The 72,089-nt window shown below is 34.5% G+C and overlaps 2 long non-coding RNA genes across 2 annotated transcripts; one reads left to right on the forward strand and one right to left on the reverse strand.

Moving 5' to 3' along the window:
• Positions 1-14,776: 14,776 nt before the first annotated feature.
• Positions 14,777-35,233, forward strand: LOC103098593 (uncharacterized). The gene is made up of 3 exons (XR_001626744.2): positions 14,777-15,487; positions 19,867-19,962; positions 35,049-35,233. It is a non-coding gene; the product is annotated as an uncharacterized LOC103098593 (long non-coding RNA).
• Positions 30,767-34,299, reverse strand: LOC103098427 (uncharacterized). Its single transcript, XR_457286.3, has 2 exons — positions 33,941-34,299; positions 30,767-31,072 (listed from the first exon to the last, which is right to left on the reverse strand). It is a non-coding gene; the product is annotated as an uncharacterized LOC103098427 (long non-coding RNA).
• Positions 35,234-72,089: the final 36,856 nt, after the last annotated feature.

Raw genomic sequence — 72,089 nt, forward strand, 5'->3', positions numbered from 1 at the left:
TCATCCAATCATTTAACCACATTGTCAAATCTACATCCCTAATATTTTTTCATGGTATCAATGGTATGTTGGACCCACGTCAAAACAGTTCAAGGTTTACTATGAAATATAGAGTATGAACATTTATTCCTAGGCTATATACACTATAAATCAAGGCTTTCTTTATTTATTTAATCATTCTCTCATTTATATATTTATCTTTTTTATTCATTTAATTGTTATTGGTTGTCTAAACCATGTGATGGAGAAAATGTTAGTAATGAAGATTAAACTTTGCATAAATGCAAACATTTTTCTCCCAGAGAGCCAGTTGTTAAATATTTTCTAGCACAAGAACTGTATCTTTCCTTCTCCATTAACACTGTCAGTACCTTGGTTCAAGTCATCATAACTCTTACTATAGAATATCTTAATAGTGTATAATGGCAGCTGGGTAGTACAGTGGATAGAGTGTCATAGCTTAAAGTCAGGAAAACCCAAGTTTAAATCTGACCTTAGACATTTATTAACTATGTAACCCTTGACTAATCACTTAATTCTTTTTTGCTTCAATATTCTCAACTGTAAAAACAGGACTAATAAAAGCATCTTCTTTCTAGAATTGTTGTGAGAATCATATGAGATAATTATAAATTCTAATAAGACAATTTTTAAAATACTTAACACAGTTCCTGCCTGGAACATAGTAAGTGCTATGTAAATGCTAGCTAACATTAATTGTTATTGATGATGGCATTCTTGTGAGGATTACATGGAATAATAGTTGTAAAGTACTTAACATAGTGTCTGGCACAGAGTGAATACAATATGCATTTTAGCTATTATTATTATTTTATTGTTACTGCTATCAATGGCTTCTATATCTTAGTTCCACTGTATAGCTCCAAAAATAATCTTTCTATTGGATGCTGCAATTTTATAACATGTTATATCCTTTCTCAGAAACATTAAATGGCTGTTTATTTGACTAGAGGATAATATACTAACTTAATTAGCACCAACATAGCCTGACATTTAAGACCCTCCATGAAATAGCTACAAACACTTTTTCCAGTCTTATTTCACTCTACTTCACTTCATACTCTAAGGTATAGTCATCATGGACTATAGACTCTTCCAGTTTTATCCTGAACTTTTGGGCTTCCATTAATTTGCAGTTTCTATTGTGCATCCCCACTTCATATCCACTTATTTAAATCATTCTCTGCTTTCAAATAGGAGCGACTTTCTTCATGAAGCCTTCTCTGCCACATACAAAACAAAATGAAACTGATTTCTCCTTTGGCAAATTTTCTTAGAGTATTTGCTCTTATCATATTCAACCTCATATTGTATTTGTGTATACATATGCCAGATGTTCCTCTTGAGAGTTTAGCCTTTTAAAGCAGGGTCAATGTTACTTTTTATCTTGGTGTTCTCAGGGCCTAACATCAGGCTTTCATATAGGAAGCACTTCATAAATATAAGTCAAAGTCAATCAAATATTTCTTGTATCATGACATTTTCCTCCTATATCTTCATAAGTAACATAAGGGTAGAGTCTATGTCTCCTTTAATATTAGATCTACTCTAAGCCTGTCACAGTATCTTTTACATATCAGGCTATTGCAATATGTTGGTAAGATCAAACTGAATTAAATTGTAGTACATTCTGATGGTTAGGAATCAACTGTGGATGAAGAGATGCATATTCATAACTGGAAAACAAAATTTCTTGCTTAATGAAACAGAATTCATTTTCCCTTCTTGTTTAAATAGTTTGACAACTTGACCTTCTGTGTCTTTTTAGTATAACATGCCTTCAATGTTTCTAGTATGACAGGCTTTTCCTAGAATTTCTTTTGTTCTGATCAACAAATAGATCAGAATTTCTAGTAGAACAAAATCAAGATCAAGAGAGTTCATACTGTGGACGTAAGACGATATCTGTTGGGCTAAATCTTTCCTTTTTTTTTGCAGCTCAGTCTTTGAATGACAAAAATGTTAATGCCATATTGGGATATTAACAGTGTTATTCAATGCAGTGAGCATATGACATGTAAGATTTAATGCACCATTTTGGAAGAATCAAATCCCTTAACTGCAAAACCTTTGACCTCTGAAAAAAAAGAAAATTCAGACAGTGCTTGAAAGTTCACTTAGGTTAAGTTGAAATAACATATGAACTCTTTGTATGGCATTTGTTAATTTATCCTTGTATAAGGGGAAGAATTATACTACAACACAGTGGGAAGGTTTAGTTAGTTTAGTTAAACAATTTTTAAAAAGTTTAAAAAGGAAAATCAAATTAAACTTCTTATATGGATCAAATTAAGTGGAATCTACTTCTTTTCTCATGTTCATGTTTTTGCTCTGTGTCCATTTGGATTCTTCATAGATCAAATGTAAAATATCAAGTTTTGGCATTCTGATAAAAATTAATATTTAAAGGTAAAGAAAATTGCTATATTGTCGGATGTTTTTACATTTTTGATTCACATGGGATATAAAGAGGCAAACTAACATTTTCTATATTCAAAGATAATTCTGATTGAACTTTGAATCATATAAACCTGGCATGGGTAACTCATAAATCATAGAATCAACTCAGTGGAGTCCTGATCCAGAAATCATTCAGTTTCTGCCCAAAAAATAAACAAAGATTATAGCCTTAGGAAAATGACTACCTTAGAAGGCAAATCATTCCACTTTGACATTATAAATTGTTTGAAGTGTCAGCATGACATTTTAAATTGTGAGTCAGCCCCAGAATCTTAAAGAACCAGGTTCAAATCCTGTCACTGGAACATATTAGCCATGTGACAGTGTTCAAGTACTCAGCTTCCCAATGCTTCTACGTAATTTTCTAAGCCTATAATTTGTAAAAGTTACCATCTATATTAATAGTTGGAGTTTCCTCACTGGAAGTTTCATATGCAAATGAAATCCAAGTTTAAGGCTTTTTCTTCCTGTACCAGCCTTACTATAACCAGAAAAGCAAAGGAAAGAGTGAAGGGAGGGAGGCAGAGGAAAAGAGTAAAAAAGGAGAAAAGAAATATAAAAAAAAAAACAAAAAAGAAGAGGCAAGAAAAGAAAAAAGGGAAGGAAAATAAAATGTTAAGAAGACTGAATTGATTGAAATCTACCTTTTTGCCATAATTACCTCCTTCATCTGACTTTTCTCTCTGAGTTAAGAAAAAAACAAGTCCAATTCCTTTTCTACATGGCATCCCTTCAAATACTTCATTATGTTTTTATACCCATGTTCAAAGTCTTCTCTTCTCCAAACTTCCCTATTTCCTACCACAAATTTTCATATGGCATAGTTTTCAAGCCTCTCCACCATACTGGTTTCCCACTCTTGCTTTTCATATTCCAGCTTGTTTTTTTATAGCTTTACCAAATGTGACAAGCAAAACTGAGCCCTGTGTTTCTGATGCAGTTTAACCAAGAAAAAGTACAGTGGGAAAAATCACCTATCTTACTGTACACACAGTTGTTTTTTCTATGACTAAATTTAAATTGGCTTTTCACAGAACCTATCTTACATGATTCATTAAGCCTCCTTCTCACACTTCTTTCAGATATTTCTTATATGAGTTATAATTTTGCTATAACCCATTCATCTTCTATTTCTGACATTGATTTTTTAAGAATCCAAATGTAGAACTTTGCATTAATCCTTACAAAATGAAAGCACAAAGAAAGAAGGAAAAAGAAATAATGAGTATTTTACACCTGATTCATAGATAGGAAGCTCTTACTATATAAAGGGGACCTCAATAGCCTCAGAAAGAATTTGTGCCCCATACCACATGGAAGAATAATGAGGATATATAGGTGCAACAAGAAAAGAGTGTATCCAAGATTAGTTTAAAGAATAACAGAAGAATAGTGGAAGTTGGTGACTTCCTACTGAGAGATAATAAAACATATTTTTGATTGACATGAATAATAAATGTTAAGTGTCATTTGTAAATAAATATTTTAAAATCAGTTTCCTTTCTGAAGCATGTATCTAAAATGTAATAGTATTTTCCTAGTATTTCTTGACTAATCCTAAGAATCAATGTCTTATTCTAGTGACTTGTGTAAATAGCCCCTTAAGAAGATATCAGAATAGAATTTGCTTTTTTGGATCACTGATTAAGACCTGTGAATATGGACTTTTGGCTAGTAATAGCTTAATAAGGACTGGTAAATTGTATAATTACCTAGCTAAATGTGAACTTGATTTAAAAAAAAGTATTCATACTAAAAATGGATTACAGCAAGAAAACTGAATACATACAAGCTAGGTCCTGATTAATGAGAACAATGAATCCCCCTAAAGTCTGTATTTAAAGACATACTATTAGAAGTTATAATTATTAAAAATATGATAACTGGTTCCAACCCAGTGGAGATGATAACATTACAAATTCCAATAATATTACCACATCAGGGGGATTCATTATTTGTATTACCTGGGACCTAACTGTAAATCTATCAATTCAACTACCACAGAGAATAGCTGATACAGAACAGGAAGACAACTAACAATCATATTTTAGTAATTCACAAGAGACAATATCCAGGAAGAGCATAAGTAAAAGAATTTGGTCTTGGATGCTTATATATCTATAAAGAAATTATGAACAATAAACAGAATTAAGAAGAGATAGTAAAGCAAGTGTTCAGACTTTCTGAGGACACAATTTCTTTTTATCTTCAGTACCTAATAGAGTATATAACACATAGTAGTTTCTTAATATATGATTTCTGAATGAAATAGACTTAAAGATGTTGATTAATAATTGTTTTTGTTTTGCACTTATTCATATTTTCTTATTTTTATACATTTGGTATTTTCTCATTGTAAAATATAAGGTTATTGAAAAGAGACATTATTTTATTTCTATATCCCCACTACCTATCATAACACTTGACACAAGAGGAACTTGTTAAAATATATGGATCCTATCTGTGTCAACTGGTAAACAGATCTCTTTTTAAAATTAACTTATTTATATTAATATTCTATTCCTCCAAAGTACACATAGATACAATTTTTAGTAATCATTTTCGGGCATTTTGTGATCCATATTCTTGTCCTCTATTCCTCCTCTCTCCCCTCCCTGAGATGGCAGGTAATGATATAGGTTATACTTGTTCTATCATTCAATACATATTTTCACATTTGTCACATAGTGAAAGAAAACATGTATTGGTTATATATCTTTTTTTAGGAAAAAATTCATGGAGGAAATAAAGTGAAAATTGGTATGATTCAATCTGTACTCAGACTCTGTCAGTTCCTTCTTTGGTGATGGATGATCTTTTTGGTTATGAGTGTCGTGGAGTAGTCCTAAATATTTTTATTGCTGATGAATAATTAGGCCTAATTTCTAGGGGAATCTGGACAGGCCTATTAGAGGAGGTGGTGCTTGAGTTATAAGGAAACATAGAAATGAATTCTTCAGGTTCAGAGATGAGGTACATTTCTGGCTTTAGGTACAAATATGAACAGGCAAACAGACGAAAATAACATATGCAGGGGGCAGAATGTTAGAGAGTTGAGGGGATTATATCCTTTGTGAGAGATAGAAAACAATAACCAAGATAGAAAACAATAACCATCAAGGAAAGTTAGAAGATAGATGGTTACAGGCTTTAAAAGATAATTAGAAGTGTTTGCATTTTATCCTAATGGCAATTTGGAGCTACTGAAGCTGGAACAGACAGGTAGTGCATTGAAAAAAATTGCTGGAGTCAGGAAGGCCTGAATTGGAATCCAACCACAGACTCTTTTCTACTTGTATAACCCTGGATGAGGTGTTTGCTTCTGTTTCCTCATATGTAAAATGGGGATAATAGCATGAATCTCCCTGCCCCTCAAGGTTTTTATGAGGATCAAAAAAGATGACTAAAAAATAAAATCAATTAGCACAATGCCTGATGTGTAATAAGCACTATATAAATGCTAACTTCTATTATTCTTCTTGAAAAAACAAAGTGACTTGTTCATACCTGGTTTTTAGGGATAGCAATTGGGAAGTTGTACAGAGAATGAAATGAAGAAAGTCTGAAATATGGAATATTATTTGATAAAATACCATAAAAATCTTGTTGACCAAGACTAGTCATTTCATTTAGCCTAAGAATAGATGAGTTTTGTATATGTATTCATTTGCATTATAGTAGTTATTATATGTATTTCTCCTGATTCTGTTTATTTCCTTTGCATAGTTATATGACTTCTCATGTTTCTCTGACATCATCATGAATCATTTATTTGTTTGTCTAGTTAGTTATTTATATATCTATTTATTTACTATTCATTTTTTAAATTTATGTTTAGAACTATGATTTAATTAGTGTAAGAAAACTGCTAATATGGAAACTCCATTCAAAGCAGATCAACAGTTTTACAAATTATAGTCTTAAGAGTGTTCCCTTGGGGAAGGGAAGGAAATAAGCATTTGTGAAATGCTTGTTAGGTGGAAGGTACCTTGTTTAGTGTTTATTAAGAATGCTACCTCATTTTATAACTCACTACAGTTTTGTGAAGTAGATGTGATTATTATCCCCATTTTACAGGTGTGTAATATGTGGCAAGGAGGCAGAGAGGTGGCTTAGTGGATAGAGCCAGCTCTGAAGTCAGGAAGACCTGAGTTCAAATCTGGCCTTAGATACTTCCTAGCTAGGTGACCCTAGGAAAGTCATATAACCTCTGCTTGCCTTAATCCACTGGAAAAGGAACTGGCAAAATCACTCCAGAATCTTTGCCAAGAAAAACCTTCTGACAGTATGGTACATAGGACTACAAAGAGTTTGACATGACTAGATCATGACTGAATAAACTGAAGCAAATAGAAGTTAAGACATTTGCTCAGGGTCATAAAAGTGTCTGAGGCTGGATTTGAATTGAGGTCGACCTGATTTCAGGCTCATGCTCTGTCTGGACCACCTTGATGTCTCAAGTTAAGTGGCTTCTTAAGGATCACAAACAACCAAACAACCATTATAAATAAATAAATAAATAAATAAATATATATATATATATATATATATATATATATCAGATATGAGAGCTGAACATTTTTTTCTTGTATTACTATTACCTCTCTCTCTCTCCACTAGCCTATGCTGACTCCCATCATTTCTTTTGCTGTTGAGACACAGCACTGCAATCAGACACCCTAGTTTGTTCAATCTGCATCCAACTTTCTAAAGTTTTGCAATCTTCGATCTTCTCCAGAAGCCTTCTAGCTTCTGTACTTTATTAAGAGAGGTGCGCTCCCTACCCAGTATGTTCGAAACACTTCAGTCACCCAGGAAAGCACTCTGGTGAACAATGAGGTGTCTTTGTTGTTTGAGGGTTGTATTCCCCCCCCCTATTTCCTGAGCTCAAACATTTGAGGGTTACATGGCTATAAACCAGCAGGCCACCATAAACAGCAATACAGAGCATTTAAATCAATGGAGAAAAACAAGGCTTCCAACTGTAGCTTTTCAAAACTTAAAAAATGTTGGTAAAGGCTAAGAGAAATCTACTACATTCCCTATATAGTTTTATGAGTGTCAAAGAAGTTAAGAGTCTCCTGACTGTGCTGGTGGGTAAATCCTCTGAGCTTGTGCCAGAAACTTGTAATGCTGCAGATGTAGCAGACAATCAGTTACAATGAAGGATCTGAGCAGGGTCCCTAACCTTTCATCACCAGAAATCATTCCTATTGTCTAACGCTGCATCTGCAGCGTATTTTCTCCCTGTTCATTTACATGGGAGAGTTGACTCAGTGAATGTTTATGATGTGCATAACAGGGGCTAGATTCAGAGTTTTAAGATTTGTTCCTCAGATAATCACTCCTCTAACCACTGCTTTAAGATTGGAAGTTTCTTGTCCTTCACCAACCCCACCAGACACTGAGATATGACTCTTTGGCCTTGAACTCCCAAAGATAAAGTAATTTTTATCTAACTTTCTATGAACTTGTGATCTCACAGCTGTCAAGGAAATCTGCTGAAGTCAATGTCATAATAACCAGAATGCATCCTAAGAGCTTGTGCTCAATTTTCATGATGTCTATAAAAAATAAAATAAAACAGGAGCCTTTACTGAAAGAGGTAGCTCTCTTGTAGAGTCCTGCAAATCTTGGGCCACACAGATCTGGCAGGGTAAGAAAGCAAGTGAAGAAATTAATTGGATGTCTCTTTTCCTGACATTGGCATTAACTCTTTTCGTAACCACAAGCAAAGCACTTCAGCTCTCTTTGTCTTCTTGTTCTCCTTTAGAAAGTGAGGTACAAATATTGTATTTACTAGTTCTGTAACTGGAGCCTTTGTATGTAGGCAAGTCTTCCTCTAAAAACATTGCAATTTATCACTTCAGAAATGTTACAAATGGAACTCAACACGATAATCCAGGCGTGAACTATCCAGATAGGAAAGTAAAGCTGGATTGTGATCTCCATCGTACTTATATTAAACATATTTTGAAAGTCTGGAATCAAATTAAATATTTTTGTTAGTAAAATGAAAAATCCTTTGAGGAATGGCAACTTTTAAGTGCTTACTAAGTACCTATGTAATTAAATGCTAATATTAACTTCACAGATGACTTGTATTGAAATTGAAGTATATTAAAATCCAGGTTTTTTATTTGCATTATTTTTATTGATATATTTTGATGTGAAATAAGAGAAGCTAGAAATACCTAGGAAAACTAGATTGCAAAGCAGAACCCCACTATATTTAAGCAAAATCACCTACTAGAATTATGGTGAAAGACACATATGTCTCCAGATCAGAAGATTATATATTTAGTGAGGGAAAGATCTTACGAGGCAAACTAGACATCTTTCTTATTGTGGATTCAATTGTATGAAAAAAAATCAAAGAATCTGTTTAAACTTTAGTAAGTTGAAAAAAAAAAACCTATTGTATTTACCTGGAGTTATACGGCCTTTTAAGTTTGTATTTATTTACTTTTTTTGCAGTCATTAATTATTTTTTCCTACATTTTCCTAATGTTTCACTTAAAAAAGTTCTTCCCATGAGTTTCTTTAGGTTTAATTTCCTTTAATCCATATAACTCAATAATATTCAATGCAAAACTATAGCAGATTATTCACTCATTCTCCATCAGTGAACCTATATTTTGTTTCTACACTTTATAACAAATTGTCATTCAGTCCTTTCAATAGTGTCTCATTCGTCATTAACTCATTTACTTTTCTCTTGGCAAAGATGCAGGAATGATTTTCCATTTCCTTCTCCAACTCATTTTACCGATGAAGAAGTTAGGCAAATTGGGCTAAGTAACTTATTACCCAGGTAAGAAGTGTTTGAAGTTAGATTTAAATAAATACTTTTGTATTGATAGGTTATTTTCCTTTATCTTTAATCATTTTGGGGGACAGAGACCTAATAGTGGTTTTGCCTAGTCAAATAACAGTTTTATGGCCCTTTGGACATGGGTCTAGTTTGCTTCTCTTCTTTCTACTTATACTGCATCGGCTATATTCAAGTTATTCCAACATTTTAAACAATCACCTATGTGTAAGATTGTATACTAATTATTGAGTATACAATGACAAAAATCATAGTAATAGCTGCCTTTGAGTAACTTACAGTTAATGGAGGGAAATAAAATATAAACATTTACATACATTTTCAAAAATACAAAGTAAATCTGAAGGACTCATGTAGTAAGTTTAAGTGTTTAGAACTAGAGGATCAATAAAGCCTCACAGAGGAGATAAACTAAGCCAGGAAGAAATCTAGGGGAAAGAAAGGGGGGAAATACTTAAATTAAGCCAGAGGGATAGCTTGTACAAAGGAACAGAGATAAGAGATGGAATGTTATTTTGAACAGGTTGATTGGATGTATCATATATGAACTAATGAACTATAATATGAATCAATGTAAAATCAGTTTAGAAAAAATAATTGTATCTAGATTTTGAAGAGGTGATAAGTAGCCACATATTGAAAAGAGAAATAATGCTTGTCACATTTATGCTTTATAAATCTTAGCCTGGAATTTATGTAAAGAATGGAGAGAGGAGAGGCTGGATTCAGTGAGATCAATGAAGAGGCTATCACAGTAATCCAAAGGAGAGATCATGGAATCCCAAACAAAATGAATTACTATGTGAGTAAAAAGGAGATGAATGCAAGAAAGTATTTTTACTATTTTCTTATTCACATACATGATTAAAATGTATTTTTTCATTACCCTTGAAGTAAAATCTATTTTATTCAAGCTCTTCATACAGCTCACTAAGATTTTTTCATGTTTCTTTTATAAAGTAAATTTCATAAAGAAAGTTAAATCTATTTAATGAGGTAAATTTTGACAATTCAGTGTCACAAATGATGTTTGTTTTTTTATTTATTAGATTAGGTAAAATCTCTTTAATGGGTTTAATTATCTACAGATTATGTTACTTAAAAAAGATTAGATGCTTGTCCTTTTCCTCTTATATAATGATACACATTTCTACTTTGCTCAGTCCAGTCCAAGACACTATGTAATTGATGCTTAATTTTCTGTACCTTCTGTACATTTTTACATTAACTATTCTTTTATTAAAATTGTTCCTTCTTTTATTTCAGCTATGGATTTTTAAAAATGTAAGTGTAGATGTTATTCTTTGTTAAATTTCAAAATGTACAGTTAAAAACTAATCATTTATATTGTATAAAACACTTTAGCCTGAGATTTTATCCCACTGCTTTGTATGTTAAACTGTTTTTGTATGTTATTTAATATACTAGTCAAACTAAACAGAGAAAAGGATTTCTTTGTTAGAGTATTCTGTGATATGTGCAGTTGATGATGTTTATTCTTTCCTTAGTTCATATATGTTTCTTCGTGATAGAAGATTCCACGAATTAAATGGGGTGGGCTTTCTTCCCACTGTAGATGGGGGATTCACATTTCCCTGAACAAAGAAAAGTTTTGAGGGGTCTGATGTATTTGGTTTATTCTGGTAAGGGCTTTTTTTTTTTTTAATTGCTGAGTACCAACTGTATGTTAGGTTGACATGAACTCTTCTTTGTAGGTTTGAACTTTACAAAACATTTTGAGACTTTGGGAGATGATTAACTTAAAGCTTGCCATAAGTGCCAAAAGGAAAACTCCATTAAGGAGAGTCAAGGGATTATTTTTTCTTGCAGTAGAAAACTCAAGTAAGTATGTTCTTTCACTGAGAGTGCATCAAAATTGAGTTCTAAAACAATTCACTGGACACTGTTGAGGCTCTAAATCTCACCTTTTATATTGGGTTTGGGGGTAGGTTTTCCTTTGCCAAGCTTGGCTTTCACTGCTTTTTCTCTAATTGAAAATTGCTGACTCTTCTTAACTCCCAAACAACCAAAATCTTTCAGTAAACTCAACCTACTATTATTAGTGGAGTTCTTTCTGCCCATAATTCTTTGGTGAAAAAAGAAAAAAAAATCCTGTTATCAAGAAGATTATGTAGTTAAAAAGATAAAGAACTTACTCACATAGAGGAAGAAAAAGCAGTATAAACCAAATGCTGAATATGTTAATTGGTATAGTATAGATAGAAGACCTGAGGAAAAAGATACTATAGAATAATATATAACAAAAGAAAGAATATATGTTTATTTCTTAAAGTTTTCCTTGGTATTTTATTAAAATTTCTATATTTTAACTGGGGAAGAAATTAATGGAGAAAAAAGATTTTGTTTTGTTTTTTTAAATAGACACTAATTCTTTTAAAAGTATTATTGAAAATTATGTTTAATTAATTTAGTACATATAGAATCAATAAAAAAGAATGTCATTTATATAGTATTTTAAGATTTAGAAAGCACTATTAAGATTAAATATTCTTATCATTTTACAGATGAAGAAATAGCTGGGCAAAGTCAAATGACTTGCTCATAGTCAGTCAATAAGCATTTATTAAGCAACTATAAAATACCAATCATGGTTCTAAACATGGAGTATACAACCAGAATAAAAGATTTAATTCATACCAAGGACTGCATTCACATAGTCCTTCAACCTTGCCATGCTGCTTTTCCATTAGGATGCCTACTTCTTTATTTTTCTCATTAAAATTCCAAATATACTATTGGTTATTATATTTTGATTTTTAAAAATCCAGTCTTTTAAATTATGATAGTCATGTGAAAGTGCATTTACTAAAGGGTTAGTCCCTAGAGGTTGATATGAATGCTTTGGTGTCATAAAAGAAGGTATAGTTGTGGTGAAGGTCTTATTCTAGGAGGACTAGCAGGGTAAAGTAAAACCTTTTTTACAATAACAATAATCAGTGGTTGTTGCAACAGACATCATTACTTTCTTTTTCTTTTTTTCACTATGTTAAACTCAACATTGTCAATGAATACAAATAAGATGCAGAGGGAATTTGTAAAGAAAAAAATTATATTTGAAATATTTACTTTTTTTTAGAAAATAACATATATTGTAGCAAAATTAGAATATTAAATTTTCAATCCCCTTCCAAATCTGCTTAAAAAGTAATAAAGTCTTCTTGTCTTTTTTTTAAATGTAGTTGAACCAATGTGTATCTTGCCTTTACTTTGCTAGTTTTAATTTGCAACTCATCCTCTAACTCTATCCCTGTGTATCTAGATTTTTTTAAGGCATTTCAGTTGTGTTTTACTCTGCATGACCCCATTTCAGGTTTTCTTGGCAAAGATATTGGAGTGGTTTGCCATTTCCTTTTCTGGTTTATTTTTTAGTCAAAGTAACTGAGAAAAATAGGATTAAGTGACTTGTCTAGGTTCATGGGGCTAGTAAGTATCTGAAACTGGATTCGAACTCATGTCTCATAACTCTAGGCTCCATATTCTATCTACAGTGCCATCAAACTGCCCTCTATCTGTCGATTATGATTCACATTTCTATAGAGTTGGGGAGCACCTAGTGTCTCCCTGTAAAATATTTATCTAGTATTTATTATGCATAAATTTTCTCTTATTTATTATTCTATTCTTTTAATTCATCAGATGAACATTAGGTTTGCTCTTATGGCAGGACCAGTTTTATTTTTGTTTTTATATCCATAGTGCCTAGCACAAAATAGTTCCTTAATAAATGATTTTTTATTGTTTGATCTAAACTTTATAAATCAGTTTTATCATAACAACATTGTAAGTTAATTAATGCAAGTGTTATTAGACCCTTTTCCTAAAGGAAGGCACTGAGCTTTAGAGAAGTTATGGTCTTAGGGCTAGTAAATCTGATTGTTGAGATTTAAAACCAAGACTGTTGATTCAAAATTAAGTTTTTGTTCCATTATATAAGACTGAGGCCAATAGATTTCATCTGACATTTTTATAGTCAAGTAACATTCCATCACATTAGTATGGCATATTTTATTTGGACATCTCACTATTGTTAGCGATAGCTGTTTAAAATTTGAAGTTAATGGAAATAAGTAAACACACTTAAATAAATTAAACATTTATCGATCCTTGAGTACCTCTGATCCTAACCAATGGAGAAATCCTGATTAAGTTAAATGCCAAAAAAACAAACAAACAAAAAAAACTGGGTAAGACTTCCGGGCAGCTCACACAGTTAAAGTTCTCAGTTTGATAGAATATGCAATAGATGTAGGAGGACAAGGAAGTAGTCAAAGAAATTGGCTGAAATATAATATAGTTTTCCTTTATGTACATTTTGTATATATCTAATTGGAATTGGCTACCAACTCCTTTTTTTTAACATATTTTGTTATTTGCCCAGTTACACAAAAATGCAATTTAAACACCTTTTTTTAAAAATTTTGAGTTCTAAAGTCTCTCCTTCCTTCCCATCCTCTCTCCCTCACTCCCTCCCACTTTCCCCCAAAACAATAAACCATCTGATAGATATTTTACATGTACAATCATATAAAACATTTTTCCATATTAATTATTTTGTGAAATAGTTCTAAAACCAAAAAAAAAGTAAGAGAAAGAAACACAGTAAGGAAGGAAGGAAGGAAGGAAGGAAGGAAGGAAGAAAGGAAGGAGGGAAGGAAGGAAGGAAGGAAGGAAGGAAGGAAGGAAGGAAGGAAGGAAGGAAGGAAGGAAGGAAGGAAGGAACGAAGGAAGGAAGGAAGGAAAGAAATCCCCCATTTCTGGTATAAATCCCACCAGGTCATAATGAATGATCCTTATGACATACTGCTATTTCATTTGCTAATATTTTAGTAATTTTTGCATTAATATTCATTATGGAAATTTATCTCTAGTTTTCTTTGTTTTTGTTTTTCCTAGTTGAGGAGTCAGAACCATAATTATGTCACTAAAATAATTTGGTAGAACTCCTTCTTTGCAATATTTTACAAATAGGTTATATATTATTGGGATTAATTATTCTTTAAATGTTGAGTAGAAGTAACTTTTGAATTCATCTAATTCTGGGAAGTTCCTTGATGGCTTGTTCAATCTCTTTCTAAGATAGGGTCATTTAAGTATTCTATTTTCTCCTCTGTTAATCTGGGCAGGTTATAGTTTTGAAATTATTTATTCATTTCACTTAGATTATCAAATTTATTGATAGATATTTGGGCAAAATTACTCCCAATAATTGAATTAATTTCCTTTTATTTTTAGTGATTAATTTACTCTTTTCATTTTTTATATTGGTCATTAGATTTTCTTTTTCTCAATCAAATTATGCAAATGTTCCCCCTCCCCCTTAAAGCCATATTTTAGTTATTCTTACTACTTATATAGTTTTCCTACTTTTAATTTTATTAATCTACACTTTGATTTTCAAGATTTCCAATTTAGTATTTAATTGGGGATTTTAAATTTATTTTTCCCTAGGCTTTTTTTAGTTGCATCCTCAATTAATTGATCCATTCTTTCTCTAATTTATTCATGTTAACTCTCAAGAGGTATAATTTTTTTTTTTCATGAGAAGAGGTAATTTATTGGAATATAAACATTCAGAGAACTTGTAAGGTAGAAAACAACATATACAGAACCTTGTTGTAAAAAGACAGCTGAGGTATTCATCCATCATCTAGCCTACCCAAGTGATATTATTTCTTTCTGTTAGAATATATGACAGAGGAGATGGGGAAGGAGGGAGCAAGGACCCTCTCACCTCTTGGTTTAAAAAAAAAATGTCGTTTCTGCAGAAGCTGATTCTGGAGTCAGGGCCCCTTCACCCCGGGGGCCTCCTCCATTGGTGCACTGACAAACTTTGCCTTCTGGATGAGAAGCCTCTGTTGCCCGCGGGAATTCTACAGAGATCCTGTGAGGCCAGGATGACTTTACTAGCTGGGACCACGTGACTGCAGAGACTTCCGTTGGCTTTTCTGCTTCCTCTGGGCGGAAAGTCCATCCTGCGTGAGAAATACACGCTATTTCCATGACTTTGAGTCCAATGAGATGCCTTGGGATGAGCCAGGGAAGGAGGCCCCTGCGGTACCTCCTCCTGCCTTGGCGATGCTTGTTTTTGGAGACACCCTTTCAGGCCCGCAAGATCTGACTTCAATGGGGAGGATCCCCTGCGGCAGAAAGGAGGTGAGGCAGCTGCATGTGAGCAGAACCATTCAAGCCCAAGTTCTGTTGGGTTCCCTTTCTGAGCCGTTTTCCTTCCCCTCCCGGCTGGGACTGAGATTGTTGTGTGCTCTCCATCTAAGCAAACATGGTCTGGAGAGCGCCACAATGCTGCCAATGGTGGGGCAGGGGGTACTTGCTCTCTGGTGGGAGATGAGTTCATGGACTGTTGTGCATGAAGCATCTTTTGGTACTGCTTTGGATGTATACAGTAAATTTTGGTATTTTGCATCAATATTGTCTTTTCTTCAATGAAATTACTATTAGTTTCTATTTGTTTATGGGCCCACTTATCCTTTAGAATTAGATTGTTTAGTTTCCAATTAATTTTTAATCCATTTCCCCATAGTCCTTCATTGAATATAATTGTCCTTGCATTATGATCTTAAAAGTATGCTTTTAATATTTCTGATTTTCCACATTTATTTAGGAGATTTTTATCTCCTTATACATAATCAGTTTTTCTGTATATGCCATACCCTGATGAGAAAAGGCTATATTCATTTTTTTATTCCCCATTCGATTTTCTCCAGAGGTCTACAGTACATGTCTGTTCTAAACCTTTATTCTACTTTTTAACGTTTCTTGTGTTGTTTTTTTTATTTTTAATTTTGTAAAGGAGGGAGAGAATTCAATACTCAATATATTATTTTCAATGTTGGAAATTGTTTTTACATTTATTTGGGGAAATATAAAATATAATTTAATTAAAACTAGGTATTAAATAAAAAGTTTTAAGTATTGTCTTCCCTAAAGAATATAAATAACTCAGCATTATTAAATAATTTACAATTTTTCTTTCCTGTTCTATCTTCTTATCCTTTTTTGAGTCTTCTGTTTGAATGTCAACTTTTCTATGCAATCCTTGTCTTTTAATTAGGAATATGCAAAAGTTCTAAATTTGATTAAGTATACATTTTTTTCCTTCGACTTCCTTTTCTGGGTGGTAATTCATCATTGTTATCCAATCTCCTTTACCATCCAGAATATCATCTCTAACTTTCGAAATCATTTTGTGCAAAAGTTGGTAATTCTGTGTAATTCTTGACTGTAGCTCCACAATATTTGAATTTTTCTTTCTGGCTATTGGAAGTATTTTTTCCTTAACCTGGGGGATTTGTAATTTAGCTATAATATTCCTGGAATTTTTCATATTGGGATCTCTTTCTCAATTTGTTCAGTGTATTCCATCGATTTCTATTTTTTTCATCTGAATCTAGGATATTAAAGTGGTTTTCTTTCATAATTTCTTGAAATTTGGTGACTAGGATTTTTTTTTAGTCATTACTTTCAGGTAGTTCAATAATTCTTAAATTATCTCTCCTGGATCTATTTTCCAGGTCATTTCTTTTACAATGAATAATTTCACATTTTCTTATTTTGCTTTTTCATTCTTCTGATTTTGTTTGATTGTTTCTTGATGTCTCATGGAGTTATTAGCTTCTACTTGTCCAATTCAGATTTTTTGGAATTATTTTCTTCAATAAACTTCTGTACCTCTATTTTTGTTGGATTAAAGTTTTGCTGCTGTGTAAACAGGGCCTTACCAAAGGCTTGTGCCTGGTTAAGGCCTTGCTGCTGTGGGGACAGGACCTCACTGGAAGCTTTGGTCTGGTTGAGACATGGTTGCTTACCTTTAATGGGGGTAGGGCATTGCTACTGATCTTTACTGGGCCCAGGATCTATTGTTGCCCTTTTTTGGGTTGAGACCTTTCTGCTGTGGGAGTGATATTTCACCCTTCCTATGCTGGAGTGTAGACTGTTTGTCCAGTCCAGCCTGTGTTCCCCTCACCTTCCCTTTGCTCCTCAGGGAAACAGACCTTTTCTTATTGATTCTACAAGCTTTTCTGGGTTGAAAATGGCTTTGCTGTCCCAAGATTCAATAAGATCTTCTGTTTTAAAATAGTTTAGATGGGAGCCTGGGTCCTCCTCACTCTGCCATCTTGGAAGCAGAAATCTTAACAACTTCTTTCACAATATCTCTTTATCTCTCCTCTTCTCTTTACTAATACTATAATTCCTATTTTGGTCAATGTTTTCAGTGCCTCTCATCTGAGTTATTTTAGTATTTCATACTATTTCCTCTGTCTTCAAACTGTTTCTTCTTTAATTCTTTTCACAATTTCCAGAATAAACTTAGAGACATGGCTTTGACCATCTTGTTTTCCTTCTCAACATTTAGTTATTCTTTATTAAGGATATAGACACCTTATCCCATTATTCAAGGTCCTGAGTAGCTTCAATCTTATTTTGGAACATTCTTAATACATGCTAAAATCCAACCATACAGAGATCTTCTTTAAGTTCCACATCCCATTTCTTGCCTCTGCACATTGTAAGAAGTAAATTTTAATGGTTTGACTAAAATATATGAATATTATAAATAATATGGTAGTCACCAATTTAAATATTATTGCTCAAAATTGAAATTACTTTTAATAGCTTTTATATACAAAAGAGGTGGAAGAGTGAAAGTAGAGAAATACAGAAATGTAGAGAAGACATTTAGCCTATCTATCTAAATATTGCTCCAGTGCTAGACTGGAGCAACAACCAGGGCTTGTTGACCTTCAGCCAGAATTAAACTCTCTCCAAAGACAGGAAGGGAAAGTCAGCTATTCACTCTTTCCTCCAAGAGGCAGGTCAAGATGATGACTAGAGCTGAAGGTGACTCCTGAGGCTGACTTTCTTCCTTGAGCTAACCTTCTTCTCCAAGCTGACTTCCTTCTTGAAATTGACGTCCCCAGCCCCAGAAATTCAGGGTCTTTTATAGTGGCTTCTTGTCCCTTCTCCTCTTCACAAGGGGAAATCACAGCTTCCAAATTGCCCAGCACTGCCCCTGGAGCAATGTTTGTGGGAACCACATCTCATCTTCTGGAGAGGTGAATACTCATCAAAAAGTTTCACAGATTCCTGACTGATTGAGATGTGAATTCTCTAAGTACTTTGCTAGCTTCTTACCAGTACTAAGTAGGGTGTTTAATCTTTTGTTGATTCAATTCAAAAGCAGACAAAAGAGAGTAAATCCTGTCTTTACAAATTAGTGAGGTCCTAAATAGGGGTACTCAAGTTATTGTTAACCAATTGTTAATTGAAAATAGACAAAGCGAATAAAGGATTCCCTTTCACAAGTGTAACCTCGGAATAGACAAAGAGAACAAAGAATTCCCATTTCAAATTTCTAATAATAATTATAAGTAATCATGTAGACAAATTTCTTTTAGGGTACCTTTCATGATCCAGTCAGTCATTTCAAGATAAACATAATGTATTTATTCAGCTTTCTATTTAAATTCCAATACCCAACTGCCTAAAGTCACATTCTACTTTGATTCTTCATTGTAAGGTTTTCATTCTTTTTTTTCCTTTTGCATAATGAAATTAGAGAAATTTTAGAGTTAAGAAAATCAAGGTAAGATGGAGAAAGGGAAAGGAGGGGTCAGTTTAAAAATCTTTATCAACATTCACAGTGAGTAGAATTTATCTTCCAGGGATTTAGCCTTCATGACTTCAGGGCCTAGTTTTCCTTACAAAAAGTCCCATAAGGAAGTCAGAAGACGTTTGTATTTATGTATATTTGTCAACTCTAATATTATAGAATATTATGAAATAGAAACTAAAAATGTTAAAAATGCTGACATTTTAGCTAAATGATGGAAACAGTGTTCAGTTGAGTTTTGTGCAAAGAAAAAACATAATATCCAAACATGAATGATCAAGTTGTTAATTAAAAATCTACTCTGTGTCCAATTTTTAACACCTGAAAGTCTATTATTTTATAATTTAACATTAATGTTGACTAGATATGGCATAAACTTAACATTAGATAAGCTTGAGTGAAACAGTAAATGATTAAGGTTTTTTCCCCCCCAAAAAATTAGATAGAACTTACTGGCTCACTTAAAGAATAACCAGCCCTGTTTCTTTCCTGGCTTTAGGCTACCTGGAAAAGATATCTTTATTAAAAGACTACTTGAAGGTCTATAATTATACAGCCTTTGCTATACAAAATCAAATGCAATTTAATATCAAGACATGAGACTAATCACTGCTTTTCCTGCTATGAGTTATATGGCTAAAATGAACTTAATTGAGAACCTGTACTTTACAATGACACCAGGAATCCTCACAACTAACAAAATTAGGTAGGAGAGGAGCACAAAGAAGTTTTTCTTGACATCATGACTGGTCTAGCATGAAGATGTACATAAATCCCTTCCACAGATACCTTCACCTCCCTTTTTGACCAATAACATATACTTATATAAAAGTCACAGAATTTAGAGTGTAGAAGAATTTTAGAGGTCAAATATACAAAAATGTTTTGTTGTTTCCTTCTACAGTTCATTTTAGAGATGAAGAAAATGAGGAAAACAGGGTGAAATGACTTTCCCCAAGTTGCACATCTAGTAAATGCTTGCTACATGCCAGACAAAATGGTAAGCATTTTTACAAATATTACCTCATTTGATCCTCACAAAAACCTGGAATAGAGGTGCTTTATTATATCTGTTTTACAATTGAGGAAAGTAGCATTAAGTGATTTTCCCTGGGTTACACAACTAACAAGAGCAGAGGCACGATATAAACTTGAGACTTCCTGACTCCAAGTTCAATGCTATATGCATTATGCCATATAGCTGCCTAGAATTTTATGTAGTAATAGATATTATGTCCATTTTAAAGATGATAATTTAAATGATTCTGAGTGTTCTGGGATCATACAGTAGAATCTGAATTCATCTCTCTATTTTACTCATGATTTCAAAATTCCTCTATCCAATGAGTCATACAGAGGCATATCAAATTGGAAATAAGTGTGGTGTTCAGCTGTGTCAGCTCTACTAATCCCTTCCTTCCACTTTTGTCTACTCCTCTTCAGGTAGGTGAGAGAAGATCTTGGTTAGTAATTATGTGCAATATTTATTCTGATAATCATCCTACTAAGGGTAACTCCAAGAGTTAGGAAAAATAAAAGAAAGAGAAAATAGAAAGAAAGTCAAATATTCCAAGGTTAGTTAAATTTAAAATTACATAAAATATTTAAATGTGTAAAAAGATGCTACCAGACTATCTTTCTGATAGAGAGATAAATATCTAAACCTGGGAGAAATGAGGACAATGGAAACCATAGATCAACACCACATAAATTCAGGACATTAAGGAGGCAGCTGGGTGCCTCAGTGGATTGAGAGGCCTAGAGATAGGAGGTCATAGGTTCAAATCTGGCCTCAGACACTTCTCAGCTGTGTGACCCTAGGCAAGTCACTTAACCCCCATTGCCTAGTCCTTACCACTCTTCTACTTTGGAGCCAATACATAATATTGACTCCAAGACGGAAGGTAAGGGTTTAAAAAAAATTCAGGACATTAAGTAAAATATTTTTAAAGAGTTTTTGTTATTATATTAAAATATTCTTATACAAAAGTCCTGTGGTTGGGCCACTATTAAGAAAATTATAAACATCATTGGTCATATTAAGAACAAAACAATAAAAAATATTTCATTGATAGATTGAGAGATAAACTATGAAAACTGTCATTTATGTAACTATGTAACTGTCATTTATGGAAAAATACATTTATGGAAAAATACAAAAAAAACATTATTTAAAATGATAATGAATATCTAACTGAACCAAAACCTAGTATTATCTCTAAGGTAAATGCTAGACAGTTTTCCAGTAAAATCATGGCTAAGGGAAAAAATATTTTTTTGGTATTTATATTATTTAATATAATTCTAAAAATTCTAGCTACAGCAATAGGGCAAGAAAATAACTAGAAAATCAGCTTAGGAAAAGAAGGAAAAAAATCTCATTTTGTGATGACATGTTTGTTTACAAAAATAATTCAACAGTCAAAATTCATCGAAACAATGACTAACTTAAGTAACAAAATATACAAATAAGCTCTTGAATCATAAGCATTTCCATTTATTGATACAAAAATATAATTAAGACATAGTAAAAACATTCTGTTCATAGCAACTTCAGAATCTATAAAATTTGGGGGAGACTAGGTCCTAAGACATGTACAGGAATTATATGACTACAACTATAAAATTGTCCTCATAGAAATAAAGGCAAACAAATACTTGAAGATATATTCAGTGCACATTGTATCATGACAATACTACCTGAATTAATTGCAGATTCCATGAAATGGCAATCAAATGAATAAATGATTATTTTATGCAACTAGAAAAAAATAACAAAACTCATTTGAGGGATAAAATGTCTAAGAATCTCAAGGGAAATAATGGGGAAAAAGAGGGAAGGAGAGGGTTCTAATAATGTCAGATCTCAAACTATATTGCAAAATAGTCATAAAATGTATTTGGTACTTGTTAAAAAAATCAAATAAAAAGTTAATCAGAGGAACAGATATGATACATAAGACCCAGACATAAGTGTACATAGAAGAAAAATGTACAGTGTACCCAAGGAGTCCAACTCCCAGATCAAGGACACCTTATTTAAAAGAAATTGCTAAGAAGGCTAAAATGACATCTGTCAGAAGGCTCAAATAAGCATTTTATAAACTATGTCAAAACGATCTCAAAATCTCAGAAAAAGATGAATTAGATATAAAAGGTCTTAACTTAAGTGAATTATAGCAATAAACTTGTATATATATGAATACAGAATAATTCTTAACAAATAAGATAAAAGAGAATTATAGGAAATAAAATTAGCAACATTGATTACATAAAAATGTTTGCATAGGCAAAACCAACAAATAAGTTTGGGGAAAAAAAAACCTTCACAGCATATTAATCTGATAAAGTTCTGTTATCCAACATCGATAGGGAATTGATACCAATATATAAGAACAAGACCCATTCCCCAGCCAAAGAATTTTAAATAGACTACCCTCAAAGAAAAAAATACTATAAACAAACATAACAAATTATAAATTACTACCAGTAAGAGAAATATACATTAAAATAACTCTTAAGTTCTTCATTGCCATCACATTGACCATGATTGGGAAAGGGATGGGGGAAAATTTTAGCTAGAAGAATTATTGGAGAAAAAATACCTTGATGCATAATTAGTGGAATTTCAAAGTGGTGTATCTATCCTGAAAATAATGTGGAACTAGATTCCAAATGTCAAAAAAAATGCATATATTTTGATCTAGCTGTACCACTAAAAGTTTTATGCCCCAAAGAAATCAAAAGAAGATATATGTATATATGAATATAGGAATACAAAGAAATTTTTCTTGTACCATAAGGAATAATTAAAAAGATGTATTCAAAGAAATCAGACTTTATATGAACTATTGAAAAATGATTGAGCAGAGACAGAAAAATAATTTAGGCAATTTCTACAACAGTGGAAGGGGGAAAAAAGAAAAAAATCCCTGTGAAATAATCAAGAACTATATTCAGTAAAATGAACAATATGCAAGAAAGTTCAATGATTCATATGTGTAACCTCTTGACAGAAAGATAAGATGAGAAGAGAAAATGAGATATACATTTTGGTCATTGCTAATCTCTCTCTTTTCTCTCTCTCCTCCCATATGTGTGTATGTATGTGTGTATGTATGTATCTATCTATATTTCTATTTATACACATATACATAGACCCTCCACATGTTTATTATGTATATGTAGAGGTATGTATATACATATATATATATATGTATATATATATAACATTTGTATATACACACACATATATACACTTATATTTGGGGAGAGGGCATTTACTACACTTATTTGTAAGAAAGGAAGTTGAGAGAGAATATGAGGGAGAGAAGGAAATAGTGATGCTTAAAAAATGAAAAAAAAAAAGGATATGAATGAGTAATTTTTAAATAAAGAGAAAAGAGGAAAAGGGATTTCAGAAGGTGACACCAAAATAAGACAGTATTGGAACTACCATGTTACATTTTAAATATTTATAAAAACCTGGACATAGCAGAGGTTCTCAGTTTTGTATGTAGATTGACTTTTTTTTTACATTTGGCCCCCAAATACTCCCTTGATATTTATGAAATGCATAAGGATAGATTTGCATTCTTTGTGCTGGGTATTCAGTTTCATATAGTTTCATAGTATTGCCCAATAGTCATTATTCATTCATAAATGAATAGTTCAGTCAAACTTTGTATATGTGTGTGTGTATTTGTGTGTCAGGGAGAGAGAGAGATAAATCATGAATCTTATTTAAAAGGCTCTGACATCTATGCCTAATCCACTTATAAACAGGAACATCTGGCAAAATTTACCATCTATAGGGACTCTTAAAAAAACAAACAACATTTTTTGATCATAGATCTCACCTTTTTATGTTATCTTTATTAATATCCAGAGGGGCATCAAATAATGTTATCTACATTGTTATTAGATTAAAGTAATTTGGATAGTTTGATATATGCATGAGAAGATACATTATTAGAATAGAGCCCTAATAGTAATGTTTTGTTCTACTAAATAAACTTTTTAAAAAATATAGTATTATCAAAGACCAAACCCAGTGCAATGTTGTTTTTGACATACTTTTCAATCAATTGATTTCAAAATTGTGTATTCTCACACAAATCTCTATATATTTTGGATCCCTTTTAATGGCTTTTCCCATGACTGTTTATGTTAATGTAATTTCTAATTTTTCACATTGTTGTTGTTTATCATTTCTTCTTTAAGAGTATCCGGTAACCAGAGATGATGTTTTGACTTTTATATAAGTTGGATTTAAGTAAGGCAGAGTTGCACAAAATGGTGAGGCTCACTGTTTTTTCTAGCCATTAAACTTTAGTGGCAAGAATATCCAAGATCTGTCATTTAGTGACACCTTCCATTTTGTCAAACTTATTGCACACGTGCCAGAGGGGGCTGCTCCCTTCCCCATATTCACATGCACCTGAGGATATTTCTCATATCATCCACCCCTCTTCCCAACAACCCAATGGGAGCATTTCCTCCCTCCCCTGTGTGGGGTAAGACAGTAGGCTCACATGTGGCATAAAGGTTGCAGTTTGGGCACCTAGTCTCTAAAAGGTTCTCCATCACTGCTTTAGGTGATCCACCCATCTCACCGGGAGAAATCTTCACATGTGGGATAGATATCTCCTTTAGTCACTGATGATTTTGAAGCCTGTTAGTTATCTTTAACATGATTTAGCCTGTCTGGTTATAGCTTCTTGGAGCTACAGGTAACAATTGGATGAAATAAACATGAATAACCCTGAAAAAAGCTTGACAAGCCCTTACACAAGAAGTCTTAGTCCTTTTTGAACATCCCATAAATATTTATTCTAGATCCTTTCTAGTGGCTCTTCCCATGTCTGTTTATTTTGATTCAGTTTCTAATTTTTCATGTAAACATGGAAAGGGCTGCACTGTTAACATTCATATGAGGTAGATTCAATGCCAATAATGGGAGAAAAAAAAAGAATGTCAAAGAAATTTTTATAGAAGTTTTCAATTTTGACTTTTTAATCCATTACTTCCTTTGAGTTTGACTTTTATGTTCATATGGTGATTTGGTTCAGTTATTTCTCTCACCAAATATTCCACAAAATTTTTATTTCTCTTCTATTACTTATGTTTTTCTTAGGAAGATGTGTAGAACTTTATTGAGAAGGGCAGGAACATGTTCACATTCCCTCAGTTATTGTGGCTGGATATAGAGTTTCTTTATTATCTACTCTACCCTTTTTAGAATGCTTAGCATTGAAAGGAAAATGGTGTTTGAAGACTAATTCTGAGCTTTCTCTATCTTAGGAAACACTGCATTAATTGTTGCAGTTGTGGCTACTGCACTCTTAACTGCTTCTAGGTCACTCTCCAGGTTTTCTTGGCCTGGTGATTATAATGAAGAGACTTTAAAAATGTTTTCCGACATGTACATTTGGAATACATTCTTTTAAAACATGCCTTTAAAAGTTATTTAAGTAGTAAATTGTTTTTAATGAAGATTTTATTGATTGTTTTTGCTTTTCTAAAAATTACCACAATTTCTCCTTGTACCCTCTCCTAGAAATTATTCAATATAGCAAATAGTATTTTATAAAAATAAGAAAAAAGTTAAAAAATAAGAGAAAAAATTAAGATAAATTGTTAATATATGGAAAAGTCTGAAAATAGATGCATTGTATAATACTTGTGGACCCTTTGTCTCTATAAATTTATGGGGCCAGTCAATCAATAAATATTTATTGTCTAATATATACTAGGAATTATGCTCAATCCTAGGGATACAAATGTAAGAAATAAAGATTGCCCCTAACCTCAAGCAACTTACAATTTAATAGAGAAAGACAATAGAGGAAGAAAGCCAAGAAGGGATGTGTGTCTCAGAGTGAAATAACCAGTATAGAGGAATGTGAATTGCAAAGGAGTTCATTTAGGTTTCTATCTCTCTTCATTCATCCTCTCCCTCTCCCTCTCTGTTTCTATTTCCCCTTTCTCTTTCTCCTCCTCTTTCTTTCTCCTTTTTTTCTGTCTTCCTCTTGCTCCTCTTTCACTCATTTTTTTTCCTTTCTGTCTCATGTTCTTTAGGATTTTTAAAATTTGATGCTCTTTATGTTTGTTCTTTCTGTTTTCATTGTTGTGTTTTCTTGGCTTTGCTTTATTCTGCTTTAGCTAATGTAAGTCTTTAAATATTCTGAATTAATCAATTTCCTTCTTTCTAACAGCATAGTGATATTCTATTATTGCTGTTATAAATATTTTGGTAGATATGCAGGCTTTCTTCTTATAAAATTCTATTTCTTTGTTATATTATATGCCTTGAGGTATATTCTATTCCCTCAAGGTATAAACCTAGTAATAGAATCTCTAGATGAAAGAGATGAACATTTAATCACTTTATTTACCTAATCCAAGTTGCTCTCCAAAACAGTTATACTGATTCTACTCCTACCAGCAATGCATCAGTTGCCTCTCTTTGACATTGACTATTTCCATCTGTTTTTCATCATTGGCAATTTGCAGCTTGTGAAATAAAACCTCAGAGTTGTTTTGTTTTGCATTTATTTCATTATTAAGGATTTGGAGCAATCTTTCATATGCTTGTTAAACTTTTTTTGAGAACTATTTATTCACATCTTAGAACCAGAAAACTATTGGAGAATGACTTTTAGTCTAAAATAGAATAAACTTATTTCCAATTGGATTTTATAATCCAAAAGTAATTATTGGATTTTAAACTTGTACCTGAGAAGAATAACCAATTTTTGTTTTGGTCCACAACAAAATCTGCACAAATCATAGTCTTCCATTCACTATCTCCTTTGTAACATTTAAAAATGTGTTCATAGGGGGCAGCTAGGTGACGCAGTGGATTCAGAGCCAGACCTAGAGATGAGAGGTCCAACATTCAAATTTGACCTCAGACACTACCTAGCTGTGTGACTCAGTGCAAGTCACTTAACTCCTATTGCCTAGCCCTACAACTCTTCAGTCTTGCAACCAATATACAGTATTAATTCTAATATAGAAGGTAAGGATTTAAAAATATTTCATATTCTTTATTGAAACTCTCCTTGTGTTCCATACCTCCCCAATACACAAGAATATATGTATTGTCTCATAAGAGGCATTTTAGATTTTTAGTTAGCATTGTGAGCAGCATCTAGTTCAATACCAATTGTTGTCATTCAGTTGACCCTATTTGGGTTTTGTTGGCAAAGACACTGTAATGGTTTGTCATTTATTTCTCAAGATCATTTTATAGATGAGGAGACCAAGGCAAACAGGTTTAAGTGATTTACTTAGGATTACACAGCTAGTAAGTGACACAGATTTGAGGTCAGGAAGATATAGTCTTGAATCCAGGCCCAGTGTTCTATCTACTGTGCCTCCTCATTGCCCTCAATACCAGTATATGAATATTAAAAAGCAGAGCCAGAATTCGACCACAGATTTTATAACAGCTCCAAATTCATGAGTCTTTTCACTGTACCATATTGCAATATTTGTTTTTAAGCAGTTTCCAGATAATTTTGTTTCCTCATTGTGATAGTTGATTTATGTTGGTTAATCCCACCCAGACTATTCTTTGACATTGGACAAGTCAGTTAACCCCTCTAATTTTTAAATCAGTTTCTGATTTAAAATATTGAATTGAATAACCTTTGTAATTCCTTGAAATTTTAAGTCAATGAAACTATGTATAATTTCCCAAAAATAGAAATAGTTTGGACTTGTATCTCTTTCTTTGTGTGTGTGTGTGTGTGTGTGTGTGTGTGTGAGGAGGTTGTTTAATTTTAAATCAATAATAATTCTAAAACATGTTTCACTTGGATAGGTTTTTAAAGTTACAAAGCATTTTATATGTCATTTCTCATTTGGCCCTCATATTAATAGCTTGAAACAGGTAAGTCAAATATTAGAATCCAAATTTTACAAATGAGAGAACTAATACTCAAAGAACTATAAAAGTTCCCACAGCTAGTGAATAAACTGGGCTAGCATTCAGATCATAGTGTTCTTTTTTGGTAGTACTTTTTCAATATTGACTACATAATACTGAGAAAGAAATGATGAGTAGGAATCATATTAATAGTACCAAAAAGTTCACATACCCATGATTTTATTGACTATTTCTTTTGGCAGTCTAGATTCATACAGAAGAGACAGTAATTGCACATACTGGCACATGTGTTTCCTTTGTGGTTGCAGTGTTTGACTCATAGAACTTGCTTACTTAAAATAAAAAGACCTCCAAAGAGCTTCAGTGCTTGAGAATAGTTCAGTAGAGATGAAAGCATATGATTTGTTTTCAATTCTTGGCTCTAAACAGAATGTGTTTTCTTTTACACCTGGCCCCATTCTCATGAAACCCTTTCCATAACCTGCAGGATGCAGTAGGCTGTAACTTGTAAGATTTAAATTAATATCCAATAAGTCCAAGTATATATTTTATAAAATTTATTAGTAATTACTTGAAGTAGAAGAAATAAAAAAAATAAAAGTAAAAGCCTAAGTAAATAACACATGAGTAAAATTCTCCTGCCTGCCACTCACACAACCTCAACAGCCACGTTCCCTGGAAAAGAGAGAGAAAGCAGAGCTATACTCCCAACTTTATCTTCCCTATGTTAGTATGTAAGGTAGATACATAAATGGGATGCTGGGAGAGAGAGTCCCTGGGGAGCAAAATTATATCCACACAAACTTAATGAGCTGAATTGTATTTGTAATACTATCAAAATCAGATGTGATCCATTCTTGTATGAACAATGCTTTAAAATTATATTACTCTGCTTGCTTTACTAAACACAATAGCATTTTAAAGTGCAAATTCAAAACATTCCCAATTATGAGTTATTAGACTTCCATCTTTGGCCAGTTCAGAAAATGCCTCTAATGTGTGCATACTCATCTCCAGGTTATCTGAAATATCTAACCCATTTGGATCTGCAAACTTAAGCTGGAAACATCCTGAAGTTGACTTTTTTAATGTGATTCCCATTAACATTTGAGTGTTATCGGAACTGAAATGCCACCAGGACCCAAGCCAGTTTTCCAATAACTTAACATTTGTCCTTTCTGTCAGAAATAGGGATTGCTGAAGCTTTGGAAACATTTGTGGTAGCCAAAGTAGAAGCCGATTTGGAAATTCTAGGAGGCTGAAATATATCCCCCAAATATGTTTGAGGTTAGAAGCAAGCATGGCAAGTGATTTTACTTGTCTGACTCATTCAATTTGCCTTTTGGGGATGGTTACATCCCAAAAGACTAATGTTTAAAAGTTTAAAACCATACTTTTGAGGTGTAGGAAATTAATCCCTATCACAAAGGCACAAAGCCGAGAAACCAGAGTGGAAGTCTCCAATATTTAACCCAGATTAATTATAAAAGGTCTCAAGTATTAGAAAGAATCCCTAGGGGTCATTCCCTAAGATGGCCCTAATAATGTTCCTAATATATTCACAGGAGCAGGAATTGAAGTTGGATTTTGGGGGGGCAACATGTTGCATCCACTCTTTTCCAAATCTTGTTGTTTTAGCCTTTATAATATCTTGTGTTTATGCTTTCTTCTCTCTATAGTCACTGGAATCCTCCTGATGAAGGCTCTCACTATTAGCAAAGAAATGAAACAATGCTGCTCTTACTAATAGGTCTTTAGACCTTTCTAAAGATGTGCCACCAGGAGTTAGAGATAAAAGTAGTATAAGATGAGAAAGAATCATTAGCTTTTAACCTCTTTGGCTTCTACTTCATTAATGTTAAAACTGATGATCTGTGCAGAAGTATGCTGGTAAACATTCAACAACTTGCTTTCTGAAAAAAAATACAAATTTTAAATGTGCCCTGCATTGTTAATAATCCATAACTTTCTTTAATCTAAATGATCAACACAACAATCAAGCCCTTCATTGTAGTATTTTCTGATTTAATTTAATGATCAGGTTACTCAAGATGTGTTCAGGTGGGTCAAGTGTAATATGATCTGCAAGTTCCTTCTAGTTAAGAGTTAAGAAGAGGAACATATTGTCTCAAAGGCCTTCTGTTCCTACATCTTTCAAATGAGACAATTAGAAGAGATGATCTTATCTCTAAAGTCTGTTACTTATCTGAAAATTCTATGACCTGTTATACAAGTAAAAGTGAGACTAATGATCTATACAGTCAGTGAAGTGTGCTTTTAGATGTTTTATCTAGTTGGGCAGGTGGGTTTTGCTGATCAGTCCACATTCTTTCACCTGCTTTCTTTTGAAATCAACACCATGTATTTGCCAGATGGCTTGTCAGGGTTAGACATTTAACAGGTGTTCCTGAAACAGAGCATTTTATTTCTGCAAGCTACCTTATCTATACATGGATTGAAACTGTGACCTTGGCCTCATTAGCATCAATTGAGTTAATCAACACAGATTGAAGAGAGTAGCAGTGTATCACTTCTGCATTTTAATGATACAGATTCCTATTCCACAAGAAAGTACTTACTGTCTCCTCATTTCCAGGTCCTTAAAAGAAGTGTCCTTACATGAGCTGATAACTAACATTTATATAACATTTTAAAATTTACCAAGCACTTTGCAAATATTTTTTTTTCATTTGATCCCCATTTGATTGTATGTATTCCAAGATTTCTCTTTTCCACGGGGATTATGTACCATAGAATAGAAATGACACAGTACATATAATGTTATGTTACAATAACCAATGTGAAATCTCCCTTTAGTGAAGAGGTAGATTTCAGAATATGGGATGATCACAGCAAATTTAAATCTCTGATAAAAGACCTTGGACATGATTCAAATTCTTCAAAAGACTGACAGAAAACTTCTACATATTTATTGTAACTATGGGATCATCAATTATAGAATCTTAGCACTGGGAGGGAACTCAGAGGCCATATTGTTCTCTTCATATTTAGGCAGGAAACCCTTCTATAATATACTTAATTAGTAATCTTTCATCCTCTGCTTAGAAATTTCCAGTGGTGTAGAACTCATGACTTCTCAAGGGACCATATAACACTTTTGGTCAGATCAGTTGTTTGATAGTTCTTACTCATTTTTACCCTGTGTTCTTCTGTAATTTCTTCCTACTGCTCCTACTTCTGTCCTCCAGGGCTACTGAAACAATAAAAAAAAAAAGAAAGAAACTAGGCTAATACCTTTTACCCTGAAAGGATTACAGCTTTAAAATCTTTTATATTATTTTTGGGGCAGGAATACCACAGTAAAGGGAAAGCTGCTAATATCACTATATAGCAAATTACTGAAACTCCCCTCACTAATCAAACTTACTCCAAGGCATCTAACAAAGAGAAAAGGAGACAGATGAGAATAATACTATAGCTTAATCAAAAAAGCATTTGGAACCAAATCATCACATTTACCAAGGTACTCCAGTTAAATTCCACTGAGGATTTTCTTAACTCAGGTCACTGGATAACATTCAGTAAGCAGCTGTTTGATTATATAGGCCAGTGATGGTTTATCTTTTCTAGACGTAGTGCTGGGCCCTGTCCACATCCTAGTGTCAGTTGTGACCTGCCCCTCCCCACCCCCAGGGGTGGGAGGAAGCACTCCCATTGGGCTGCTGGATGGAGGGGAATGGCCTCATTGGTTGTAGAGAGGGGGAGGGGAGTTGTCTGAGCACTCTGCTCCCCTCCATCTGTGAGCCACCCCCCTTACTCCTTGTGGTTTACCATTGGGCTGCTGGGCAGAGGGGTGGGGGATGTGAAAAAAACATCATCAAGTGTGAGTGTGAAGAAGGGGAGGGAAATAGCTCTGCTGGAATTCTTCTGTCTTTCTAGTAATGAACTCGGTGAGGGGGAGGGTGGCAGTGTGCCCACTGAGAGTGATGTGTATGCCATCTTTGGCACCTGTGCATAAGATGTTGCCATCACTGATATAGGCTAGTGGCTTTTTTTTAAGAAGAGAGAGGTTACAATTATTAAAAGGTAGAAGAAAAAATTAACCAAAATCCATTTTAGTTACTAATTTCAGTGTCTTCTTTCTCCATCAGTTTAGCCTCTAAAAGAATAGTGTTCTTTTTTTTGTTTTGTTTTGTTTTGTTTTGTTTTTTTAATATGGAAGGAACTTAGAGTTCTTTTAGTCCCACTCATTAATTTTATAGATAAACTTAAGCCAAGAAAGATAAATTAATCTGCTCATGGTCATATATGTAGTTTATGAACAACCCAGCCATCCTCATTCCAATCAGGGATCTTTACATTAGAACCCAATAACCTTAGCTTTTAGCCAGAGCTATCGCAGATCAGGAATAATTAACCCTTATATACAGTTTATAGAATGCTTTATTCATAATATCCCTAAAAGGTTAGTACAAGACAAGTGTCAACTATATTTTGAATATGAATATAGTTAAGCTTGTGCAAGTTCAGTGACATAGATTCAAATCTAGTCAATTAGTCTATCTTCTCCTACTTTATAGATGAGAAGGTGAACTAAGAAAGGTTAAATATCTCATGCATGGTCTCATAAGTAGTAAGTGGAAGAGCCAAGATTCAAAAGTAGGAACTTCCAAGAATTTTTAGACTAGTACTGTATCACTACACCACAATTTCTCCTATCTGGGGATAACAGTTGCAAATAAATTATTTGAAGCCACATTTCTGACTATGTCTATTTTTGTTTTTACTCTGTTGCTTGACCTTTTATGGTTTTATGTTTTACCTTTTTTTGCTGTGAACTACAGAAATACAAATGATTATCAACATTGACAAAAAGTCATAAATTTAGAGCATATGGGGTAGTGGTAACTATAAACTTTCTTTTATTTCCCCCAATAAAAATAATCTCTCCTCCCTCAAATTTCTTATAGTATTTCTATACTTATCAAATCTTGAATTACATTATATAGTAGTAGTAGTAGTCTCTTGGTAACCAAGGATGACTGTTGTCTTTGTGTGTTTTTGTGCACAAAGACACTTGTGCATGAAGATTTAAGTGAAAAAGTCGATGCACAGAGACAGTCCCACTCTCTCGGCATTGGAAGCCTGGGTCCAGTGGCACGAAAAGTCATTACACCTGGAGACTTCCTCAGCTGCATTGGATGGCTGTGTTGTCTTTTGTGCTCCAACACGCCCTAAGCACTCCACAGTGCCTTGCTGCATTGCCATCTCAGCCATTGAACCTTCTTATTGGTTTCTTTCGTCTGTTCCGCCGAAGCAGTCTTCACATGCTGGGTGAGCAAAGCCCTAGTTCACCAGGGGTCCACAACGACCCAATGGCTACCCTCACAAGGTTTAGCCGGCCTGTTGAAGTCGTTGCCCGGGATGTGGCCGCTGCCACATGCTAGCAGCTACTAGGAGCCACAAGTGAGAGCTGGGTGTCAGTTGAGGGTCAGAGGCTGGAGAGCTGCCCTAGGAGGGCACGACAAGCCCTCCATACCAAAGATATTACTCCTCCCTGAGCACCCCATACACCCCGAATTACATTATATTTGTTTCTATACACATCCAATTTTTGATTAGATTGCATGTTTCTTCAGGTAAAAAAAAATGTGATATTTAGCTTGTTGTGCTTAACAAATATTTGTTGAATTAAGTAACTGAATGGATAAAACCCTCGACTCCAGTACCCCAGTATATTTATGGTAAGCATGAGTATTTTATTCAATAACATTTTCTAAGCACCTACTATGTGCCAAACATTGTGCAAAGTGCTAGAGATTTTGTAAAAGAGGCAAGTCAGTCCATGCCCTAGAGGAGCTTATAATTTAATTCCCTTGAGTAATGTATATCATGACTGAAATATTATAATAGGATTGAAGGGGTTTTAAGGAAGAAACATAGAGGGAACATATAAATATTTTGATTTTATTAAACAAGGAAAGGGAAGGTTAAAAAAAAGGAAGGAGGTGAAAGGGGGAGATCTTAATTATTTTACCCTCTAAATTATAAGCTATCTGACTAAATCTATCTTATTTCTAAGTCAATTAAAAGCAAAGTCTTTAGGGATTAGTAATCTTACAAGGGTCTTTTGGTGGGCAAGGTCCAAAATTCCAAGAGAAATATCCAAAGGTGGTTTGTTCTATGGTTGGTCAGCTTCTTCTATCTGTCCAGCAGAAGAATGAAGACTGCCTTCTTTTCCACAGCCAAAGACATTCCCAGGCTTGTAATTTTAATGATGGTTTCTCAAGCTGCTCCAAAAAAATACATCTGCCTCCTCCTTCATCCAGGTCCAGAGAGATTGTGTCAGTTACTTAACTGTTTCTCTGGGATTCTGTTCCACCAGCTCCAGGGAAAATTCTAATCCCATGCCTTGTCAATCACTCTTATGTTCTAAGTCTTATTTCCTATTGTAACGTGATCTATTCATACTTGTGCAACTTTCTCTGTCCATGACCCATGCCATCACAGAGTGTCCATTCTATAGAGGGCCCCATATATAAGAAGACTTTCTCAAATTCTTCTAAAATGTTGAGGATAAAACAGAAGGCTAGGTCTGTCTGTCTAGTGATTGTCACTGATTTTTATGATGTGTTTGATTCATTTTTTTTAATTGGAAAGATTGTATAAAATTAGAGATTTGCAGCACTGGATTTGGATTCAGAGGTCCTGACTTCAAGTAAAAATTCTGCCATTTACTATTTATGTGATCTTTGTAAGCCACAAATCCAAAGGTCCAGTTTCCTCATCTGCAAAATGTAGTACTCTTCCTACTACACCATAAAATAGTCTATAAATAACATAAGTAAGCCTTGAAAAATCTATTCTGAAAGAATTGTGTTTCAGAGATTTTTTTTGGGGGGGGATATTTTCTAACTTTAGCAAATGAGATCTAAATCTAGACAAGAACTTAGAAATCATATCTTAATTAGCAGCTAGGTGGCACAATGAATAGAGCATCAGGAAGTAGCTTAAATAAGACCTGCATTCAAATGCAGCTTTAAACATTAAGTATGTATCTATGAAAAAATTACTTAATTTCAGTTTCCTCAGATGTAAAATGGGAATAACTACTTATCTCACAGAGTTGTGAGGATCAAATTAGATAATATTTATGTTGTGCCTGGCATGTAGTAGGATCCATATTAATATTTCCTTTCTGTTCATCTATTCCTGCCTTCATTTTTTAGATTCAAAAACAGATTCAAAGAGCTGAAATGACTTACTTGCTCAAGGTCACAATCGATTCCAGAATCATCATTCAAACTTAAATTCTCTGATTCTAAGCCCAGTGTTCCTTTCAATAAACTATGTCAGAACCTTATAAATCTAGTAGTTGTTCCATTTTATTAACCTGCCACTATAATTTAGATTAATCTTCTTACCAAGTTTCTCTTATTGTAACTTCTAATTCTATATTATAAAATTATAAATATAAATTATAAAATCACTTTCTTCAATGTCATTGTACTTCCATAGATACCACAATCACCATGGGTCTATGGAAGAAATTTTAGTGGCAATGACTAATAAATTTAACAACAAATAGTAACATCATATTTTTACTGTTCTAAACATGTGCTATTTATACTTAATGTACACTGCGAATTGGATGGAATTTTAAGTTCATAGTAGAGTGTTCTTGAAGAGAATTGACAAAGCCCTAAACTGTTTGAATAATCAAGCCCTGCATTCAGCATTTGATTACCCAAAGACATTATTCAGAAGTTTTCAATTTAGACTGAGCAGAAGAAGAATGGATGAACACCGATCATAAACCTCATTTTTCACTTTTCCTTATCCTCATTTAATAAATAGCTATGTTAAACAGTCACAGTTTCATCCCATCTCTAGCCAGCAATGTTTATTAAGTGTCCAGGCTTCATGGTTTCATGCTAGGAGGCTATAATTGATTCTGCTCATGGTAGTTCTTGGTCATTCTATTAATCAAGTTTTGGGACTGTGCCAATCTACAATAAAATGTGAACTGTAGTGAAAAGTTATTAATTAAAGGCTGATAGATATTTCAGGGTAGCTCCCTTTAAACTTATTATACTATCAAGTTTAACCCTGAATCAAATGTATTTTGGTGGATTCACTCTTTTTGAACCTTATCCCCTAAATTGATTTCCATTTCTAACAGAAAATTATTGCCCAAACCCTTCATCTGTCCTAGGCTATTCCTCGATTTCCATCTCAAATTTTCTTCTCTAGTTGATGTAAGTAAATGCTGTGTGTGTGTGGAAAGGAAATAAGACTGACAGTTTGTGGGGGAAGGGGCCAACTGGGAGTGGCAGTTGGGTCTTTTGACTAGCATTTCCTTCCTGCCGGGTGTGGCAGTTGGGTCTTGTGACTAGCTCTTCCTTCCTGCCGGCTGGGGACTGGCATCCTGGTGTTGGAGGAGAGAGGAGCTTGGTCAGCCCAGTCTGGAGTGGCATGCTCTTCTTGGTTCAGCCCAAAGACACAGGCTTCTGAAGGATAGAATTGTTCTTGTTTGCTTTCTGTCTACTGCTAAGATTATGAATTAGAACAACAAGAGCAGATGGGAGTGGGACAAACTCTCTGCCAGCCTCTGGGGCCTGGCCTCAGGTCTGAAGCTGAGAAAAACTCCAATCCCAACTAGTTATTAAACTTTATGTTATTTGAATTCACAGTCAGATAAGTGGACTATCTTTTCTGGTCATAGAGGGAGCTGAACTTCAGCTCAATCATTCCAGGACCAAGAGTCCTTATCGGACCCCTGCGGCTTCCTCTCAGCAGGGGGCATCTCCCTCCCTTGCCTCACCAAGCAATATTCCCTCTCTCCCTTTAACTACTCCTTACCCTTATACAAACCTCCCATTATTCCCCATTTATCCCCTGTTTTCCAATCTTCCTATTTCCTTTCCCAATAAATATTACAGTTTTTGGCAGAGCCAGCTAGGTTTTCCAACCTATTTTGTTAAGAATTTGGGAAAAAGAAGGCAATTGGAGGTTTCAGAGAAGTTGGGCCTGCATACATTTCAAAAGCCTGTGTGACTGTGAAAAGTAACCATTTTGAGAGCAGTGCTGAGTGCAACTAATCAGCCTAGTGATACCATGCCCAAAAGTAACCACTCCTCCTGAAGGGAGGAGGCAACTCTTAAAGGGCCAGACTTAAAAACATTTTTTCTGTTACAAAAGGCTTTTCAAGATACAAGATGGCAAAGAAACTATTACTTGCCATGGGTAATCTAGCCTGGATTGCATATTTCTTGTATATGTTTTACGACTTATTTTTTGTCATGATTCCGGATTATATTTATTTTCTGCTTAGCATCTATGAAACTTTGCAATGGCTGAATATAAGTATGTATCACTTGATTTCATTCATTCCCACATATGCTGGAGCATTATTCTTTGTAACCAAATTATACTATGCCCTAAAAAAAGGTGTGCATCTAATTTTTGGGAAAAAAGCAAAAGAAATGAAATGGCTGTGATGATTTTAGCCATAAAGGAGGAGATAATGCAAATAAAGGAAATGATGAAGCAATTGACTGAAGAGAAACAATGTGGCAAAGGTATTAACACACAACAAGACATACCTAAAAATAACAATGTAGTTCAGCAAGAAAATACAGATGGGGCTGAAGGTGGAATACCAATATTGCCACTAAAAGATCAAGCAAGCCCTACAACCAGATAGCAGCATAATTCATATTAAAACACATAAACCATTTACAACAGCTGACCTTGAAAGTCTGAAAAGACGGATGCCTTCCTGGTTTTCAGAACCAATGAGATGTTTAAAAGAATTTAAAAGAGCAATTAGGCTTTATGATCCAGATTTCCAGGACACTGAAATTCTTCTCTCAGAATTATTTTCAAAAAGGGAAAAAAAAACAATTCATTGATAAAACAAGAAACAATCCAAATTTAACATCATGGCCAGAGGGCGGGACATGCAATTTGGCAAGGAAGGACTTGTAAGCCAGCTTACATTGCCATGATAGGTGGAGATTGTCAATTAACAAAATATATACAAGCTTTACAGACAAGAACAGCAGAATTGCATGAAATGGACTTGATACAACAAACAGTATCCCTGGATTACAATTTGCACAACATCAAACCAGGAGACATAGTATACTTAAAAAATTTCAATAGAAAATTGGCTACAGACATAAAATGGACTGGACCACATGAAGTATTGCTTACTACCCCAAAAGCTATAAAAGTTGCAGGGAAAGACTCATGGTTTCACTGTTCCCACGTGAAACCAGAAAAAGTTCAACACCACTGTAACAGACATAGAAGATAATTAGACAAAAGATAGGGCTGAGAGATAAAAACAAAAACTGATTAACATAAAAAGTACAACACAAAGAAATAATAGTGACACATAATATTCGAAACAACTTTCCAGCCCAGAGGAAAAGCAACCCAGAGGAAAAGCAACCCAGAGGAAAAGCATCCCAGAGGAAAAGTAACCCAGAGGAAAAGCAACCCAGAGGAAAAGTAACCCAGAGGAAAAGCAACCCAGAGGAAAAGCATCCCAGAGGAAAAGCAACCCAGAGGAAAAGCATCCCAGAGGAAAAGCATCCCAGAGGGAAAGATTTTAAACCAGCCCAGAGGAAAAGCATCAAGAAAAAATGCTAGAGACAAGAAACAAAGAGGAAAAGCTGAAAATGGGCAGCTAAGACTTGGAACTTTGTAAATTTGTTTATATAAGAAGAGGACAGATCAAAAACAAGACTTATATGTAAGATTGAGTGTGTTGAAATAATAAAACAAAATTAATTTCACATATTAGGGAAATAGCATGCATCACTACATAACATGGAAGAAAGAAGACATCCATCAGTCAACATGAGAAGTGGAAATATGAAGAAACTTGATAAGTATTAATTCAATACAATGCTATTAGACACAAAACACAAAATCACTAACATATTGAGAGACCTTGTTTATATAAACAAGTGTCTTAAATTGTATTTATGCAAAATGTAAATATGTATATAGTTAGTTCCATAAGGTCTTAGGCAAATAGAAAGATCAATAGATATTTCTAGTTGACTGACATTATGATGTGGAACAATGTATATTGTTGTATTATATGTAAATAATTTCTGTAAAGAAGGTATTAGTTTTAGTTAACGTAGAGTAAGTAGTATTAGCCCTAAGATTCAAATTTCTTGTAATAGTTTTGTTCAACATTTATTGTAACGAATTTATTGTAAAACCCAAAACTTCCCTTGCCCAAACTTTCCTGATAAGATTTCCTAAGAGTAGATTTAGTAAATTGGTAACTATAATATAAATATGTGACCTTGGGAAGGTCACAACAAAAAAAGGGGACGATTATGGAAAGGAAATAAGACTGACAGTTTGTGGGGGAAGGGGCCAACTGGGAGTGGCAGTTGGGTCTTTTGACTAGCACTTCCTTCCTGCCAGCTGGGGACTGGCATCCTGGTGTTGGAGGAGAGAGGAGCTTGGTCAGCCCAGTCTGGAGTGGCATGCTCTTCTTGGTTCAGCCCAAAGACACAGGCTTCTGAAGGATAGAATTGTTCTTGTTTGCTTTCTGTCTACTGCTAAGATTATGAATTAGAACAACAAGAGCAGATGGGAGTGGGACAAACTCCCTGCTAGCTTCTGGGGCCTGGCCTCTGGGTCTGAAGCTGAGAAAAACTCCAATCCCAACTAGTTATTAAACTTTATGTTATTTGAATTCGCAGTCAAATAAGTGGACTATCTTTTCTGGTCATAGAGGGAGCTGAACTTCAGCTCAATCATTCCAGGACCAAGAGTCCTTATCGGACCCCTGCGGCTTCCTCTCAGCAGGGGGCATCTCCCTCCCTTGCCTCACCAAGCAATATTCCCTCTCCCTCTCTCCCTTTAACTCCTCCTTACCCCTATACAAATCTCCCATTATTCTCCATTTATCCCGTTTTCCAATCTTCCTATTGCCTTTCCCAATAAATATTACATGTGTACTTGGCAACTATAAGGATATGTGTTTGTTACCCCAGAGCAGCAATCAATCTAATGTGTTTATTGCTATATTAGGGGATGTTAGGCAGTGTTGTCCAGTGTAGCATGTATCGGAGGAAGAAAGATCTAGGTTTGAGTCCTTTCCTTTGACACATACTTATTGTGTGGCCTTGGGCAAGTAATTTAAACTCTGATTATTCTAGGCACTTCTCTAAGGTTATAAATTTCACAAAAAGGATTAACTTGTATTGGTACAGAATGTTTCCTCATCCTGAAATTCTCTTAAGGAAATTATAGATTTAGTAATTATGTATAAAGGGTACAGGAGAAAAAAGGGGATCTTTTAAAGATTAAAATTTCCCCAAAGACTCAGAGGATGTGGCTCAGTGGATTAAGAGCAAGGCCTAGAGTTGGGAGGCCCTACATTTAAATCTGACCTCAGCCACTTTCTATCTATGTGACTCTGTCTGGGCAAGTCACTTAACCCCCATTGCCTAGCCCTCACCACTCATTCTTTATGTCATACTTCATAAATTCAAAATGGAATATCATCTGCAGTTGACATAAAGACCTATCTTAGATGCTACAATCATAAATAATGAAAATAGAAGAAATTTTAGAGACTTAGTCCAACTGGAAACTGAGAGACTGAGACCCAAAGAAGAAAAGTAATTGCTTCAGGATCACAGGATTCTGAGGGCCTCAGATGCCAGGTTCAGTGTCTTTCCATGTGTACCATCCATGGCCTATGAGTTACATAATTCAACCCATCAATTGCATTTATATTATGATTTTTTTTAATAATTTATTTATTTAGAATACTTCCCCATTGTTACATGATTCATGATTTTTTCCACCCCTCTTCTTTTCCCCCTCCAGGAGCTGACAAACAATTCCATTGGGTTATACATATATCATTGTTCCCAAAATATATTTGCTTATTATTCATGTTTGCAGTAGAGTAATCTTTTAACACCAAAACCCCAATCATATCCCCATTGAACCATGTGATCGATCATATGTTTTCCTTCTCCATTTCTGCTCGCACAGTTCTTTGTCTGGATGTGGATAGCATTCTTTCTCTTAAGTCCCTCAGGATTGTCCTGGGCCATTGCATTGTTGCTAGTAGAGAAGTCCATTACATTTGATTGCACCACAATGTATCAGTCTTTGTGTATAATGTTCTCCTGGTACTGCTGTTTTCACTCTGCATCAGTTCCTAGAGGTCTCTCCAGTTCACATGGAATTCCTCCAGTTTGTTATTCCTTTCAGCACAACAGTATTCCATGACCATCAGATACCACAATTTGTTCAGCCATTCCCCATACCCCCTCATTTTCCAGTTTTTTGCCACCAAAATATTTTTGTACAGGTATTTTTCCTTATTATCCCTTTGGGGTACAAACCCATCAGTGGTATGGCTGCAGGAAAAGGCAGGTGATCTTTTAAGCCCTTTGTGCATAGTTCCAAATTGCCCTCCAGAATGGTTGGATTAATTGACAATTCTACTAGCAGTGTATTAGTGTCCCAATTTTGCCACATCCCTTCCAACATTTATCACTTTCCTTTGTTGTCATATTGGTCAATCTGCTAAATGTGATGTGGTACCTCAGAGTTGTTTTTATTTGCATTTTTCTAATCAGGAGTATTTAAAACACTTTTCCAGGTGATTATTTATAGTTCTTACTTCTTTATCTGAGAACTGCCTATTCATATCCCTAGACCATTTGTTGTTTGGAGAATGGCTTCATTTTTTGGTAAATTTCACTTAGTTCCTTATATATTTGGGAAACTAAATCTTTATCAGAGAGTTTTGTTATAAATATTTTCCTAGTTTGTTGCTTTCTTTCTAATTTTAGATGCATTGGTTTTGTTTGCATAGAAACTCCTTAATGGGATGTAATCAAAATCATTCATTTTATATTTTGTAATGTTCTATATCTCTTTTTGTTATTAAATTTCTTCCTTTCCCACAGTTTAACAGGTATACTATTCATGATTTCATCCCCTATATTTGTCATTTACCCATGTTGGATTTATTTTGGTATAGAGTGTGAGATGTTGATCTAAATCTAATTTTCCCATACTGTTTTCCATTTTTTCAAGCAGTTTTTAGTCAAATAATGAGTTTTGTCCCAAAAGCTGGGATCTTTGGTTTTATTGAGCACTAACTTGCTGTGGTAATTTACCCCAATTCAATTCCATTCACCCATCCTTCTGTTTCTTAGCCAGGACAATATTGTTTTGATGACCAGTGCTTTATGGTACAGTTTAAGATCTGGTACTTCTAGGCCTAAAAAAACCCCCATATTGTCTAGTCTATATTTAGTCCACAAATGCTTGATTAGAAGGTGGCAAGCATTTTTTACTCAGTCCTTTGAACCATGCCTGATGACTGTTTTGATCAAAACTCTTGAGTCTTTAAAGATTGCATATTTTTATAATGTATTTGTTATATTTTAAATTATTTTATTCCTTTTGCTTACTTCCCTCTGCATCCATTCATATAAGTCTTCCTGTGTTTCACTAAAAGCATTTCTTTCCAAATTCTGGGTCCAAATACTACCTCTGACCCTTACTAGTTCTGTGACTATTAGCATTTTTGATAGCACAATCATATTCCATCACATTCATTTATAAAACAAAATTCAACTTCTGCATTTGATGATCCTTTCATAGAAACTCATTGACTTTTATTACTGTAAAGCATAATATGAATTTGAAATGAAACACCATTTCCAGGCTTATTTTTAAGGAGGAAACATTAAAATACATATTTTAAGATTTGTGTGTATGTGTGCACATGCACAATATGACTATCATTTCTCATATTTATTTTGTGGAATGAAAAGTTAAGATGAAATAAAAAAGTGAAATTGGTTTTTCACAAAGATCATGCTTTCCTACCATCAACCAGGTTCAAGGTTAGTATAGCAGATTTTTTGACCTATACTTTGTCAGTTTTGATTGCTCTGATATTGGTGTGCAAAATAACCTACTGTAGCTTCCAGGTTCCTGATCAAAAATGAACCCCTAGTCTTGTAATGTTTAGCATTTGACCTTGGTTGATCTGGTTACCAACTCTAAAAATCTCTAAAGTTAGAGAGCTTACTGAATATAAGGAAATTCTTTCAATGCTCAATGATTGGGCTTTTGCTAATTTTCTGTTTTTCTCCATGACTAGTTGTAGTAATCACTGGCTTAGTAGATAGAGTTCTGGACATTGGGGAAATCACTTTATTCTTTGAACCTCAGTTTCCTTATTTATAAAAGGAAGATAATGATATTTTTATTATTTGTTTAGTGAGAGAAACAGTGTTTACACATGAATAGAAAACTGGACTTGGAATAAATTAGACCTGCATCCATATCCTGCCTCTGGCATGCTTTATATGACCATGGGCTAATGGCATTACTTCTTCTAGCCCCTGTTAAATCCTCTAAGACGTAACTTTGAAGTCATAGATGAGTTAAATCTACCTGGGTGCTCCCTGTGGAAATCACCAATGCTTGACCTGTTAACCTAATGCACAATGTTGTCATGAGGATCAAGTAAGGTAATGTAAGAAAAGGGCTTTGCAATATGTAAAGCTCTGCATAAATGTCAGTTATTATCAATATCTCAAGGACCTTGGACTCTGCTTGGACCTTACTTAGCTTACTGTAATAACTCATATTTATATGAGCATTTAAGGTTTACAAAGCACTTGACTTATAAAACATCTTAAAGGTTGCCAGGGCTAAAGTTACTTAAAATGTTAAATGGGAAATTATATTCAAAAGCTTGAATTGCACTTGGAAGCATGTTCTACAGTCAAAGCCAATTACTGAGTCAGATATAATTTCTTGGGTATAACCAGTGTGTGTAGCATTTTATACTTGTTTTAACTTCAGCGAGACCTTCCAGATTAGAACAAAAAATACATACAATAACTTAGAATAGTACTGTCAAAGTCAAAGTCAAAAAGTTAATAGGGGTGTCACTAAACCAGTAGAAAATTTCACAACGGCCACATGTTGACTGAAAAAACCTTATAGGTTTATGTATTTCTTTCTTATTGTATGTATGTATATGTATATGTATGTGTATGTATATTCTTTCTTATACATCAACACATTAAAATCAGATAGGAAATATATTTTAATTTGGCTCAGGCCATACTGAGGAGTGTCATGGGCCACATACAGTCCTATATGTTTGATATCTCTGATTTACAGAGTAATGGATGCCAAGCCATTACCATTGGAGAGGATCTATTGTACTAATATATCATGTTCACTCTGAAAGAAGCACTATTGGGAAGGATTATACAATGTTGTGAGCTTAGAGATTAAAATACTCCCATTAGTAAATGAATTAAAATGATTCTTAGTCTTGTCTTTAGCCACCCTGTTTAAGGAGGTCATATATACCTTCAAACTTTAAGAATACTACAGAGCTTTCTTTTTATGGTACAAATGTGTTCCTAAAAATCCATCTGTGAATCTATTTCTATCTGCATCATATAATCAGAAGAATATTAGATGCATCTTTTTTTTTTCTTGAGTGAAGAATCTTGCATATAATACCAGATATAGTTTCTAACCCAGTAGGTTTTGCTTACTTTTTTGCTTCTTTTTTAGAAGCAAGTTTTATGAAAGCCACAAATAATCTTTTTATCCTATTAAAATAAAGGGAATTGAAGGCTAGCATTCAAGCATAAATGTTGCCCCAACCTTAATATCTCTGAACCTAATTATTCTCACCTGTAAAGTAAAAGGGTTAAACTAGATGCTCTCTAAGGTACCTCAAAATTTTAACTCCTTTGATAAAATAAAATCATAGATCTAGCACTAGAATAGACCACATAGACCATTTAGTCCAAACTCTTCATTTTACAGATGAGAAATCTGAAGCCTAAGGAGATTAAGACTTGCTCAAGGTCCCACATGTACTATCAGAAGCTATATTCTAAACTCTGTTTTTCTGTCTAGTTTCATTTGGAAATTACAGTTAATTTCCTCTGGAAAGAAATTGTCTTTAAGAAATAATTAGATTAAAAAAAAAGAAATAATTAGATTCTGTGTAAGGATACATAAAGTCATACACTTAAATATGAAGTTTCTCTGATAAAATAATTCAACTGAAGATGAGTTCCAAAACTGAAAGCAAATTGGATGTTATTTTTTTCTTATGGATACATTAATATACAAACTTAAATGAAGTCAGGGGAAGGAGTAAAACAACACTTAAGACTTGAATGACTGTCAATGAACTGGAAAAAAATTACTCCTATTTTCTCAAACATTTTATTTGATATTCTATTCCAAAGATCCTAAAATGTTCAAGGTTTCTCTGCTTCTGTCTCCTAGCACTTTGTCAGTAATATTAGTATTTGGAATTGAGCAAGTGAAAATATAAGGAAATTTATTTACAAAAGAATAAAACACAAACAAACAAAAAATCCAGAGGGCTGGAAAATATAAAGTAACTATTTGTCATATGTAAAAATTAAAATTAAATCTCAATACAAAAATATTATATTTGGGGAGATTGATTAATGATCACTAGAAATCAAGGGATAAAAAGGATACAAAATAAAGACCACGTGCCCATGGCTGATTAGCCCATTTAAAATCCCTGTACTTAGCTTATCACTGCACCATGCTTGCTGTAAGCCAAAGAAGCTGAGGAGGACTGCCCATTCAATATTTATCCCCTGTCTACAGGACATACATGATGATAGGAAGTCAGTGGGCTCCCAGGAAATGTAATTCTTTTTTAGGGTAACAGATTTTCAATTATACAATCCTCCCTGAGATCCATGGAAGACTAGTCTCTCTAATGGATCTTGTAAACATAACCAACTTTTAAATTACAATAATTTTGGGATAAAAGGAAAAGAGAATAAAATCAATGATTGCTAGGATCATTGACAAAAAGCCAAGTAGGGATAGAAATCCAAAATAATATGATAATCTCTGAATCTCTGGTTTAGAGGTAAAGGAGATAAGAATCATGGAAATTACATTCTAATGGGAGAAACAACACATGAAGGGGAGCTGGAAGGGAACAAAGAAAGAGGAGACTGCGTAGTCATAGCTTGAAAATGGTTAACAAGTAGGATAGAGGAGGAAGGTATTTTTTTTTGTTGGACCTACATTAAGTTCTTAATATTTCTTATTAATAAGAAAAAATGTGTCTTAAACAGGGGCTATATTCCTACTCTTTGGTATAGGAGTATAACTACAAAACAAATGCATTTGACCCTACACAGTTCAAATCACCACATCCCAAAGTTCACTCTGGATCTTCTGGTACAGCATGTTGTCTGTGTAGGCATCTTCATGGTGTCTTCTCCAAACAGTTAACTTTCAGGATTCAGAGAGGTACCATGTTTCTTATGCTAAAATTTCTCTCAAAAATAATTTAAACTTTGCATTTTAGAATAATAATGCATTCCCCCTGAAAAGGGTGTTGGAAAAACACAGGCATCACTTAAGGATGTATGACTGAGTTATGAGGTATATGAACCAATTAGCAAGAGAAATAAAAAAAAACTCAAAAAAAACAACAAATAAAAGAGAAAAGATAATTTGTGGATGAAGTATAGACTATCAAAGTCTTATGTGTAAAAATTCTAAGTAATGGAAAAATAAATCTATAACAGGTCCTTGAATCTGGGCCCAATTAAAGTGATTTATGCAATTATGCACTCATCCAATCAGTAACCAGGACTATAGAAAGTTTCCAACACTATGAAAGACAGAATAGGGACTAGATTACAGGAGCAAATGGGAGCCAGGATGGAGTCAGAATAATAAGTATTATGTACTTTATATAAAGCATGTGTTACAAGGAAGACCTGCATTTAACACATGTTAAACTGCCACAACCTTGAGTCTCACACATAATCAAGCCCTTGTACTCTTTGCTCAGAATGTCAACAATTCATGTAGGATAGGTTTGATCTCTTTGACCTTGTGTCAATTGGCACTATACAAGTAGCTTTGTACTTCTTTGTCACTGTGCAATGGCTCTTTTTGTATTCCCTTCTCCTAGAATCAGACAGAATAATTAAGCAAAGTTCCATAATTTCTTTTTTAAACAATGAATGGCATGTTTATAGTCTAAAGCTTTTTGGGTATGCATTGACATTAGAAGAAATGCATTTTAAACTTATATTACTGCAAGATCAAAAGAAGTTAAAGAAAATCTTCTCAATGCTGGTGACATGTTTCAAATTATAAAGGAGATAAAAATAAAACTAAAATAGTATATTGCACATGCAAGCAAAAACAATAATAAAAAGTTTTTAAAATATATAGCTTACAATCATTGACACACTGTGTCAGCTAAGGAAAGGTAGAATGCAAAGGTTTCTCACCCAAAAATGAGATTCATGTACTCCTTCAAACCTGGCCACGATCCACTGTGAGTGCAGAGCAACTGATTTCACAAAGAAACAGTTTTTATAAAGAACAGTAATATAACAGGAAATGTACATTCAAGAAGCATCAAAATCCCCAAAGTTATAATAACCCATTTAATTACAATAGCCAACAAAAAAAAATAAGCTACAGAAACTTTCATGAAAAAAAAAATGGAGTCTGAAAAGGCTTAAAATTTAACCTCCAGATTCTTTAAAGTTCCTTTCTCTATCCCTTCAGCTTTCATTTGTCAGAGCTCTTGGATTTCTCATAGCAAGGAAGAAAATGAGTTGGAGGATTCTCAAACTGGATGAATCTGAGAGACTGGGCAGACCCAAATGGAAAAGGGTTGTAGGGAGATGAATTTCTCCCCTAAATCTCAGGCAAGATAAGTGAAAGGATCAGTGCACTCATGAATAGTAGAAGCTCTTTGAAATAAACAAGGTACTATTCTTTCATAGAGTACACCATGCTTGCCATTTTTACTTCCTGTTTGGAAGAGTAAAACTTTCTTCCCTTCCTTCCTCCTCATCTCCGGAGGTAAAACACTAGGGAGCAGTTTGTTTCTTTAGTCATGTGGAGAGGAAGTTAGGAGGCTAAGGAAAATATATCCCAGTTTTTTTTACCAGCTTTCCGGACAGCGGCTCCAAGTTTGTGAGTTCCGAAGACATAATGGCAGCTATCAGCAGCCTGGGACCTGGCTGTGGCTGGGACTGGGACCTGAGCAGGAGGAGAAGTGATCGGGATCAAGAAGATCAGAAGCTGATGGTTGGGACAACCCAAGAGGCTGGATTGCCAGCAGTAGCAGGAGCATGAGCAGAAGCAGGCTGTTGGGATTCAGCAGCCAGAGCGAGGGGAAACAGGAGCAGTAATGCCAGAGGCAGCAACAAGGAACTGAGAAACAAGGGCTCAAGCAGATTGACGAGAGAAGTGACTTATCTCCTCTTTGCTATGGCTTAAAATTTTTCTAGGCTATCTTAAAAAAGATTGAGAATTCCTTCTTCAAGTGGTTGCCATCAATGTGAAAATTAAAATTAATCTCAAATGATAAAAATAATATACTTTAGGAGATTTATTAATGATCATTAGAAATCAAGGAATAAAGAGGATACAAAATAAAGACCATATACCCATGGTTGATTAGCCCATTTAAAATCCCTGTGCTTAGCTTACCAGTGCCACCATGTTTGCTGCAAGCCAAAGAGGCTGAGCAGGACCACCCACTCAATATGTATCCCCTGTCTACATGAAGTATATAATGATAGGAAGTCAGTGGGCTCCCAGGAAATGTAGTTCTTTTTTTAGTGTAACAGATTTTCAATTATACACATAATATATGTGGGTATATGTATACATACTTATGCATATTTGAGAGAGAGATTATACACACATATATCCCAATGAATACATTTCATAATATTTTTCCATCATTAAATAAATTAAATTTAATAAGTATTAAGAGTTTCATATCTGCTTGAACACTGTGTTGTGAATTGAAAACATAACAGAAAACAAACCTAATCTAGCCAAAAATGATCATCTACTATGTGTAGAACAAGTAAATATTAAGTGATATAATGAATTATTTAGCAATGCCAACAAGCAATGCCAAAGTACATGTTTGTATGAGCTTGGAGAGCTACATAGAAATGTGAAAGTTGTTTCTCTAATTTTGGCCTGTAGTTATTTGATGTTTGCTAAGGACATAGTCACCCCAGCAGGGATAGATAAATAATAAAGAATTTATGAAGTACTTACTAGGGATAGAAATCCAAAATAATATGATAATCTCTGAATCTCTGGTTTAGAGGTAAAGGAGATAAGAATCATGGAGATTACATTCTAATGGGAGAAACAACACATGAAGGGGAGCTGGAAGGGAACAAAGAAAGAGGAGACTGCGTAGTCATAGCTTGAAAATGGTTAACAAGTAGGATAGAGGAGGAAGGTATTTTTTTTTTTGTTGGACCTACATTAAGTTCTTAATATTTCTTATTAATAAGAAAAAATGTGTCTTAAACAGGGGCTATATTCCTACTCTTCTAGCCAGAAATTCACGGAGGGCAGAACATGCATCTTCTTATTCTTTGTAACCTCCAGTGTATCGTACAGAGGGCTATAAATAGTAAGTGCTTATTATCATAATTAATAATTATTTTAGCATTAAATGTTATTTTATTTTTGCAAATAGTATTTCATTTTGTTCTCTCAACATCTCTGAGAGGTAGGTGCTATTAGTATCCCCATTTTATGGATAAGGAAACTGAGACAGACATAGCTTAAGACATAAGCTTAAGCACAGAGTCACATAGCTAGTATGTATCTAAGTTTAGATTTAAATTCAAGTCTTCCTAACTCCAGGACCTAGTGCCAATTGAATGGAACTAAATGAATCTTTCTTACTAATCCAAAGTCATTTTCACACTTTCTCCTTATTCACTTTCTTTGTGAAGTCATAATACTTTCTCCAAGTGTCCTTCCTGGCCACTTTACATAAAATATCATAAATGTAACTGCCACTCCCTTGACAACACCAGTATATAGATTTCATATACCTGCAACAACTCCCTACCACCACAATAAAATATATTTCTAAACCACCCTATCCCACCTTCTCCCTAGGGATATTCTATTAACTTTGGAAGTTAACAATTAAATTTTATTTTTGTTGCTTATTGTTATGTCATTCAGTCTTGTATAATTCTTCATGAGCCCACAGGCCATAGTATGCTAGGTTCTTCTGTCACTTACGATACCTTGAAACGAAAAAGAAAGAATAAGAAATTTCTTATTCTGGGCTTTCTGAATGAGCAGGGTTGGTTTATTAGAGCAGCTAGGTTGTCGTGGGGTAAGAGTGATTGACTTGGATTCAGGAAGATCTGAATTTGAATCCTGCCTCAGAAACTTCTTAGCTTTGTGATGTTGAGTAATTCATTTTCTCAGTCTTCAATTCCATAATTATAAAGTGAAGATAATAATATCTCTTCCCAGGTTACTTGTAGGTATCAAATGAGATAACATATTCATAACATTCTGCAAACCTTATTTAAATTTTTATAAAAATTCTACTTATGGTTATGATTAACTAGAGTCTAACTCTTCTGATAAAAAAACTATAAGTGCTATGATTATAGCACTCTGAAGTGTTCAAAACACTTTTTCTTCCTTGTCTCAGAGTCATTCTGGTATTTCCCCCATTTCATAGATGACAATGATAAGATTGTGACTTAGAGAGAATTGTCAAGACATATAATAAATAAATCAATAAATAAATGTAATATGCATGCCTCCAGAGATGAATTTGGACTGAGATCTTCCTGACTCTAGGTTCAGTACTTTATTATTCTAAATGCACTTCAAATAAGTGAACAAATCTTCAAATTCAGGGAATAATGTAGAGCCAAATAATATATTTAAGATAACCAATAAGACTCCAGACACTGTGTACTACTCAGAAAGACCCCAGGTCATTAAGAACAACATGACCTTTCTTGAAGGCTTCTCTCTGCTTCACAGGGGCAAATTCAAATGGAGTGATACCTTCCAGGCTCCAGTCTCCTAATTATTTCACTTGCTAAAAATCATATAGAAGAACACTGTTACACATGGTCCACTACATTAGGAACAGCCTCTCAACATAGTTTCTCTCCACTAAGTGAAATAAGATGAGGATATTATTCAGAAAGCAGTAGTAAATAAACAAAGGAAGGGGAGAGAAAAGTTTTCCTTAAGGAAAAAATAGCCACTCCATTAAGCCAGAAAAAAAGTTACACAATCTTTTAGAATTCAATCTTGTCATATAAGGGGGCATCAAATAGAATTTTAAAAAGTCATATTTATAATACTACCCCCCAATTCATCATGACTTTACTATGAATTTCTAGATGCTGGACTCATTCACCCACTTAATACAAAGCTGTGAAATGTAGTAACTAGATATCAACATCACATTTCTTAGAGATTTTAAATTTATAAACCTCTTGGGTTGGAATTAGTTACAATGGTTAAAATTCAATTTGGATAATTTAGTCATCAATTTGTTTTAGAAAGCTAAAGAGCAGAACTAGCAAGCTTGAAGGTGGGAAAGAATTCACAATGAGCAGTTAGGCACTTAGCAGAATATATGTTCCCATCTGGAATGGGATAAATAAAAATGAATAGGCTGAATGGCCTTTCTTACTCGTGCATTTCCAGAATGACAGGCTAGAAAGTCTTTTAAACTGCTTCCAAATTTATAAAATTCCTAACCTGAGGAGCAGGAAATTAATGGTCCTGCATTTCAAAGGGATAACAATAATGCTACAGTAAAGATTTCAGCCAGTTTTTAAGTGTTAGGCTCTCACAAATAAAGGTGCATTTTTGTGTCTTAATTACAAGCTCAATTTTGCATGAACTGAACCTCTGAGTATATACTTTCCATTGGCCATTTTAGTTTCCTCTACATATATCTACCACTTATATAGAGAATATGGTAGAAATGACCTTTTGTGATGGCTTCCATAAGCAAATATTAATTTACAGAGGTCTACACCCAACTCTGGATAATACAGGAATTAGGTCTACAGAGTTAGGTTCCACAGTTAATAATATCCTATTAAAAAAGGAATAAGCATTTTTCTCTCTTTTCAACATATATTTATCTATGATTATGTCTTCATAACATGATAACCAGTGGGTAAAATCATTTTAGTTGAGCAACCTGCCAATTCATTGAAAGAAAATACATAATCACATTAGGTTGACTAAGCTAAATTGAATGACCTTTTTTGTTTTTATTTTGATTCATAATCATTTGAGTAAAATTGGTCAAAATAAAGTGGTAACTTCATGTGGAAAAATCATTGTATCTCTATTTTGAAATACTAGACTGGTTTATTTTACATGGATAAAATGATAGACTTAATTTTAAGACTTCTTTGCTCTTCAAAAGCAACTTGAGGACTTCAGGGTAAGCATGGCTGCAGAGTAGACGTGGCTCGCTTCCTCTCCTCAGACTCAATGACACAGATGACCTCAAAAGACCCCCCAAAAACAAACAAAAAAAACAACCATCCTCATGAGAAAGGAGAGACCCCACACTAAAATTGAAGACTGAAGGTGGGATTCCAGCATTTATATATATAATATAAGGAAACAAAAAGCTGACCCACCCTCTCCCATCATACCCCACCCACCACACCGATGGGAGCCAGAGTTTAAGTCGGCTTTGGTCAGAATCAACAGGTGAGGGAGGGGCACCCCAGGACTGAACAAAGGGGAGCCCCAGGTCTGGGGACCTGAATAAGACCACCAAGGACCTATTCGTGAGAGTAGTAATACTCGAAACCCCAGCAGGTGGGTGAGGGGAAATCAGATCTCAGGCACCCAGAACTAGTGCGCTGTAATCAACAAGTGCGAGAAGGGAATCCCTGAAGTGAGCAAGGTGCACCCACAGGTCAGGGGAGTTAACTAAGACCACCAAAGACCTACACCTGAAAGCAATAACACCTGAAACGCTGGCAGGCAGGGGAGGGCAGACCCTGGGGTCCCCTGGGAAGACAGCGCAAATGCAGAGAACTGAGAATTAACCCGAGGCTAAAGCCTTGATCATTTGACCCTTACACTGAGAGCAAGCCCTCCTCATTTAGATTTATGACTGGGAAGGGGAGAAAAAAAGACATAGAGATGGCAAACACTGCACAGGAGCAACAGCCTCCCAACACCAAAAAGAGGAAGAAAAAGGGGGTGACTTTGGATACATTTTATGGAGGAAAAAAACAGAATACAGAGGAAATAGAAGAGGAAACACAAACAAATGCTCCAAAACTTTCCAATAGAAATGGAAATTGTCCACAAGCTCTTGAAGAATTTGAAATGGAAGTTATCAAAAAGATGGAAGCCTTCTGGCAGGAAAAATGGGAAATAATGCAAAAGGAACTCAGCAATCTGAAGGACGAAAACAAGCAACTGCAGAAACAGCTTGAAGCCTGAAAAAGCAGAACAGACAAAACTGAAAAGGAAAATCAGACTTTAAAGGTCAGAATCAGACAACTGGAAGAAAATGGTCTTGCAAAAAAGCAAGAATTAATAAATCAAAGAAAAAAGACTAAGGAATTAGAAGATAACATAAAATATCTCAATGACAAGGTGACAGACATGGAAAACAGAGGAAGGAGAGACAATCTGAGAATCTTTGGTCAACCTGAAAAGTCAGAAATAAACAGTAATCTTGATATCATAATACAAGATATCATCCAAGAAAACTGCCCGGAGATTTTAGAACAAGAGGGCAATATAGGCATTGAAAGAGTTCACAGAACACCCTCTACACTAAATCCCCAAAAGACAACTCCCAGGAATGTAATTGCCAAATTCAAAAGCTTTCAAGCAAAAGAAAAAAAACTTAGAAGAAGCCAGAAAAAGACAAATTAGATATAAAGGAATGCCAATCAGGGTTACACAAGACCTTGCAATTTCCACATTGAACAACTGTAAGGAATGGAACATGATATTCAGAAAGGCAAGAGATCTGGGTCTTCAACCAAGAACCAGCTATCCATCAAAACTGACTATATACTTCCAGGGGAAAGTATGGGAATTCAACAAAATAGAAGATTTCCAAGTATTTATAAAGAAAAGACTAGAGCACTGTGGAAAGTTTAACATCCAAACTCAAAGATCAAGAGAAATATGAAAAGGTAAATATGAAGGCTAGGGAAAAGGAGAAAAATGTTATCTTTTTCTTTTATCCAAACTTTCTTCTATAAGGACTATATTTATATCAAATTATATATATATTAATAAGTGGGGAAAATGTAATGTGTAACTCTCAAAAATTGTATGCATCATTAGAGTAGTTAGAAGAGTCATGCATAGGGAAAGATTGGGGTATCAAGACATTATGGAGAAAGGGGGGAAAAGAAAGAAAAAGGGAGGGCGATATCATTGATGGTACTAAGATATACTTCAAGAAATAGAAAAAAACTAAATAGAATAATCTTTGTCACACAAAGATAAACATGGGAAGGGGAGGGGAAGAAGTCTCCCCTAAGAAGGAGAGGAAGAGAGTGTGAATAGGTATTATTTAAACCTTACTCTTAGTGAAATCAACTCTAAGAGGGAAGAAAATCTAGATCCATTGGGATCTTGAATTCTATCTTATCCAACAGGGTAAGAGAGAAGAGGAAATTAAGGAGGGGGAGGGGGAGAGATATAAAAAAAGAGGGAATGAGAGGTGGGAGGGGAAGGGAAAAAAGGGAGGGGCTAGAAAGGGAAGCATATCAAGGGAGGGGACTAGGGGGACTGATCTAAAGTAAATCACTGGTTTAAAAGGTTGTAGCTAAAGAAGAAAGGTCAGAATTAGGGGAGGATATTTAAATGCTGGAGAATTCACAAGTGACAATCATAACTTTGAACGTGAATGGGATGAACTCACCCATAAAACGTAGATGAATAGCAGAATGGATTAGAATCCAAAACCCAACCATATGTTGTCTTCAAGAAACACACATGAGGCAGATACTCACAAGGTCAGAATTAAAGGATGGAGTAAGAGCTTTTGCTCCTCAACTGATAGAAAGAAGGCAGGAGTTGCAAACATGATATCTGACAAAGCCAAAGCAAAAATAGACCTGGTTAAAAGGGATAGGGAAGGTAAATATATTCTGTTAAAAGGGAGTACAGACAATGAGGAAATATCACTAACATGTATGTAGCAAATGGTATAGCACCCAAATTTCTAATGGAGAAACTAGGAGAATTGAAGGAGGAAATAGACAGTAAAACCATATTAGTAGGAGACCTAAACCAACCACTATCAAATTTAGATGAATCAAATCAAAAAATAAATAAGAAAGAGGTAAAAGATGTGAATGAAATCTTAGAAAAATTAGAGTTAATAGACATATGGAGAAAAACAAATAGGGATAAAAAGGAATACACCTTCTCAGCACCACATGGCACATTCACAAAAATAGATCATACACTAGGTCACAGAAACATGGCACTCAAATGCAGAAAAGCAGAAATAATAAATGCAACCTTTTCAGATTATAAAGCAATAAAAATAATGATCAGTAATGGTACATGGAGAGCCTAATCAAAAATTAATTGGAAATTAAATAATATGATTCTCCAAAATCAGTTAGTTAGAGAAGAAATCATAGAAACAATTAATAATTTCATTGAGGAAAATGACAATGGTGAGACATCCTTTCAAACCTAATGGGATGCAGCTAAAGCAGTACTCAGAGGAAAATTCATATCCCTGAGTGCATATATTAACAAATTAGGGAGGGCAGAGATCAATGAATTGAAAATGCATATAAAAAAATTGAAAGCGAACAAATCAAAAACCCACAGGAGAAAACCAAACTAGAGAACCTAAAAACTAAGGGAGAAATTAATAAAATCGAAAGTGATAGAACTATTGAACTACTAAATAAGACTAGAAGCTGGTACTTTGAAAAAAGACACAAAACAGAAAAAGTACAGGTCAACCTAATTTAAAAAAGGAAAGAAGAAAAGCAAATTAAGAGCATCAAAGATGAAAAGAGAGAACTCACTTCCAAAGAAGAGGAAATTAAGACGATCATTAAAAACTACTTTGCCCAATTATATGGCAATAAATATACCAATCTAGGTGATATGGATGAATATTTACAAAAATATAAATTAACTAGACTAACAAAAGAAGAAATAGAATACTTAAATAATCCCATATCAGAAAAAGAAATCCAACAGTCCATCAAAGAACTCCCTAAGAAAAAATCCCTAGGGCCTGATGGATTCACAAGTGAATTCTATCAAACATTCAAAGAACAGCTAATCCCAATACTATACAAACTATTTGACATAATAAGCAAAGAGGGAGTTCTACCAAATTCCTTTTATGACAAATACATGGTACTGATTCCAAAGCCAGGCAGGGCAAAAATGGAGAAAGAAAACTATAGACCAATCTCCCTAATGAATATAGATGCAAAAATTTTAAATAGGATACTAGCAAAAAGACTCCAGCAAGTGATCAGAAGGATCATTCACCATGATCAAGTAGGATTCATACCAGGGATGCAGGGCTGGTTCAACATTAGGAAAACCATCCACATAATTGACCACATCAACAAGCAAACTAGCAAGAACCACATGATTATCTCAATAGATGCAGAAAAAGCCTTTGATAAAATACAACACCCATTCCTATTAAAAACACTAGAAAGCATAGGAATAGAAGGGTCATTCCTAAAAATAATAAACAGTATATATCTAAAACCAACAGCTAATATCATCTGCAATGGGGATAAACTAGATGCATTCCCAATAAGATCAGGAGTGAAACAAGGATGCCCATTATCACCTCTACTATTTGACATTGTACTAGAAACACTAGCAGTAGCAATTAGAGAAGATAAAGAAATTGAAGGCATCAGAATAGGCAAGGAGGAGACCAAGTTATCACTCTTTGCGGATGACATGATGGTCTACTTAAAGAATCCTAGAGATTCAACCAAAAAGCTAATTGAAATAATCAACAACTTTAGCAAAGTTGCAGGATACAAAATAAACCCACATAAATCATCAGCTTTTCTATATATCTCCAACACAGCTCAGCAGCAAGAACTAGAAAGAGAAATCCCATTCAAAATCACCTTAGACAAAATAAAATACCTAGGAATCTATCTCCCAAGACAAACACAGGAACTATATGAACACAACTACAAAACACTCGCCACACAACTAAAACTAGACTTGAACAATTGGAAAAACATTAACTGCTCATGGATAGGACGAGCCAATATAATAAAAATGACCATCCTACCCAAACTTATTTATCTATTTAGTGCCATACCCATTGAACTACCAAAATACTTCTTCACTGATTTAGAAAAAAACATAACAAAGTTCATTTGGAAGAACAAAAGATCAAGGATATCCAGGGAAATAATGAAAAAAAACACATATGATGGGGGCCTTGCAGTCCCAGACCTCAAACTATATTACAAAGCAGCAGTCATCAAAACAATTTGGTACTGGCTAAGAAACAGAAAGGAAGATCAGTGGAATAGACTGGGGGAAAACGACCTCAGCAAGACAGTATACGATAAACCCAAAGATCCCAGCTTTTGGGACAAAAATCCACTATTCGATAAAAACTGCTGTGAAAATTGGAAGACAGTGTGGGAGAGACTAGGAATAGATCAACACCTCACACCCTACACCAAGATAAATTCAAAATGGGTGAGTGACTTAAACATAAAGAAGGAAACCATAAGTAAATTGGGTAAACACAGAATAGTATACATGTCAGACCTTTGGGAGGGGAAAGGCTTTAAAACCAAGCAAGATATAGAAAGAATCACAAAATGTAAAATAAATAATTTTGACTACATCAAACTAAAAAGCTTTTGTACAAACAAAACCAATATAACTAAAATCAGAAGGGAAACAACAAATTGGGAAAAAATCTTCATAGAAACCTCTGACAAAGGTTTAATTACTCATATTTATAATGAGCTAAATCAATTGTACAAAAAATCAAGCCATTCTCCAATTGATAAATGGGCAAGGGAAATGGATAGGCAGTTCTCAGATAAAGAAATCAAAACTATTAACAAGCACATGAAGAAGTGTTCTACATCTCTTATAATCAGAGAGATGCAAATCAAAACAACTCTGAGGTATCACCTCACACCTAGCAGATTGGCTAACATAACAGCAAAGGAAAGTAATGAATGCTGGAGGGGATGTGGCAAAGTAGGGACATTAATTCATTGCTGGTGGAGTTGTGAACTGATCCAACCATTCTGGAGGGCAATTTGGAACTATGCCCAAAGGGCGACAAAAGAATATCTACCCTTTGACCCAGCCATAGCACTGCTGGGTCTGTACCCCAAAGAGATAATGGACACAAAGACTTGTACAAAAATATTCATAGCTGCGCTCTTTGTGGTGGCCCAAAACTGGAAAACGAGGGGATGCCCATCAATTGGGGAATGGCTGAACAAACTGTGGTATATGTTGGTGATGGAATACTATTGTGCTCAAAGGAATAATAAAGTGGAGAAGTTCCATGGAGACTGGAACAACCTCCAGGAAGTGATGCAGAGCATGAGGAGCAGAACCAGGAGAACATTGTACACAGAGACTAATACACTGTGGTATAATCGAACGTAATGGACTTCTACATTAGGGGCGGTGTAATGTCCCTGAACAACTTTCAGGGATCCAGGAGAAAAAAAACACCATTCATAAGCAAAGGATAAACTATGGGAGTGGAAATACCGAGAAAAAGCAACTGCCTGAATACAGAGGTTGAGGGGACATGACAGAGGATAGACTTTAAATGAACACTCTAATGCAAATACTATCAACAAAGCAATGGGTTCAAATCAAGAAAACATCTAATGCCCAGTGGACTTACGCGTCGGCTATGGGGGGTGGGGGGGAGGAAAAGAAAATGATCTATGTCTTTAACGAATAATGCTTGGAAATGATCAAATAAAATATATTAAAAAAAAAAAGACTAGAAGCTGGTACTTTGAAAAAAGACACAAAACAGAAAAAGTACAGGTCAACCTAATTTAAAAAAGGAAAGAAGAAAAGCAAATTAAGAGCATCAAAGATGAAAAGAGAGAACTCACTTCCAAAGAAGAGGAAATTAAGACGATCATTAAAAACTACTTTGCCCAATTATATGGCAATAAATATACCAATCTAGGTGATATGGATGAATATTTACAAAAATATAAATTAACTAGACTAACAAAAGAAGAAATAGAATACTTAAATAATCCCATATCAGAAAAAGAAATCCAACAGTCCATCAAAGAACTCCCTAAGAAAAAATCCCTAGGGCCTGATGGATTCACAAGTGAATTCTATCAAACATTCAAAGAACAGCTAATCCCAATACTATACAAACTATTTGACATAATAAGCAAAGAGGGAGTTCTACCAAATTCCTTTTATGACAAATACATGGTACTGATTCCAAAGCCAGGCAGGGCAAAAATGGAGAAAGAAAACTATAGACCAATCTCCCTAATGAATATAGATGCAAAAATCTTAAATAGGATACTAGCAAAAAGATTCCACCAAGTGATCAGAAGAGTCATTCACCATGATCAAGTAGGATTTATAACAGGGATGCAGGGCTGGTTCAATATTAGGAAAACCATCCACATAATTGACCACATCAACAAGCAAACCAACAAAAATCACATGATTATCTCAATAGACACAGAAAAAGCCTTTAATAAAATACAACACCCATTCCTATTAAAAACACTAGAAAGCATAGGAATAGAAGGGTCATTCCTAAAAATAATAAACAGTATATATCTAAAACCATCAACTAATATCATCTGCAATGGGGATAAACTAGATGCATTCCCAATAAGATCAGGAGTGAAAGAAGGATGCCCATTATCACCTCTATTATTTGATATTGTACCAGAAACACTAGCAGTAGCATATTAGAGAAGAAAAATAAATTGAAGGCATTAAAATAGGCAAGGAGGAGATGAAGTTATCGCTCTTTGCGGATGATATAATGGTCTATTTATAGAATCCTAGAGAATCAACCAAAAAGCTAGTAGAAATAATCAACAACTTTAGCAAAGTTGCAGGATACAAAATAAACCCGCATAAGTCATCAGCATTTCTATATATTTTCAACACAGCTCATCAGCAAGAACTAGAAAGGGAAATCCCATTCAAAATTACCTTAGACAAAATAAAATACTTAGGAATCTATCTCCTGAGACAAACACAGGAACTTTATGAACACAACTACAAAACACTCTCCACACAACTAAAACTAGACCTGAGCAATTGGAAAAACATTAACTGCTCTTGGGTAGGATGAGCCAATATAATAAAAATGACCATCCTACCTAAACTTTTTTATCTATTTAGTGCTATACCCATTGAACTTCCAAAAAAAATTTTACTGATTTAGAAAATGCCATAACAAAGTTCATTTGGAAGATCAAAGGATCAAGGATATACAGGGAAACAATGAAAAAAAAATACAAAAAAAGTTGGCCTTGCAGTCCCAGATCTCACACCCTATTATAAAGCAGTGGCCACCAAAACAATTTGGTACTGGCTAAGGGGCAGAAAGGAGGATCAGTGGAATAGACTTGGGGTAAGTGACCTCAGCAAGACAGTATATGACAAACCCAAGACCCCACCTTTTGGGACAAAAACCCACTATTTGACAAAAACTGCTGGGAAAACTGGAAGACGGTATGGGGGAGATTAGGTTTGGATCAACACCTCACACCCTACACCAAGATAAACTCAGAATGGGTGAATGACTTGAATATAAAGAAGGAAACTATAAGTAAATTAGGTCAACACAGAATAGTATACATGTCAGACATTTGGGAAAGGAAAGACTTTAAAACCAAGCAAGACATAGAGTCACAAAATGTAAAATAAACAATTTTGATTACATCAAATTAAAAAAGTTTTTATACAAACAAAACCAAATTGGGAAACAATTTTTATAACAAAAACCTCTGACAAAGGTCTAATTACTCAAATTTATATAGAGCTAAATCAATTGTACAAAAAAATTAAGCCATTCTCCAATTGAAAAATTGGCAAGGGACATGAACAGGCAGTTTTCAGCCAAAGAAATCAAAACTATTAATAAGCATGTGAAAAAGTGCTCTAAATCTCTTATAATCAGAGAGATGCAAATCAAAACAACTCTGAGGTATCACCTCACACCAAGCAGTCTGGCTAGCATGATAGCAAAGGAAAGTAATGAATGCTGGAGGGGATGTGGCAAAGTGGGGACATTAATTCATTGCTGGTGGAGTTGTGAATTCATCCAACAATTCTGGAGTGCAATTTGGAACTATGCCCAAAGGGTGATAAAAGACTGCCTGCCCATTGATCCAGCCATAGCACTGCTGGGTTTGTACTCCAGTGAGATAATAAGGAAAAAGACCTCTACAAAAATATTCATAGCTGTGCTCTTTGTGGTGGCCAAAAATTGGAAAACAAGGGGATGCCCTTCAATTGGGGAATGGCTGAACAAATTGTGGTATATGTTGGTGATGGAATACTATTGTGCTAAAAGGAATAATAAAGTAGAGGAATTCCATGGAGACTGGAACAACCTCCAAGAAGTGATGCAGAGCGAGAGGAGCAGAACCAGGAAAACATTATACACAGAGACTGATACACTGTGGTACAATCGAACGTAATGGACTTCTCCATTAGTGTCTATACAATGGCCCTGAACATTCTGCAGGGATCTAGGAGAAAAAGCACTATCCACAAGCAGAGGACAAATTGTGGGAGTAAAAACACTAAGGAAAAGCAACTGCTTCACTACAGGGGTTGAGGGGACATGACTGAGGAGAGACTCTAAATGGACACCCTAATACAAATACCAACAACATCGGAATGGGTTTGAATCAAGGACACGTGATACCCAGGGGAATTGCTCGTCGGCTATGGGAGGGGTGGCGGGAGGGGGGGAGGAAAAGAAAATGATCTTTGTTTCCAAGGAAAAATGTTTGAAAATGAACAAATAAAATAATGTTTTAAAGTTTAAAAAAAGCAACTTGAATCGGAGAATTGTGTCAAAAAGATCTATTAAAGTATGAAGTATATGATTATTATGATTTTATAATGACTCATGCATTAGAAGAAAATTAAAAAAACTTTTTATAAGTACACTTGTATGTTTTTGATATATGCTACATGTTAAATAATCATCATCTTTCTTTTCTTTTTCAATTCTCTTACGAGCCATAAAGGAGAAAAAGAAAGAAGGACCAGGATTTTAAAAGGGCAAATATGGTCTCCCCTTGGAGTATTAAAATGCTTAAAGTATTTCTTGTGAGATAAAAGAATGGATTAAAAAATTGCTTTTAAAGGCTTTTAATACTAAGCTTTCCCAGTGGCCTCAAACACAAAACATATATATGGTTCACAAGATTTCCAAGATAAGAAGATGTCCCAAATGAATTAGTCTATCTTGAGCTACAACCAGAATTATATTAAGAAGAATTTAAAAATTGAGAAAAGCATGAAATGATACTCTTAAGACCCTTCTTAAGTCAAATATGATTTTTTGATTTTGGTTTTAATAACTAATTAAAATATAGTTTTATATATAGTTTTCTAACACTTATGTGTTAGAAATTCATAAGCTATTGTCATGTTAATCAACATTTTTATTTTAATGAAATATCACAAAATCATAGCCTATATTGTAATAGATAATAGTAAGGGACTATATTTGGTTTGTAAATGATAATTAACACATCAGGCAGCTATCTTCTCTTTTGTTTGCCCTCCTTTCCTCCCATTTCTTCCCTCTTCCAGCCTCCCTCTTCTTCAGCCTCTTCAGCTTCCCCTCCCCTCCTTTCTTCTGACTCTTTCTAAATCACTCAATGTGAGTTATGATATTCAAATGAAATAGTCTTTTTTCTTCTTCATCTTAAGTAAGGGGTTTATTTGGGGAATACAGGAAAGAGTAGAGAATGGAGGTAAGAGGGATAAGGATTTCCCTGAGCCTTAGGTTGAAGGATATTGGGATAGAGTTCAAATTGAGAGGAATGATTGATAGGTCTGGCAGTTCAGTCACTATCATTAATAGAGCAAGTCAAAGAGATGTCTCTGGACTATTGTCCTTCCTTTTTCAATCTCCAAGATTAAGAGAACCACCTCTCCTTTCTGTCTTTCAAGCTTAAAAAGACACAATCGTTCAGTTGGTCAGTTCCTTCCTTCAACTGCTTCTCACCATAACCTTCCAAAAGGAACCTTCGTTCGATTGGCAGGTCATCAGCCTCCACTTCTACCTTTTGCATGCTTCCCAATTCCTCTCTTCCACAAAATCATAGCCTATATACCACGAGAAGCAGATATATTGGTCAAGGAGAAATGAACATTATCAAACTTACAAATTGACAAAGTGAAAGGAAATGCTTTATATTATTAATACATTTGCAATATATATTTACTATAACATAAATTATAGTTTGTAATGGACCCAACTTCCCAACTTATTCTTCTTGTTCTCCCCCCTCCTCCTCATACTTTTCCTCACCCTCTTCTTCTTTCTTCCTCCTTTCCCCCTTCTTCTTTCTTCATCTTCCTTCTCTCTCCTCTTCCTATTTTTTCTCTTCCTGTTCTTTTTTCTTTTCTTCCTTCTCCAGCTTAAGGAGATTATATTTAGAACTGTATATTATCACAAACAAACAAACAAAAATACTATATTTTGTGTCAGGTGGCCTTGACTTTCTGTTTTTAGTGCATAAATAATTTAAAATGCTTAGATTCATAGTGTTTTATGTTCCCATAAACTTACATGTGAAGTTTATTGTCTTCTATTTTCTTTAAGAACCCTGCATTTAAAACAATGAGTTCCCTATAGGTATCCTGAACTCATATACTCTGAGAAAAGAATATGCAGGTTAAGTGGATTCTTGACTTCAGAGATATAAAGTGAAATGAAACCAGAAAGTAAACATCTATGATGCTGCATTTATATTCATATCTTATGCAGTTTCTATAGTTCAACAAAGTAAGGAGGTTATCACTTTCTCTTAGCCTTACACAAATTTCTTTTTTTTTCTTTCAGTAATGATGACTGAAACAGTTGGTCAACAAACAGTGCCCATAATAGAGAGGAAAACAGGATTTTTTTATTTTATAGTGGCTAATTTTCTTCCTTTTTATAATTATATTTTAATTTCCCCAATTACATATAAAAACTACTTTAATTTCTACTTACAAATATTTTGTTCCAAATTCTGTCCCCCCTTTCACCCTTCCTCCATTCTATACATCCGTTCCTTATCCCCGAGACAACAATCTAATATAGATTTGACATATGCAAACATGTAAAATCTTTTTCCATATTAAGTCATTTTATGGAAGAGATCTCAAATAAACAAAAAAGTGGGAAAAATTAAAAAAAAATAAATTGGAATATAGTATGCTTTGTTTTGTGTTCAAACTCCTTCAGTTCAGTCTCTGAAATTAGATGGTATTTTTCATCATGAGTCTCTGAAATTGTTTTGGCTCACTATTTCTGAGAATAACTATGTCACTCATACCTGTCCATCAAAAATATTGCTATTTTTGTATACAGTGTTCTGGTTCTGCTCACTTCACTTCAATTCATGTAAGTTGTTCCAGGTTTTTCCTGCTCCTCATTCCTTAAAGCACAATAATATTCCATTACAATATTATACCACAACTTATTAAGCTATTCTCCAACTGATAGGCAACCCCTCAATTTCCAATTCTTGCTCAACAAAAAGACGTGCAATAAATATTTTAGTACAAACAGTCCTTTTTCCTTTTTTAAAAAATCTCTTTGAGATATAAACTTAGTAGTGGCATTATTGGATCAAAGGGTACAAACCTTTTTTTTTTTCTCAGTCCTCATTTTAAAAAATTAATTTATTTAGGCAATTTATAATATTATTCCTTGGTTACAAGAATCATATTATTTCACTCCCTCCCCTTTCCCCATCCTTTCCGCAGCCAATGTGCAATTTCATTGGGCATTATTGTGTCCTTGGTCAGAACCTATTTCCATGTTGTTGGTGTTTGCATTAGGATGTTCATGTAGAGTCTATATCTCCAACCATATCCCCTGGACCCATGTATTCAAGCAGTTGTTTTTCTTCATTTTTTCTACTCCCACAGTTTTTCCTCTGAATGTGGATTAGTGGTTTTTCTCATAGATTCCTTCAAGTTGTTCAGGATCACTGCATTACCACTAATGGAGAAGTCCATTACATTTGATTGTACCACACAGTGTATCAGTCTCTATGTATAATGTTCTCCCGGTTCTGCTCCTTTCACTCTGCATCAAATCCTGGAGGTTGTTCCAGTCTCCATGGAATTCCTCCAGTTCATTATTCCTTTGAGTACAATAGTATTCCATCACCAACATATACTACAGTTTGTTCAGCCATTCCCCAATTGAAGGGCATCCCCTCATTTTCCAATTTTTGCCACCACAAAGAGCGCAGTTATGAATATTTTTGTACAAGTGTTTTTCCTTATTACCTCTTTGGGGTACAAACCCAGCAGTGCTATGGCTGGATCAAAGGGCAGACAGTCTTTTAGTGCCCTTTGGGCATAGTTCCAAATTGCCCTCTAGAATGGTTAGATCAATTCACAACTCCACCAGCAATGTATTAATGTCCCGACTTTGCCACAGCCCCTCCATCATTCATTACTTTCCATTGCTGTCATGTCAGCCAATCTTCTAGGTGAGAGGTGATACCTCAGAGTTGTTTTGATTTGGATCTCTCTGATTATAAGAGATTTAGAACACTTTTTCATTTTTTATTATTAGTGCTTATTAATAGTTTTGATTTCTTTGACTAAAAATTGCCTATTCATGTCCCTTGCCCATTTATCAATTGGAGAATGGCTTGATTTTTGTACAACTGGTTTAGCTCTTTATAAATTTGAGTAATTAGACCTTTGTCAGAGGTTTTTTTATGAAGATTGTTTCCCAATTGGTTGCTACCCTTCTAATTTTGGTTGCGTTGATTTTGTTTGTACAAAACCTTTTTAATTTGATGTCATCAAAATTACTGATTTTACATTTGGTACAAACCATTTTAGCTTCCTTTGCTCTATAGAATGGTTGGATCAGATCATAATATCACAAAAATACATTAATATTTCAATTTTCCCACATGTGCAATGACATTCTTTTTTATACTGATTACAACTTGCAGTGATGGTTGCTGACAAATTCTGGGTAAAAGTAGGGATAGTGGTTTGGGATACACAGCTGTTCTCAGGATTATATAGTTTATGTATGCTATTGGGCTGTCTCCACAGAGGTCTGTGAGGAGTTGGGAGTTGAAATGTTGGTTATAATTTATTAGCTTTATTCAGTTTATTTTGGAATATGACATGTTCAGATTCCTTTAAGTTAGCTAACTTGCTATGTGGAATTTGGTAGGAATGACTAGTCACTATCCACAGAAGTTACATCTCCGTGTGATGGCTGATAAAACTAGGCCAAAAGTAGGATCCATATTCTAGCAGGTGTTGCCACTCTTTTTTTTTTTTTCACTTTAAACATTATTTTATTTGGTCATTTTCAAACATTTTTCCTTGGAAACAAAGAACATTTTCTTTTCCTTCCCCCCCTTCCCACCACCTCTCCCATAGCTGACACATGATTCCACTGGGTATCACATGTGTTCTTGGTTCAAACCCATTTCCATGTTGTTGGTATTTGCATTAGATTGTTCATTTAGAGTCTCTCCTAAGTCGTATCCCCTTACCCCTGTAGTCAAGCAGTTGCTTTTCCTCGGTGTTTTGACTCCCATAGTTTATCCTCTGTCATGTTAGCCAGTCTGCTAGGTGTGAAATGATACCTCAGGGTTGTTTTGATTTGCTTCTCTATGATTATAAGAGATGTAGCACACTTTTTCATGTGCTTATTAATAGTTTTGATTTCTTTGGCTGAGAACTGCCTGTTCAAGTCCCTTGCCCATTTATCAATTGGAGAATGGCTTGATTTTTTGTGCAATTGATTTAGCTCTTTGTAAATTTGAGTAATTAAACCTTTGTCAGATGTTTTTATGAAGATTGTTTCCCAATTTGTTGCTTCCCTTCTGATTTTAGTTATATTGGTTTTCTTGGTACAAAACCTTTTTAATTTGATGTATTCCAGATTATTTATTTTGCATTTTGTAACTCTTTCTAAATCTTGCTTGGTTTTAAAGCCTCTCCCTTCCCAAAGGTCTGACATGTATACTATTCTGTGTTCACCTAATTTTCTTATAGTTTTCTTCTTTATGTTCAAGTCATTCACCCATTTTGAATTTATCTTGGTGTAGGGTGTGAGGTATTGATCGAAACCTAATATTTCCCACACTGTCCTCCAATTTTCTCAGCAGTTTTTATGAAATAGTGGATTTTTGTCCCAAAAGCTGGATCTTTGTGTTTGTCATATACTGTCTTACTAAGGTCATTTACCCCAAGTGTATTCCACTGATCCTCCTTTCTCTCTCTTAGCCAGTACCAAATTGTTTTGATGACTGCTGCTTTATAATATAGTCTGAGATCTGGGACTGCAAGACCCCCTTCCTTTGTATTTTTTTTCATTATTTCCCTGGATATCCTTGATCTTTTGTTCTTCCAAATGAACTTTGTTATGTTTTTTTTCTAGATCAGTAAAAAAATTTTTTGGAACTTCCTTGGGTATGGCAATAATGATGAGTTTGGGTAGGATGGTCATTTTTATTATATTGGCTCGTCCTACCCATGAGCAGTTAATGTTTTTCCAATTGTTCAAGTCTAGTTTTAGTTGTGTGGAGAGTGTTTTGTAGTTGTGTTCATAAAGTTCCTGTGTTTGTCTCAGGAGATAGATTCCTAAGTATTTTATTTTGTCTAAGGTAATTTTGAATGGGATTTCCCTTTCTAGTTCTTGCTGATGAGCTGTGTTGAAAATATATAGAAATGCTGATGACTTATGTGGGTTTATTTTGCATCCTGCAACTTTGCTAAAGTTGTTGATTATTTCTACTAGCTTTTTGGTTGAATCTCTAGAATTCTTTAAGTAGACCATAATGTCATCCACAAAGAGTGATAACTTGGTGTCTTCCTTGCCTATTTTAATGCCTTCAATTTATTTTTCTTCTCTAATATGCTACTGCTAGTGTTTCTAGCACAATGTCAAATGATAGAGGTGATAATGGGCATCCTTTTTTCACTCCTGATCTTATTGGGAATGCATCTAGTTTATCCCCATTGCAGATGATATTAGTTGATGGTTTTAGATATATACTGTTTATTATTTTTAGGAATGACCCTTCTATTCCTATGCTTTCTAGTGTTTTTAATAGGAATGGGTGTTGTATTTTATCAAAGGCTTTTTCTGTGTCTATTGAGATAATCATGTGATTTTTGTTGGTTTGCTTGTTGATGTGGTCAATTATGTGGATGGTTTTCCTAATATTGAACCAGCCCTGCATCCCTGTTATAAATCCTACTTGATCATGGTGAATGACTCTTCTGATCACTTGGTGGAGTGTTTTTGCTAGTATCCTATTTAAGATTTTTGCATCTATATTCATTAGGGAGATTGGTCTATAATTTTCTTTCTCTGTTTTTGGCCTGCCTGGCTTTGGAATTAGTACCATGTTTGTGTCATAAAAGGAATTTGGTAGAACTCCGTCTTTGCTTATTATGTCAAATAGTTTGTATAGTATTGGGGTTAGTTGTTCTTTGAATGTTTGATAGAATTCACTGGTGAATCCGTCAGGCCCTAGGGATTTTTTCGTAGGAAGTCCTTTGATAGCCTGTTGGATTTCTGTTTCTGATATGGGATCATTTGAGAAATTTATTTCTTCTTCTGTTAGTCTAGGCAATTTATATTTTTGTAAATATTCATCCATATCACCTGGGTTGGTATATTTATTGCCATATAGTTGGGCAAAGTAGTTTTTAATGATTGCCTTAATTTCCTCATTGTTGGAGGTGAGGGTACCCCTTTTCATCCTTGATGCTGTTAATTTGCCTTTCTTCTTTCCTTTTGTTTAATTAGATTGACCAGTACTTTGTCTATTTTGTCTGTTTTTTCAAAGTACCAGCTTCGAGTCTTGTTTATTAGCTCAATCATTCTTTCACTTTCGATTTTATTAATTTCTTTCTTAGTTTTTAGGATCTCTAGTTTGTTTTTCTTCTGGGGGGGTTTAATTTGTTTATTCTCAAGTTTTTTGATTTGCATTTCCAATTCATTGATCTCATTTTCCTCAATGAAATTATTAATTGTTTCTATGATTTCTTCTCTAACTAACTGATTTTGGAATATCATGTTATTTAATTTCCAATTAATTTTTGATTTGGCTTTCCATGTACCCTCTTTGATCAATATTTTTATTGCTTTATGATCTGAAAAGGTTGCATTTATTATTTCTGCTTTTCTGCATTTGAGTGCCATGTTTCTGTGACCTAGTGTATGATCTATTTTTGTGAATGTGCCACTTGGTGCTGAGAAGAACGTGTATTCCTTTATGTCCCTATTTATTTTTCTCCCTATGTTTATTAACTCTATTTTTTCTAAGATTTCATTCACATTTTTTACCTCTTTTCTTATTTATTTTTTTATTTGATTCATCTCAATTTGATAGTGGTTGGTTCAAGTCTCCCACTAATATGTTTTACTGTCTATTTCCTCCTTCAATTCTCCTAGTTTCTCCATTAGAAATTTCGATGCTATACCATTTGGTGCATACATGTTGATTAGGGATATTTCCTCATTGTCTATACTCCCTTTAACAGAATATATTTACCTTCCCTGTAACTTTTGATCAGGTCTATTTTTGCTTTGGCTTTGTCAGATATCATGATTGCAACTCCTGCCTTCTTCCTATCAGTTGAGGCCTGTAAACCTCAAAATTTCTTAGACTTATAAATGTTGGAAATTTCACCATTGGGAAATTTCATACTTGAAAAATTTCCTATTGATAGTGGGTCTTGGCTATTGGAATGTGAACCCCATTGGCATGAGAATTTCCCCCTCCTCCCTTCTTAAGATTACTTTAGGACAGAAACCTTTTGCTGAACAATGGAAAGGACTTTGACCTATGCTTAAGCATAGAACAGGAATTTCTTTGAGTCATGATTGATTTTAGAATTGATACAAGGGAGATACTTGGAATCAATCTCCACCCTACTCAGTCCTAACAGGATTGAGGAAGGGCTGCAGTATAGATCAAAATTTAATTATTCCAATCTCTACCCTACTCAGGTTAACAAGATTTAGGAAGGGCTGTAGCAAGGGATCAAAGATTTAATTATTTGAAAATATGACCTTCAACAGACATGTGCAAAGCCAGAGACCTCTGGGCAGTCCTGGGTTAAGCTAGAGCCTCCATTGGCACAGGGAAATTGATGGACAGTGATTGGTAGATGTGAGAACTGAGGGGAGGCAACTTGGATGGTTTCCTTAAAGAGAGAGGGGTCTGAAGACTCAGGGGGGTGGTTTTAGGAGTTTGTCGGAGTGGTTGCAGTGTGCTCTGAGAAGCTTGCTCTGAAGGAAGCTGAAGGTGGGGGCTCTGAGACTGTTTCTCCATTTTGGTCACATGAGTAATAGGGACTGATCTCCTTTCTTTGCCCCAGCTATCTAAGGGCTTGGGCCTTTTGGCCCAGCCTAAACAGAAGGGGTATTTAAGCCCTATTCCCTTCTCTCCCCTTTCTCTCTACCTCTATCTCTCTATCTCTAATTCCTTTCTTCCTCCTGTTTGTAATTAAAACTCCATAAAAGGTTGACGGCTGACTTGAGTTTTCATTTAGGAATTACATAGCTGAATTCCTTGGCAACCTTAAATTAATATATATCAGTCTTTAAAAGTTATTTCCTTGTCACATTGTGGCTGACCACATGGGAGTCTAAAGAATCCTCTCAATAAACTTCTGAAATTCCTTGACTTTTTACTATACGTCTCACCACTTAGTCCCTTTAAAAAAAAACAAAAAAAAAACTTGGCTTAAAGACATAGCTGCTAGAACATGTGAGTATAAAAAACTTTTTTTTCTCTTCTCTTTTCTCCTTAAGTTAAATTGGAATCAGCAGTTTTTTCTTTTTCTTCCCTTTAATCTTAAGGGACAGCTAGGTAGCGCAGCGGATTGAGAGCCAGGCCTAGAGACAGAAGGTCCTGGGTTCAAATCGGACCTCAGATACTTCCCAGCTGTGTGACTCTGATAGACAGAAAACAGCTATGTTAAATCTCAGCAACAGGACTCTAAACTCCTGGCTGGAAGAGCTGTTTCTAAATATCCTTTCCCTTAAGGAACAACTTCCTGGATTAGAAAAAAAAAACAACATTGTGGAAAGTTTGTGGCTTTGCCCTGCTCCCCACGTGTTTTGTGAAATTACAAAATATATATAAAAAAAATGAGTACTACATTCTTTGAAAATTATATGGCAGCTGAAGAAGTAGAGGCATTGAGGAATGCAGGATATCTCCAAATTTTTATATTAATAGGTATTGTCATTTTTGTACTCCTCAATACTATATTTAGAGATGATAAAATAAAAAAAATGAGGATAAAATAAAACAAAATGAGGATAAAATAGAAAATATTGAGGATAAAATAGAAAATATTGAGGATTAAATAGAAAAAATTGAGGATAAAATAGAAAAAATTGAGGATAAAATAGGAAATATTGAGGATAAAATAGGAAATATTGAGGATAAAATAGGAAATATGGAGGATAAAATAGGAAAAATTGAGGATAAAATGCAAGCCCAATTAGAAGATCTAAAAAGTTTCTTACAGGATCAATTGGCAAACAACCACTCTACCAGAAACAGACCTGTTTCTGAACCTTTGAATGAGGAAATTTCCTTCCCTGAAATAGAGATGGAAAACACCTTCCCTATAGCCCAGTTAACAGACTGCTTCTCTCGTGCAGTGCAAATCTTGACTGAATTTAATCCCCAAAACCCTTCCCCTGCAATCCCAGTTTCTCATGTTCCCTCTCCTACAGAAAACCAAATTCCAACGCAAAGGAGGTCTTGTCCTCCTAGAGAAATCTGTCCTTGTCAAAGTGACCCACAGGCACAAAATTCAACTAGAGGCCTGTTTCCTCTAAGAGAAGTACCTGAAATAGGACGGAATGGGGATATGGTGACTTTAAGACATAGGATACCGTTTACTCCCCAAGAAATAAATGAATTTACACGAAATATCCCCACATATGAACAAGATCCTTTTCTAGTAACAAAAAAGATGGGAGACATATTTTTTCAGTATAATCCGTCTTACAAGGACGTTGAGAACTTACTATAGGGTTTTTTAAGTGAATGTGAAAAAAATAAAATAATTGCTCATGTCAACAAAACCCGGGGGCGTAATGCAGCACATTGGCCATC

Source organism: Monodelphis domestica, chromosome 1 (genome assembly GCF_027887165.1).
Source record: "Monodelphis domestica isolate mMonDom1 chromosome 1, mMonDom1.pri, whole genome shotgun sequence".
NCBI lineage: Eukaryota > Metazoa > Chordata > Mammalia > Didelphimorphia > Didelphidae > Monodelphis > Monodelphis domestica.